The 70384-nt window shown below is 38.5% G+C and overlaps 1 protein-coding gene across 1 annotated transcript; it reads left to right on the forward strand.

Annotated features, from left to right (window-relative positions):
- Nucleotides 1–16303: 16303 nt before the first annotated feature.
- On the forward strand, nt 16304–50073 carry MRPS9 (mitochondrial ribosomal protein S9). The gene is made up of 11 exons (XM_031506188.2): nt 16304–16378; nt 23039–23218; nt 31578–31640; nt 31730–31760; nt 33974–34053; nt 40290–40372; nt 43080–43155; nt 45813–45981; nt 47396–47504; nt 48318–48487; nt 49865–50073. Exons 1-11 carry the CDS (start codon nt 16313–16315, stop codon nt 49954–49956), a joined length of 1119 nt encoding a protein of 372 aa, XP_031362048.2. The 5' UTR covers nt 16304–16312; the 3' UTR covers nt 49957–50073.
- Nucleotides 50074–70384: the final 20311 nt, after the last annotated feature.

A 70384-nucleotide genomic window follows, 5' to 3' on the forward strand; every position in this document is an offset into this window, starting at 1 on the left:
TATGGGGGCTGGGAGTGAGGAAACGAAAAATACTCAGCATGGGTGTTAAGGAGAGAAAAACAGTGTCTGCTTTGACAGTTAGTATTTGGTGCCCTCTTCTGCACCCATTCGTATTTTTAAAGTTCTTTAGAATGAAGAGAAGAGCATCTGTCTGTCGTCCATTTCTACATAGCAGTGCTTTGCTGCAAGGGGCAGGGGGTCATCCTAGCAGATGTCAGCCATCGTAGTGATGGGAAACGTAGAATCTTTTTTTAGGTGAGAGGAATGAGTGTGTTAATAGAGAATAAAAGGCTGTGAATAGAAATTAAAAAATATTTAACTGAGATCTCAGTTATGACATCTAAATTATTATATTAATAAAAGAAGGTTGTATTTTGATTGTGACTGAAAAAGAAGCATACCATGTATATAAGGTATATAATCAGTTTAATCATATGCTGATCCCAGGACAATCTCATTCCAACATTTTATGAAATTACAAATAATATATAGCACACACAATTCTTCATAGTAATTTAAATGTCACTTTGCTAAATGAACTTGAAGACAGATTTTCACTTCTTGAATGTAGAATCATTTCAATATTAATTTCTATTTTTTCCATTACTGAAAGATAATTTTATGGTAGAATTTCAAATACTTAAAACCAAATGGTTCACTAATTCTGGTCTCAGCTTTTGAGTCTCAGTTTGAGTTTCAAATTAAATTGGAAAGTTTTCTAACTACCTTTTTCTGTCTTCCTTGAACTTAATTTTATCCACAGATGCACAAAGCATTGCAAACATATTCTTACAGCATTCTCTACAGTCTGCCACAGCCTGGGCAGCTCATGTTTCCTGCAAGAGTATTCATTTATTTTGAAGAGGAATAGTATGGAGGTTATAATTGTGCCAGCTCACAGCTCCTCCACTGAGAACTGAAGAGAGCAGTATCTAAATTATAGATGTTGTTATGAAAATGACAAGCCTCAGGTTCCTGTACAACAGTCCACCTGAGCCCCTGACCCCAGGCAGGGTTACTCAGAAACATCATGTGAGGAAGAAATAGCAGACTGAGGTCTAGTTTTACCCTTCCAGGTATGTTTCTGTTCCTGTTTATTGCTGGTTGACTTCATGAGAAGAAATCCATTTGACATTTTAAGATTTTCTTTCTTGGATACATAGGTTTGAGCAGCTGCTGCTAACCTCCCCTACAGTTTTGAAGCCAGTTTGTTTTCAGTCAAGTTAAACCTTAGAGCCAAAACTGTCAAACTTGGGTGACTACATTCCACAGAGAGACATGAAAGCAATTGGCCAGATTTTTGAGGATGGAAAACATTCTGAGTTTGGATCAACTTAGCACCTCCAAAAGTCAGGCCTTTCACTTAAGTGAGCAAATATGCATTTAGATTCCCAAATAGATTTTTAAAATTTGGAATAGCTGGCTATTGTTTACAATTTCCTCCAAAAGTGAACTGCCATTCTCAGTAACCTGTCCTGTCCTGAAAACAGTTACCTTATTTCTTATTTTCAAACTTTGGAGTAGAGAAGATACATCTTTAGTGCAATGACTAAGTTTTATACATATGTCAGAGGATAGATAAAATGGGGTATATCACAGAAAAAGGCTCAGGAAAATATGCAGGCTATTGCTCTAAGCAGGCACCCAACCTCAAAAGCAGCAGTCACAGTGCAGTCAGGCAAGCTTATCCTGAATCTGACATATTATTGTCACTAAGAAGATCTGAGAAATACAAGGGAATCTTGCTATACCAGATCTGCATCTTACTGTGCAGGAGTGCAAATTCCAAAAGCAAGAACATCTCTGTAAAACTAATTTCAGCCTAAATGTTGCCCAAGTTTAACCAGGACCCCAGCTTCAGCGTGGTGAAGCCTGTGGCTCTAACTGGCTGGCCCAGTAATGGATGCAGTCTAACAATTGATCTCCCTGTAGCAGGGACATATGTTTGCTCCGTGGGAAAACTTCGAGGGTATACAGTCCTTCAGTGCCTTCTGCTCATCTAAAGAGGTCAGGCTTTTCATATAAACAATTAACTGGGGATGTTTTGTTTTGTTTTATTTTGTTTTGCAGCTTGCTCCAGTAAAGAAATCCATAGGATGCCCATCCACAACTGTTAGTATTGCATACAAGCATAGCATGGACAAAACAAACTCTGGTGTTATTTCACAGTGTGGTTGCTTTCATGCAAACAGAGCTTATACAAACAGAGTAATTCAAGCACGGATAATTCATGTTAACTCTTCACTTAAGACACATCCATCAGTGGTGCATAGGAAGTGATTTTATCCTTGCTTTGTTTTTACTTAGGTTGCTAATTAAGAGAAGTTAATCTAAACAAGTTTGAACTGGATTCAAAGTGTCAGCCTCACAGATTTTTTTCTAGTTTACATAGATCAAATAAAATTAATTAATATAAACTTTTGGAACCTTTCTACTAAGGACAAGACCCTGTGTAATAGAAAATATGAGCACAGACTGCAAAAGTAGATTCCAGAGCTTACAGCACCTCTTTTTGTGATGTCTTATACTTTTATATCATATGAACATCTGCAGCTAAGTGGAGCCGGCCATTTAACAAAGGGACCAGTCAGGTCACTGAAATATGGAGTTGCCCTTTGCTTGTATTTGGATAACTCAGATGGATAAAACATTGCTGAACATTATTCAGGAATGACATCAAACATTTTGCCTCTGCACACAAAAAATAGCAGTCTAGACTGAGAGGAGGCTTTCAGCATTCTTATTTTCTACTCAACTTTGCAAAAAAAATTTTTTTAATTAATTATTAAATGAAGGCATTTAAAAATAATAAACCAAAGCTGCATTTAAATTTCAAACAAGGATGAAGTACCTGTGGAAAGAGGAAGGACATTTTTCTCCTTTTCCCATGGTACCTTACAGTTTTCGAAGGTGATTAACTATTGAATGCTCTAATATTAAAAGGATTCTTAAAAGGCATTTTATTGTGAGGATTCCTGATTTAAATAGGTGCTTCAGGAAGTAATCAGCTGTTTTACTATCCTGTTGAGATAGCTATCTCTGACACTGTAAGTTCAAGTATTATTCATATCAATGTAAGCAATGTTATGGCATACAATCTAAGATTAAACTGTGTGGAAAGCAGCTTCTCACATTGCATCATCTACACAGCAAAAATATATCCCATTCTATTGAATGTACTTACAAAGACAACAAATATGATAAGTAGGCTGTTTAGGAGAAAAAGGCTTCAGCACTACGTCATCACCATATTCCTCTAACCTAACAAAACAAAAATAACTTTGATGAGTCAGTTAAGAACATGACTTCAGAATAAAACCAGTTGTGTTTTCTTTTTCTATGTCAGTCTGTGCATATCGGATCAACTGCCTTGGCATTTCAACTGCTTGCCTCATGTCACACTGCATCAGCCAAGTCAGGCAGAGGGACTTGTGCTAGAAGTCTCTTCTTTGAAAAGGAGAAGCCTTGAAGGGGGTAAATTTCAGAGGAGTTATCCTGATTTTGGAAACCATTCCCTGTACCAACCGGTTTATCTAGGCTATTTTCATTTGAGTCTGTCCTTACAGATTTCAGAAGCTAGTTGTACTACTAGACCTGACAACAAGACTCTAAAAAAGCCCCTTTTTAACTTGAAACATTACCTGGTACAACCAGAATCTAAAAGCTAGAGCAATATTCTTAGCCCAAAACTCAGGAGGAAAACACTCTGACCTGCTACCTGAGGTGACTCATCACTGATCAAAAAACATAGGTTCCTGAGGAGAAAAGTTTAATTGAACTCATTCTAAATCTACAGTATTCTGCTTACATATACAGATAAAATGATTGAGCCCAAGATCAAAAGTGTTTAATAGCTGCATACGGAGAAACTAGCTTGGCTCTCATCTGAATAAGGTCTGGAAATGTGTGTTGTCACACAGCTCCCCACAGCTCAGGGCAACTGTCACCTTATTTAGTGTTAACTCCCTCAGCCCTTCAAGGGGCACTGTCATCCCCTTCTAAGCCCAGCACACCCAGCCTGCAGCGTGGGGACAATATCTCCAAGCAGAGGCAATACCTGTGCACGGGGACCTCAGTGTCATCATGAGTCTTAAAATCAGTAGAGGTTTTCTCCTAAATGTCTTAAAGCCAGGGCATAGAAATAAGACTCCTTGGCCTATGTCTGTGTGATTCTTGGTACTCTCTTACTGATCCAATATCTAGGGTTATATATTGTTAAGTTAAACAGTGTCAGGCAAAGTTCTTGGGCAGGGGAAGTCCATCAGCTACATTGTAAAATTACAATTAGAATAGTTTAGAATAATTGGAATAATTGCAAGCACAGCTTTGGTCTTGCCATATAGAACTTCACCAGCCATAGTTCAAGGATTAGTAGAGCTCTGGTACCACTTCCAACAGGTGGTGTCAATGTGGATGCCCTTTGTTGAAGGGTAAGACTTTATTAGCGCAGTTGCAAGCCACTCTGTGACAGCTGGCCTTAGTGCCATCCCCATCCACAGTTTAAGCACTTGCCAGGTGAAGACATATGCCCTCTTCACAAAATTAGGACCAGATGTGAGGCATTCTCCAAAGGTTTGGAGATACTGAGAGAGTGGATGATGATTTGGGCCACTTCAGTCACCCTCAGTACTCCAGGGCCCTCTCTGACACACCTCTGGAGAGCAATACCTGTCATGGCTATCCAAAATGGAAGTGGAAGCACCATGAAGCACAGGTTTGCTGCTGTTATAGGCAATATAAAAATGAAAAGGGTTATACATCTTCCCACCTAGGTGTTCATTTCCATAGTCGTCACTTTCAGATGAAAGGGTATGTCCTATTGCAGTCTTAACTTCCAGTAAACAGAGATATGGTTTTTAATAAATGCATACTGTGGCCCATAGAAAGTACAAATCATATCCCTTGCTACTGTGCAATAAACCTTCTGGATACCTTTTATTTAATTAATCAATGCATAGTGAGATTTTTATTTTAACATCAAGTCACTCCTTAACTATTAGAGTTCACTCCCTGGAGAGAAATGTCCCCAATTATCATAATTATTGTATAGTTCAGCTCCTGCAAATTTTATATTATGCATTTAACTTCTGGCATCATAAAATGTGAAGTGCAAAGTACACATGATGTGCCTTCCTTCACAGCTTAAGAGTAGCATCACCTACTTCCTAGATCTGTGCACTTTTTGTACTTTTGACAGGGAATTACATTAACATTAGCCATTCTAATCTGTTGCTAAAGTAGGAGAAAACATTTTTTTTGCTTCAAAGCTATTGCTATAAACCTTTCCTTCATGATAGCAACCATTCAAAAACTGTGTATTCAATTTTTAGAAAAAATCCTGGAGAAATTTCTGAAATCATCTTAACAGGCTAGTTTGTAAACTTTTATTTTGGAGATTACATGTATAGAAATTTCTCAAACAAGTTTCCTACCTACAGAGACATTTGTTCAACTTGCCTGACTTTCTCCTGACTTATCTTTAAGAGGTAGAAGCTGTCTCTGTAACAGAGGCACTGACATACCAGGGCTACTCCCAGTAATAGTGATGGATTTAATGCTTTCCAAGAAAGAATGCAGTGGTAGCCTATTTACCTGATAAGTTATCCCAGAAATTCACTATAAACAAACTTCTGGGTTTTCCTCAGAATTTTTTCAAGATATTTAGTTGAGGAAAGACCAAGATAGATCATAGCTGGAAATTTTAAGATAATCTTTGCACTTGAAATGTTGAGTTGTATTTTTTAATTAAAAGCAATTCATCTGCATTTGGTACTTTTTATATTAGATGTTTTGAATCCTCAGTTTAGCAACCTAAGGATGTATTTAAGAATATTTTCCTTTGCATTTAAGAATAAGAGCTTTTATTCTCAGTCTTATTTATTTAGGTGCTTTGGATACACACTATAGCTTCCTTTCTGCCACACGCTTCTCTCCCACCACCATAATTCTTTTATTTTTACTCCTAAATGAACATTTGGAATTGTCACTTAAGACAAAGCATATTTTGTCAACGTCCTTCTCTGTTCTGCTTTACTCAGTTCTGTTTATTTTCTTGCCATATCTTCACTTATATTTCTTTAAATATTGACTTAGAAATTATTTAAATCTTAACTAAGAAAAAAGACAGAGTTCTTTATTGGTCTGTGTTAGAATTGCTCATAATGTACTATATATGCCCATGCAATAAAATAAATTTTAAAAAACAGATTTTGTTCTAAATCAAGAAAATCTACCACAAATAGAACCATAACAGCTTGTTAGCAGACAGTGAGAATATTGCTGTGACACCAAAGTTTCTAGATTTTTCCAAAGACAAATAAAACAATGAGATAGTGGTGTGAAAAGGAAGAATCTTCAGACATGGATTATGGAAGAAAGCTCAAGAATGTAGGTTCACTTGGAGCTACTAAAAATATTATCATATTCCAACAGTAATGTTTTTATAGATTAAAATCAAAAGGATAACTGGCATTTTAAGGAGAAGTTATTTTGAAAAGATGAACCATCTCATTATAAAATTAGTTTTGATTCTTTAAAAACATTTGGCTTCCATCTGCTACAAATTATAAAGCAAACAGAGAACAGGTACAAAAGGGAGAATATTAATTATTCTTTTTATTATTTTCATTGATTTATGAATATGATCCTATTTTAGTATAAACAAACACTATATATTTTGGTGTAAGGAGAAAATTTTCAAGCAGAAAGATGATATTTCCCTGCCCACTCCTTTTCACAGCTCCTCTTTTGGGTCAACTTTTCCAGACATCTTCAGCAGGGCTTAAAAAGGTTGCAAGCCTGCCTTCATGTTCTAACCCAGCCATGTACTGGCCAGCACCCACAAAAGGTAGGTAGATTTAACACTTAATCACTAGTGTGCTTGCCATCATGCCAAAGTCCTCCTGATGACTTTCTGCTAGCAAGGCAAGTATCAGACACAGGGAAAAGGCTAATATCCAGGGCTCCTGAGGATGATCCCTCAGCATGGCAGAGCTGCCATCTTCTACCACAGGCTGAAAGCCCCTGGCCTGAAAAAAGTCCATTAATTGATCATGGAAATTCTTAGGACCTGGTTTGAAATTCCCTCTTGTGGTTCATGGCACTGAATAGTGTGCCATTTATGGCAACAGCTTTGCTCTAAAGACATATGGCAGCAAAAACCTGGCCTTGGCTCAGTTCTAAAATTAATTTCAAGAGAATGGAATCCTCCCATTTTTGCAAATATATCCAGGTTCAAAAAATGCAGTGTTATTTGCATTCAATTTTCTTATAATGTTCCACCCTACACTCTCATTATTTTGCTTCACTGACCTTAATTTCTGAGGTTTCCTAAATTTAACATTTTGGTGAATACTGTGCTCCTGACCAGTCACAGCACTGCCAGTACTCAGTGATAGTGTTAAGCTGTTCTATGTATTCTATCAGCTAAAACACACCACCATCTAGAATTAAACCTTAACTGAGAGATTAACTGAATATTGCATAGAAGGTTTGAGAAATTGTGGAAGTCCTCTAATATTTGAAAGCAGAAGACTAATTCAGATACATTGATTTATTTTGTTAGATTTGTTCTACTAAAGAAGCAAAACACCCTCTAATTTTCAGCATGAACATAAGAAGACAAAAATTGTATTTTTCTCAAGAATTTCAAACCACTCCGATTTTGTACATCAAATACTTGCATTAATCTGGGAAAAAATCTGAAGACCAATGTGTGTTTGCAAACATCCTCAAAATAATTAGAAGGTGCTTAACACTCATATGCTATTAGAGTGCAAAACCCTCTTTCAATAAACATAAATAGGCAATTTAGAGTAATAATTAAACTACCTATCATTTCCAGGAAACTTAAAACAGAAAAAGGCAAACCAAATTTTGTTCCCCCAAGCCTGTTCCTCATTGCAACATCAATTATTTTCAGGCTCCAATAAGGTGTTTAAAATGTGATCTGTGTACTATGTACTTTACCAAATAATTCCTCATTTAATTTCATGCAACAGAAGAATTACATATAGTTGACTCATCTCCCCTTTTATTTTTAGCATTTGAAACTGTAGATTTTATTTTGAATAGTATTATTTTGAATAGTTGCCATTTTCCTTGACAACTTCACTAAGAAATAGACTTTCTTCTGAAGCCTTTTTGTATTTAAAACACTGTATTTGCTCAGAACCTCTATATTCCAACAGAATCTCTACTGAAATTCCAGTCTGAGTAACTTTTTTTAATGTATTCAGAAGAGTGGAAAACTAGCAGGCATATCTCTGGGGACAGTGAAGTCCTTTCTCAAGAGATATTTAACAAGCTTATTTATTTTGCTGGGATTTTAAAATTTTATTTATTTTGTTAAGTAAATGGAAATAATGTAATCTGGTTAAATCATATTGTATCTATAAGTACAGATTGACCTTTCCATGTAACTTTATAAATGACTGAGAAGGCTTGGCCAAAGAGACAAAATGTCTGGCATCTTTAAAATATGCTGGAGCCTACTTACCTCCACAAGGTTCAGGATAATTTGCTGCCAGCCAACCATGTCCAGCTGGATTGTGGCAGCACATTATAAATGACACATGACTTATGTCATCAATAAGTAAGTAAATCAGTCAGCTTGTGACTATGATCACAGAAGCTGGAGTTTCCTTTTCTTTCCCCCCACAAAATCTGCAAACTTTCTCTACTGTTTCACCTCTCACTTAAGAACAGAGTTTCTATATCAGAACAGAGTTTTCTCATATAATAAGAGAAATACAGTTGCTAGCTGCAGATGTTCAGATTTAGGCTGTCATGCAATATAGATTCTCACATGCACAGAGGTGATGATTCAGACAGTTTCTACTGATACTTACAATAATCTCAATTACATGTGCTATTTCATGAGTGAGATCCAGACTGTATAATTCACCCTCTTAAGTGCTTTCTTTGATGGCTAAAGATGGCAGAGCAAGAGATGTCAAAACAGGAACTGCCTTTCAAGCTGTAGGTCAGGTTGAGAAGAGCAAGTATTCATTAGTGCTTCCTACTCTACTCAGGATTATTTCCCACAGTTGGAACTTGGCTCAAAGTGGTCACCATGGTTCTCCAGAAGCAGGCATAAAGCACCTGTTAGTAAAACTACTTTCCAGGTGCCAGCTTAATTCTCCAAGAGCAGAGTACTATTTCTGTATTTGGGTTACCTCTTGCACTGATGTGGAATGCTAAAGAAGCTTTGCATGCTTACTTCCCTCTCCAACCACATCCACACAAGGTTATTGTGGATTAAGATCTTTACTTGTGCAGCAGAACAACTTCCAGGTGTCACTTTGACTGGGTTTTCAGTACTGGCACCCACAGGGTAGACTGTAGGTAGTGCCTTGTTGTGGCAGTAAGAGAGCAGCCAAAAATGATCAATTCTTTACCCAGAACATCTGGGAAAGACATGTGCAATATGTTAGATAGGTGGTTTTGCTGGTCCTTTATGGTCTTGACATAGATTCAGTACAGGCACATGATTTGCTTGTTTCTGTAAGAAGTTTTACGGCAGACAACTGCAAGTTATTTTCTTTGTTATTTGAATATAATGGTCAGAAAGTAAGAACAGTGATTTGCGGTGTTTTTCTTTTTTTCTTCTTAATCCAGATCAAATTTGTCATTCTCTTTCCTTGTTATTTCTGGTAAAGATGCATTGTAGATTTTTCTGTGGAAGCCCTGATGACTCAGAAGCTTCTGCTGCTACAGCTGTTTTAAACCTGAAATAATTTAAGTCATAATTTCTTATACTTCATTATTTCAGAGACTAGTTCAAAGCCTATTAATGTGAAGTTAAAGCTTCCTTTTCAGCTCCGAATGGGATGGTATTTTAGTCATTAGTTTCGTTTTGAGGGGAGAAAAAAATTTAGTTCTGAATAACCATTTGGTCCTCTTTAGAACATCTCCAAGAAGCATGGAAAACTGCAAGATGCTGGATCTGCCATTTCCTGAACTTCAGAGACACTGAGAAGACCATTTCTACTCTCTAGCTGTTCAGCTCCCGTCCAGTTCTCAGAAGGTGAATGTAGTCTTCTGTTAGACTAGTTTGTGGCCAAGGTGACCACAGCTTCCACAGCTTCCACAACCTGGTCTGCTCAGCAGGATCAGCTGAGTGTCTGGAACCACAGCACTCTATGGGACAGGGCTTGGTCATTGACCATCATGCACCTGCATGAATTTCAGTCCATCAGGAAAGATGTGAGGCCACAGGAAGACACATGCCAACCTTCAAAACAAAAGAGAGCTGTCAGTCTGACAAAGATACAGATAGAGCTCACAACCTCCAGCAGCATCCATAAATTGTAGAATGGCCAATTCCTCCTGTTGTCCCAGGAGGGCGTGCTCTGAGAAGTATTTTCTTATTATCTGGTGAGGTAGACAGGACATACAGTGTCTACTCCCTGCCTACAAATGAATCTTGAGAAGCACACACAATCTGAAAAACTACTGCTTTCACCGGTTTATTCTGAATATATGTTTGCATCTAGACCTTAAAAGAATCAATAATGAAAAGTTTATAAATCTGAATAGGTTCAGGAATGGAAATAGCAATATATTTCCTTCTGTGGGATGAAGAGATAAAACTACCACTGCTCTGTGTCCAGATGAGTGAGATTATTTGTATTTCTGGTTCTGTTTTGGAATCTTCCAAGCAGCTGTTCTGTACAGGGAAGGTGGCCCTAGTCAATGCTTATGTGACTTGTTCGAGGTCGCTTTGTCTCTAGGCCAGACCTTAGGCCTTTTTTATTTAGAAGCATAGGTACAGCTTCTGGATATAATGTCAGCTCTGGCTCAAAGGATGTTGCAAGGATCAGCAACGACTTTAGTCTAATTATATTGAGACAAAAAAGTCTGATGCAAACCCTAGTCTAAAGAACAGCTTCAAATGATTCTATTATTGAAATACTGAATCAGCAATAGCAACAGTGATAAACATACGGAGGCAAAGTGTATGGTAGACAAATGACAAAGACATATTACATAGTCTAAAAGCACATGTCAACTAAAAATAAGCATAGACACTGCATTTATATTATCTTTGGACTGACTCTGGCATTCATGTGGGATAAAACTATCTTCAGATGCCTCTTAATTGCATCCATATAAGTTCTCTTTCTTTCTTGGAACTGTTTATAAATTTAATGGGGTCTTCCCAAGCACATAAATTATGACAAAGCTGGAACATCATACTGCAGAAAAGAATATTCCCCAAAATGCCTTGCAGTGCTCAATGATATCCATAAACTGTGGGGGGCAAAAACCCCAACCAGCAACCTTCAGACCATAAAGAAAACAGATCCAGGGCTGTGATCCAAAGTGCAATGAAAATCTGGGTAGCACCTTCTTTTATGGAGAAGGAAAGTTGTGGTAAGGAACAAAACAGGGGGCACTACTCTACAAGTAAAGGTCTCTGGCTACTCTTGATTCACTTTTCCTAATTCTGTGCTCAGTCCAAACCACTTGCACTATAAAATGAAATAGGATGCCTCTGTATTTGGTGTTGTCAGGTAAATTTGCTTTATTTTTATATTTGATAGTGTTGGAATAAAGGTGCTTGAAATCTCTCTCACTACAGAATTGACTGACAGCCCCCTAAGTGCTGTGCCTTTTATAGCGTAACGTAATTGACAACCCTTAGGTAGCTGGTGTATGCAGTCTATGAAATGAAATGTGCTCGTTCCACATCGGAAGAAAAGTAGGTGCAATGAAATAGCTGTTGTTATTAGTCTTTTAAAATAGAATTTATATGTTTGCATTAAAGAAACATGACTTCTGGATATATCAGCCTCAAGCCTTTCAATAGTGATGAGGAAGATCAATGCAAAACAATTTCTGTGTCAAAAAGCACATACATGTCATAAAGTATCTGGAAATTACTTAACTGGAACAGAGTTAAAATACACCTGAATTGTCTGCATTTTTGAATTCATTTTGTTTGGTTTTTTTTTGTTCAAACACATACTGATCAGCTTCTGAAACACAAAGCTTTCTGTCAAGGCACTCTTGTCTAGTGCTCTCCTTAGACAAAATCTCCAATTTTTTGTTCAACACTGGATGTGGGTGTTCGTAAACTTCCCTTGGCACGAAGATAATCCAGCAAGTGCTCCTAGTTAGGCTCTGAGAAGTGTCCTATGCATGTGGATACTGTAACATCCTGAGATTTTTGTCACTTAGTCAGCCCCTGTTGCTTGCTGTCCCTTTTAGCACATGTGCCCCAGAACTTCAGCCAAAGTACTTACAGCATAAAGAAGAAAGGCACAGGGGAAAGAGAACAGAAAACACTTTACAAGAAGAATAACTTTAGTTCAGAATTCCGAAACAAATCTACTCTTTTATTTTGTTTAGGGAAAACATAAAAATTTAGGCATCTCTGTGGAAATGGATTTGGATTAGGGCATCCTGCAAAACTTTAACCCTCCTACAACTATTTGCTTTTGCTTCTGATGGATGGAGTCCCTCATGTCTGCTGCAGGTTATCTTGTTCTGTTGTAAGGCAGCAGATCTTGCTTCATTAAGTTCTGACCTCTTCTCCTCTGTGGGTTTTTTCCTATCTAAGCCTAAAATACACTCTTCATCTCATTACCAATGAGACTTTTGCTCTGTATATCTACCCTGTCTTTATACACATTCTACAACTTCCTTGTGAGAGGACGAGGAGGGGCAGGCACTGATCTCTTCTCTCTGGTGACCAGTGACAAGATTGGAGGGAAGCTGCGCCAGAGGAATGTTAGGTTGATTATTAGGAAGAGGTTCTTCCCCTTAGGGCTGCTGGGCACTGGAACAGGCTCCCCAGGGAAGTGGTCACAGCACCAAGCCTGACAGTTCAAAAAGCATTTGGACAATGCTCTCAGGCACTTGGTGTGACTCTTGGCAATGGTCCTCTGGAGGACCAGGGTTGGACTTGATGATTCTGATGTGTCCCTTCCAACTCAACATATTCTGTGATTCTGTAAGCACCTGTCACTGACAGAGTGAAGCCATCAGGCTCAATGGACCTTTAGGCTGCCCCAGATCCTTGTCAATTTTCAGACTGCTTCAATGAGGCAGTGAGCTGGAGAGCCATACATCTCCAGCACTGCCACTGGGATACCTGTTCCTCAAGCAACTGGTTTTCACACTACCCATACTAATAGCCTGAACTCATGCTATCTACCAATCCCATCTCTGATTACAAAAAACCACCCCAGATCTCATTTCAGGATTGTCTGCATGTAGGCTGGTAACATAAGCAATCAGCAACTTTGGGTTAGAGCTCAACCCTAGGCTTGTGCTCAAGAATTTGCATATACTACAGATATACCCCTCCATCTGTCCCCAACCCATGCACTTGACAGGCTCAGCCTGGTTTCCTTATTCTGCTTTCAGTAATTTTTCACTTCAGAAACCTCAAGCCCCACACAGAGGCAACCTTTTCTTTATGTCAGGCCATCCTCAAAGACGGCACCCCAAAGCTTTGAATAGTCCCAAATGATATGCTTACCCCTCATTATCTAAGTCTAAAAACAAAAGCAGGTAATGTGCTGCAGGCAGCAGTCCCCAGTTCTGTGATTGAACAGAGCATGAATAGCAGGTTACACAAGGACAAGGGTAATCAGGCTCACAATTGAAACAGGTCCCCAGAGTAGAACATTGCCCAGCTGGGCTCAAGAAGGACATCCCTGCCACCAAGTGACTAAAGTTCCTCAGAGGGCTTAGTGAAGCATTGGGGTAGTTTGCATGGATTAGGTAAGCATCTACAGTCTGTCAAGTAAACACAGAGACAGAAAGAGAAGCCCTTTGGAGTTAATCTTGGGATAAATAGATTAAACATGGTTTTCTTGCATTTCCCTTCACCCCTGCCGTAACAAATTTTCACAGAGGGATGGGGTGCAGGTGGTTGAGCATGTAAATAAACTCCGCTCATTTTTATCTTACTTTCATTTGTGCTAAAAACTGATTTTGAACTGGCAAATGCAGACCCCAGCCACCCAAGCAGAAGCAGAATCTTTCCATTAGTAGGAATCTTTCTGGAACATGCTAGCCATGCCTACCACAGAAGTACATTTCCTTCAAAAATCCCAAATAATAACTACATGCACTCCTGATCAGTCTAGAAAATGGTCACTCAGGGATCTCTGTACAAGTGTCTCCTAGGGGCAAGCAAGCACAAGCAAACTCTTTGGCAGAAGCAGGATTGTTGGGAAATACACCTGAAATTTGTGCAAAAATCTTCCACCTTGAAGGGGCAGCCATCAGTTTCTAAGGGCTGACAGCTCTAATGATCAAAGAGAAACATAACATAGCCCTTAATTGCTGGACTTCATATACACCACAGTCTCTATTTAGCAATGTGCAAGAGCAATTCTGTAACCTCCAGTTGAAACCATGTATGAACCCCAATGTCTTTGAAATCATGCTCCAGATTGCAAATGCATTTAGGATTTTTTTCCATGGTGAGCATAGGATTAGAAAAATGTAGGAAATCAAGGAAGTTGTATTTACATCAACTAGTTACCAAGAATAAGTGGGCAATATTTTATAGGTGGCCTGCTCCTCTAGCTTAATTGGTGATTAATTATATGTGGGGAATAAAACCCATTCACTCCAGTGGTGCTTTGTTTCTGTAGAGCTGCCAGGGGTGAGAAGTAACAATTGCTGAGCACAGTGAGGACTGAAGGGCTCCTCTGCTGCTGAACAAAGCCAAGCTGCAGGGCGACAGATGGCAGATGGGATTCACCATAGGCCGTGAAGAGGCCATACTCATCACTGGCATTCTCCACCCCTTCAGCTCTGCTGGCTGCTCCAGGAGGTGGGTCAGTGGGACTGTGACCCTGAACCAACTCCCCTTTTTCTCTTCTGAGAAACAGTTAGCAACTAAATGCCATCCCAACATACCCTGTGATGCAAAGCGTGGCTGCAGTTCCCAGCGCTTGGCCAGGTGTGCACAGGAGAGACACTTCACTGCTCTCCTTCAGTGCAGTGCTCATGGCAATCATTTGCAATGTATCCATGTCAGTAAAACTGCTGATTTTTTCACTTTCACAGCTGGCAACTGCAAGAATGAATGCACCTTTCCAGGCAGCTCCTCCTTCACCTCCCCACATGGATGACTTCCTTTGCCAAGGCCAGTTTTCTTATAACCTCTTTTATAACCCAGAGAGGAAATCATACTTTCATCTGCATGGGGGAAGCAATGGCGACCCATGAAAAACTTAACAAAAAAATAAACCTGGAAAAGCAGAGATTTATTTCCAGAATTTCCTCTGAAATAGTAACTCCTCTTAAAAAGAAGGTCCCTGTAAGTCTAAAGAAAAGCTTCTTAAATTCAGTTTTTTAATTAATTTCCACTACTCCCATGTAGAAAAAACTACTGACAAAATCCAGTTACCTATAAATGTATATCCCATGTAACTCAGAGCAACTAGCAACATTCTCAAATTCCAAGGTTCAGTATCCAGAGACATTGTCATCACCTTGGGAGATGACAGGATTGACATCAACCCCCCCTCAGTAAGAGATAACTTCTCTGTGTCTAAAATATGTCATCCAGAGAAAGGCAACAGAGCTGGTGAAAAGTCTGGAGCACAAATCCTATGAGAGGCACCTGCGGGGGCTGGGGCTGTTCAGCCTGGAGGAGAGGCTGCTCAGGGGGAACCCTCTCACTCTCTACAACCGCCTGAAAGGAGGCTGTAGCTAGGTGGGGGTCAGTCTCTTCTCCCAAGCAACCAGCGACAGGACAAGAGGACATTAGTTTCTTCACAGAACAGGTGATTAGACATTGGAATGGGCTGTCCGCGGTGGTGTCGGAGTCGCCGTCTCTGGAGGTGTTTAAGGAGACTGGACGTGGCGTTGTGCCATGGTTTAGCTGACAAGGCGGTGACTGCCACGGGTTGGACCCGCTGGCCTCAGAGGTCTTTTCCAACATAATTGATTCTGCAATTCCTTGATTTCTTTTTCCCCATGGGAAAAATCCAAACAAGGTGAAATCTGTTTTTTGGTACAAATCTCCAGAGCAGCGCTGCTGCCCCAGACGCACTGCAAGTCCCAGCGCTCCGTACTCGGAGTCCCGCTTTCAGCGCTGTCCTTCCGAGACAGGAGGCCGCGCCGGGGGTCTCCTGCTGACCTGGTGGCCACCGTGAATGTAACCCCAGGTATAAAAGCCACCGGCCTCCCGTCGGGGCAGGATTTCAGGAACGCCGAGGCGCCGCCGAGCCAAAGCCGGCGCCGGCCCCGGACGGCGGCCGCAGGCTCCGCCGGGGCGGCAGCGCGCAGCCGCGGCCCCGCCCCCGGCCCCGCCCGCCAATGGGCGGGGAGCGCCGCGGTGATGGCGGCGGCCGCGGGGCGCGTGCTGCGGCTGTGCCGCCGCGGGGGCGCGGGGCCGCGCGCGCAGGTGAGAGCCGGGCGGGCGGTGAGGGGCGGGCATGGCCCCGCCGGGCACGGCCCCAAGCGGCGACACGGCCCCGGTGCGGCGCTGCCCCTGCCCCTGGGCCGGCGGGGCTGAGGCAGCCCTGCGTGGGGAATGGGGAGGGCTGGCGCCGCGTTCAAGTTTCCGTGAGCTGTGTTTGTTTCCCTTGATGTGAAGAGGAAGACGCTTGGTTAAGCCTGGAATTAATAGAGTGACATACAGAGCAAAGCCAGCGTAAAAGATGGCAGGTTTTAGGTTGATAATTTTGAATAGTAAGCTGAAACACGAGAAGTTCCACCTCAACGTGAAGAAGAACTTTACGTTGATGTTGGTAGGGACTGGGGTCCCCTCCCCGGGGACCTTCCAGACCCCCCTGGAAGCATTCCTGTGTTACCTGCTCCTGGTGACCTTGCCTTGCAGGGGGGTTGGACTGGATCACCTCCAGAGATCTCTTCCAACCCTGATAATGCTGGGATTCTGTAAATTATATTCGGTCAGCAGGTGAGTAGATCACGAGGCACAAAATCACAGAAAGATTAGGGTTGGAAAGGGCCTTGAAGAACACCCCTAGTGCCATGGGCAGGGGCATGTTCCCCTAGACCGGGTTGCACAGGACAAGTCTCTGAATACCTGCAGTGGAGAGAGAAACGTGCTCCACAAGTGAGGTAACTTCTGATTAAACAGAATCATTTTGTTTTGGGGGGTAGGGGCGTTCAGCTGATTGCCATTTAATTAAAAAGCTTAGCTGCTGTCAGTATTGTTTGTACAATGGTATTTGATACACCTGTATATATATTTAATCAGTGACCAGCAAGTGGATAAAAAGGCCTGCTGGTAATGCTTTCAAGTTACAAAGTAATTTAGGATAATATGGGCTGAAGAACTGTTGGTGACTGAACTAAACCAAGCCATGGGGTAACAGAAGAAAGACACAGTAAGAAAATGAAATGTAATACCGGAAGGAGCAATTTGAGCTATTTATATTGGTTACATTTAGATTAACTTTACCCATTAGGGATAAAGACCTGGTGCCCATGTGGGTAGTTCTTTATGCAGCAATCAGGAATACATGCTCTTAAGGTGTGCAAGGAATAACAAAGAGAATAAAGCTGAAAATATTCTAATACTTGTTTTCATTCTCAGTTGGAATAGTCTGTGTTGCTTTGGTTGTCTTGTGTCAAAAGTATGATTATGATAGTAACTTGGTTTTCCTGGCGAGGCACGTCCTTAAGTTTTAAGATTTGTATTGTAAATGAGAGAATGTTCTCAAAGGAGGAGTCACAGAGAAAGGTGGGACTGGAAGGGGCCTTGAGGGATCATTTATCTATTCCTCTCAGCCCTAGAGAGGGGATCAGTACCTAAGCCTGTGGCTATACACAAATTGTCTAGCTGTCTGTGAACCAAAGAATGTGAAGAGAACTAATGGGAGACAGAGCCCAGAAACCTTAGAGACTCTTTTGTCCGTTTGGTGTAGTTAACTTGTGGAACTGTTTGCTGAGAATGTTCAGGATGGTAAGCATTTATGTGAATACAAAAATCAAGTTGAGAAACTTGGAAGAACATTCACTGAGCACTTAAAAAAGAAGATAGTGGCATGCCTGAAGTACAGATTGCTGGAAACCAGGCAAATGCCCTGGGAAAATTATCACTACCTGTTTGTCTTGTCCTTGTGCCTCTCATATGGGCAGTGTATAAGTTGATGTATCCATGTTCTGACCTGCTATAACAATTTCTTACATTAAACGCTTACCTGTCCTGACTGTTTTATGATGCTTATCCTCCAAATGTCTTGCAGTTGTTTAGGTCATTACTTCTTGTTTGTCTTTGTGGGAGAAAATGTTTTATTTCTTAACTTTAAAGTTTCTTGCACTGAAAGGCAAAATGGAAGAGGAACTTTGTAATTGCAGTTCCCTGAGCAACAAATGTAGTTTCCTATTCTTCCAGAAAGCAAACAACAGAGATGTAGTACTATTTATAAAGAAAAAATGATCTAGCTTAGTTAGATAGCTATTCTATCATTCACTCTGATGTGATTGAATAGCTAGTCTCAGCAGAAGAGTTCAGAGTTCCTATTTAATTTGACTGGTTTGAGTACTTTATCTAAATCACCGTGGATGTTATATGTACCAATATCAGAAAGAGATTATGGTACTTTGGTGACAGACTTTCAGAAATACATACTTTTACTGTAAGAGAAGCCTTTTTTGCAGTTGTTAACTAAGATACAACTGAAAAGCCTCTTAGTACCTGAAAACTTGAGCCTAAAAACAACTAGATCTGAATTCTGTTCCCTGTTATATACAGCATTGATGCATTTAAGAGCTATTTTTTCTTCCCCGCTGTATAGCAAAATTTAATATGTAGATTTTTTTAAACATGGTTAAAATCTTCTTTAAAGAAAGCAGATTTTCTGAGCAGGTGAGATACTGTTCTATGGTTACTTGCCAAGGGACTTAATTTTGAAAAAAAAATCTTCTGACGAAATACTTTGTGAAATCAGGTATAAAAAATAACATAAAATCACTTATGCATATTTGTTGACATCTTGTGATGCTTTCTGATGTGCTTTGCAAAATGCTTCTGAGACATCCATCTGATACTGGTTTATATAATTAGATTGTAGGCTAACTAAAATCTAAGATTATATCAGTGTTGTTTTAAATAAATCAATTAAAACACATATTTGTGAAACAGTACTCTAGAAATCCAAAACTTGCTTATTGAGGAAAAAGCAATTCTTTAGAAATTGGGATGGCTCTGAGCATTTATATTCTGTATAATTGCTATGTAAAAAATTATTTTTCTTGTGCAACAAGTAAACAGAGGACTGCTTGCATGTCTGCTGGGTTCAGGAGCATCAGCTGTGCCAGAAGCTGGAGTATTGGACACTGGGCAGCTTTAGTGCATAGTGATGTGGTTATACAGCTCATTCCACGTAGTGAAGTCCTTAGTGAAGTCCTACCCCAACTTGTACCCCAACTTCTTGGTACAAATTTGTTTGTGTACTACATGGGTTTTGAAAAGGAGGTGGTTGAAGTCTGCTAGTTTAGGGCATGGAAGAATCATGAAAATGGTGCAACACTATATGTGCCATGTCATGGGGTGTCATCTTCCGTCTCTATTACTGTGTCTTGTTGTAAAATGAACAACTTTCGGGCTTCAGTTTAAATCTCCTGACTCCAGTCCACCTTTCCTCCCAATACAAAAGTACAGGAAGCTTGACTTCCCTGTTTATTGGTTTGGTTTATATCTGTGTAACTCCAGTGAAGCAAAATTAACAGGATGAGTAAATACAGTCCTAGTTCCTTCTCTTCCTGGAAGAAAATAGGCCAGAGAAGTTGACGCTGTCTGAAAATGCTAATTTTTTTTCTAAGGCAAATTTAACATAAGCTGATTTTCTATAAGTTTATGGTCTCCCTGTAAAGTCAGGATTTGCCAAACAGTTTTAATTCTAGGTTGCTCAGAAAGGAATTGGGAAGGAAGGGTTAATCGCAATGAGTTGTGTCCAGAAATAAAGACTTTCCCTTCTCCCATGTTATGGTGCAAGAGCAGGTTATTTCATGACCATTGTTAATAATGTTAATAAGCATTAATATTATTTTAAAAATGGTTAGGCTGCTGTCTTCAGTAATGCCTTATGAAATGTGTGAGAAGTGAATGCAAACCTCTGTTGTTTCCTCTACAAAGTAGAGGAGCATGCTTTCTTATTTGACTGAAATGCCAGAAGCATTTAGCTGTGCTTTGCAGTTTCTGCCTGTGCCACCCATGAAATAGTGCTCTTATCCCAGAAGAGGTACCCAATACAATAGATATTAATTTACATAAGAGGCTGTTTTCTAATTATGAACAGTTTGTGTGTCCAGGGACTTTTGATTAGTGATGAATTGAAACTAGGGAAGAATAGGAATAGCTTGAGGGAAGAACGACAAAAATGAGAAAATTACAACAGAAATTGACAGGAATAAGATGAAAGCAATCTTTTTTAAAGTATTCTGTTTAAAGCATACCAGAGAGAAAGCTATTTTGGGCCAAGTAATAAGGAATCATATGTTCATTAACAAGAATTACAAATAATTAGTTACTATTAAGACAAGTTAGACAGAAAATGAATTGAATTCTTTCCTGAGGAGTGACTAGGAGAGAAAAATAGGGAATATGTGGAGATACCTTTGCTCTCCTCACTGCTTTATAAGGAAATCACCAGAGCCTTGCCTGTGGAAAATGTGTGCATTTAAGTTTTTGATTGTTCTTCTTTTAATTCTGTGTATGTCAGTGTTTCCTCACAGGAAACATGAATATTAAAGAGAAAAGAAAAAGGAAGAGACATACCAGGATTAGTGCTGCATATAAGCTGTTGAGAAAATGAAGCAGCAACAGCCCCTTCAGCATCAAATTCTACCTTTGACTTGTTTTAAAATCTTTTCTAGCAGAGTTATATGTTACTTTCCTGAGGTTCATATCATCATAGTGGGTCAGTCCTTTCTGACTCGCGTGATCTTGTTCAAAGATTACCTTCTGTATCAAACGTGATTGAATTCATGGGACCTATCTTGCAGCCCAGGCATGGGCTATATACAGGTTTAAGGCTGCATAGTGTGGTCTCCATTTCAAACTGAGATTTCAAGACGAGTTATTACGTTTTGTATACTGAATGCTGACACAGGCATGGATGGGTAAATTGGTCATGAACAGCTTTACTTATGTGCAGCAAATTAGATGAGTTGGATAAGTCTTTCCTGGACTACCAGATGTCCAAAATACCAGCTGGGCTCTGTGAAAGTACAAAGAGCTGTGTTTCATTTCCTGTTAATGTATGACTTGACCATGTAACAGAGAACACCAAAAGCTTGTCACAGGAGAAGTTCTTGTAAGCTAACTGATGTTGCTAACAGAAGGTACAAATTTGATCTGTTTTTCTGACTGCCTTGCAAATACATTTATGTAATCTTGTTTTGATGGGACGTGTGTTTGTATTGTTGTGCTTATAACTGGGTTTTGAGATTACTGTTGTATTTGTGTTAGTTACAGGAAGGTAGCAAGTGGTTTATTTGTACTTGCTGAACTGAGAGGGGTGAAATCCATCAAAATTCTCAGCATGTCTAAATTGTGCTCTGAAGACAATTCTCATGGCTTAAGAGAACATTGAATCATTTCTAATACTACCTTTGTTCTGTTCTTTGTAATCAGAACCCTAACTACTTCACATGTGTCTGATTTTTAATGTTTTGCTAAAGATAGGCCGAGGCTGCAGCTGCCAGAGCATCAGGGGCAATTTAATAATTTGCTCAAGGAAATGAAAGTAAAGAAAGGACTCCCCCTCTACTTTCTTTCTCCCAGTTGAGTGTTTCAGCCACCTTGTTGCAGCTTTGGTAATTCTCTGAAAAGTGATCTCTGAACTGCTTAGACTTACCAGCTTGGCTGAGAATTGCCTTCTTATTGGGATGAAGCAGAAGTTAGTGTTCTGCCCCATATAGGCAGCTGAGTTGGCTTGCAGGGGAGTCCTGTGCCAGAGCTGGCACAGGCGAGTAAAGGGAGTGGAGCAAAGAATGCTGGCAGGGGTGAGCTGTGCAATGGGCACTCTCTGCCTTGTGAGGCTGCACTGTCTCCTCACAAAGCCTAGCCGTGGCATGTTGAAGGGATGGGGGTGAAGTCTTTCAGGGTACTGTGTGATGAACAAAACTTGGCATTTTTCTGAATCAGAAGTGATTATTTTTCTGTCTTTGCTTTTGTGTCTCACATTGCTTTCTTTCTTGTGATTCCCTCCCTCCCCCCACCCACAGAAGACCACACAAATAATCAGTTCTCATTCAGTTTGTAGACTAGTTAAGCTGCAGAGGACTTTAATACTAATGTTTAAGAGCCAAAATAGTGCATAATATTGACACTAGGCCAAAATTGAGACATTATAGCTCTGTCAGCGAAGCTCCTGTTTGTCTGGCAGAGAGCATCCATGACATTCGTCATCTTAACAGCTGATTGTCTTGATAGAAGTGAGACCAAACTTCTGTGCCTGAGAAGGTAAATGCCCTCTGAGTTATGACTTGAGCTGGTACAGTGCTCAGTAGTATTAGCTGCTGGACTACCCTACTAGTTTTATAATTGGGCTGCTTGAGACGGTGAAGTAGCTTAAGAACCATTTTGGCACCACAAGCAAGGAAGGAGCACACCTTGGCCTTTCCAGAGTTTTAGCAGTATTTGGTCAATGGCTTCTGAAAAGCCGCTAAGGACATATTCCTATCATACTTTGTTGTGGGATGCCTTTAGGTGAAGGCAAAACCTGCTTATTTGCTGATGGTTTTTGTTGTCTTTGGTGATGGGATCTGTTGTTCAGTGCCGTTCCTTGCTTATGCTGAATGTTCCTGACTTAGGATATATATGTTTCTTTCCATCAAAAGAATCTTCTAACTTAATTGTAATGTGTGAAAATGTGAAGGTTTTAGAATGTGTTTATCTGTTCATGGACAGTTAAACAATTGGAAGAAAATAGTTTAATGAGTAATAATGCTTTTCCTAACTTAGTCCTGTGATGTGTTGAATCTTGTTATAGGTATGAATAGCTTGCTATAGTATTCATGTATTCATTTTATTTAGAGCTCACTATGCCAGAAATGTAAAATAAATCTCTCACTTTTTTTTTTCTGTTAGACATTAAGGCTGATCTGTACCACTGCAGCAGTGCAGAGGAAAAATGTAGGAGCCTCAGGACCTGAAAAGTACACAGAGGCATTTATTAAAAAACAGATTGAAGAATTCAACCTAGGAAAGAGACATTTAGCCAACATGATGGGAGAAGATCCAGAAACTTTTACCCAAGAGGATATTGATGTAAGTACAGTTGCTCTGTTGGAGAAGTAATTTACTCTAGAGTTTCAGATATTGAAAGCATTTTACTTCAGCATGAGCCCCTCAGCTCTCTGTGAATTTTAATCAAACTGTCAGAATAAGCAAGAATGCTGCGATACATTGCAAACATTGCAACTGTGACTGTGAATAGACATTCTACTTCTGCTACTATGTAAGGTCAGACATCCCAGTATAGAGCTGTATGCTATATCTTGTTAAAGCACAGTAGGTTCTTTTTAAAAGTGCTAATGGATAATCCCCTTGATCTCAGGTTATAAGAGGCACTGTGAAGGTTTATGTAGCATTTCAAAATGTTTACTCACAATTTGACCTGCTGTGTATATTTAGGGTTTTCTTGCGTGATACAGTGGCTGTTGGTAACGTATATTAAATTTTATAGGATATTTTATAACCGATACACTGGTTTAGCTTGAGGATTTTAATGTAGATGTGAATTTAAGCTCATATCAATATCTCCAAACATACTGTTTTATTGTCATTCCCTCTCATGACTGGCAGATGGGTGGCCTCCTCTTTCTCTCTGTCATTTAGGCTTGTGTAAAGATAAGCTCCCTTTCACTCAAAAAAAAGTTTTGTTGCATGGATGTTTCATTTTTTTCTTTTTTTTTTATGTCTCACCTGGCCTTCACTTCTGTCATATCTATCTTACTTTATCATACATTAGAGGTAGGAGGGAGAAATGTCATTTGGTGACATTCACTCTTAGGTGAAGCTGTGTGAAGTCTCATGGCTGGAGTTTCCTTTGCACAGCAGTAACACTACTGCTGTAGCCAAGGCAGCCCAGTGTGCCAGCAGGGCCCTTAGGATAGTGGTAGTGATGTGTAAGTGCAAAGCAAGAGGTGCCCATGGTTTAGTTTTTTCAGGGCGAGGAGATTTGTTTGTTGCCTCTCTCAGTGGCAAAATTCTGTCTGTGTCCATTTAAAATGTCTTGGCAGTGTACTTATGCCAAGAAATAATATGTAGGTTGTGATACAGGCTCATTTCAAACATGTTTGACAGGCTTCAAAACTAAGTTATAGAAATAGGCAGCAATGTAAAGCGATCCAGAGTAATGGTCTATTGAGCAAAAGGCTGAAATGAGTTTTATCAGGTATCAGAAAATCCATAAAGGCAGCTTGAGTTCAGGTCACAAATCCATAGGAAATCAAGCTTTGTGAGTGCAGAGCTTTGCACTGATATTGCATCTGCATAGAGACGTAGGAATCTCTTTGCCCTTCTACAAGCAAGTGCCAGTGCAGAGACCCTGCCATCTAGGTATAAGTGGGTGAGGTCAAAGTAAAAGTATTCATTAAGGTCAGCAGTAATACCAGGCTGATTCTTAACATTGGCTATTTTATTTCACTGCAAGCTGTAAAATTTCCTCTCTATGTATTTTTCAGGTGTATTTTTTTCTTACCTTTAATGATGTTTATTTTTTTGAGTTCCTTTCTTGTAAACTAAACATGCACCAAATTACCATGTCAGAATACCTCCCGTGTTAATACAGTATAATGATGATGCTGATAGTTCAGTTTGCCTGGAAGGTTAGTGGTAGGAAATGCATTAATCTGTAGTCTAGCTTCCTTCCTTCCTTGACAGGGTCTAGGAGGAAGGCTTCTAGAGAGCAAGAAATGCAAAATGACCATATCTATGTAGTGGTTTCTTCTTTATAAAGCCATAGCACTGTGATCATTTGCACAACATTAACTAAGCTCCACGATTAGTAAAAGCAGATTCATTCTGGAAATTAGCTTTTAAAAATGTGACAGGTATGGGACTGTTTAGCAGACTGCTTCTGAAATAATGGAGAAGTGGAGACAAAAGAGTAGTTTTGTTCAGTGATACCAAGTATCTGTGGTTTGATTTCTTCATATTCCATCAGGTATTGGGAAGTAATTAACGTGTGTAATAGTGTCTGCTATGCATAATTAATTTTCTGTTATAAAAATATAAAAGCTCCTTAAGCACTGGCAGGAGAATTACCAAGCTTTACATTTTGAACAGCAGTAATTCTTTCTGATGAGTACTTATATACCCCCATGTCTTCTGCTGTTAATCAGTCTTTGCAGTGTATTTCAAAAGTAGACATCCTAGGATTCTGTCCTTCACTGGAGTTTTAGGTAGAATTTAATAAAAGCTAAACCTTGTGAAGTTTTAAAAAAGGAAAGTAAGTTGACTTACTTGCTAATCCTTGGATGTTGTGGAAGCAGAATTGCCTCTTACTGATGCTTTTATTTAGGAATGAAAAGTTAAGCTGTGCATTACAACAGTATTTCTTGAGGAGAAAAAAAAAATCCAACAAATTGATATATAACTCTGCACAAGTCTACCAATTGCTTTTTAATTGGTATTATAGACCTCACTCTGAAGCTAGGATGTTTTAGTCTCCTATGTGTGAATATGTGCTATGAAGTTTTTCTAATTGATTTGCTTTGCCCATTCCATTTGATGTATCATTTTTCACAATATTTCATAATTTGTGCTCATTTCTAATGAACAGAGTCGTTAGGACAGGCATGTCTAAGTACAACTGACAGCTAACATTAGGTGCCAGATGCAGTTTATAAAGCTATGTAGAACTGCAGAGAACAGTTTAAATAAATTAGCACCTGTACATTAGTCTCACTTGCTGGTAATTTATAAGCGAATCAGTAGAGATGACATTTAGGTAAGTCATTGATCAAGTTAACAGCTGCATACCCACTGCCCAGCTGGGATACCTAATTAATAGAGATTGCAGTCCTGACCTAGTGCTTTTCCCCATTTGAGTCTGTAATCCTTTTATTTTGTGATTTAACTTCTAACTTGCAGTTGTAGTAAACAGCCCACAGCCATTTTCCACTGTCAGTTCTGTGATATTCCACTTTAAAGCCCAGAAATCTAAGTAAGATTAATACATGAAGAGTGTCTTAAGCTTCGTGACCTATTTATATGCCAGTATTTTTATTAATCATTTTTATGCAGTCAGTAAATGCTCTCTCAGATACAAGCTCATCATAAAGCAATACTCTTTCCCTGTAAGAGTTACTAAAACTCAAAAGGTAAAGATCTGCATTCATTTTTGCTTGTTGTCTGTCTTATTACCTAATAGATTGTTGTCAAGCAGATGGAATAATTTGAACATAAAATATATGTTTTCCTCTACTAGCATTTTTACTGTTGGAAAAATACCAGTAAGGTAGTTAACTGTGAAAATGTTAAATGCTGAAAGACTTAATTCCTCATCAGGTTTCTTTCAAAAAAATAAGGCTTCTTTCATGAAAAATTTCTTGTATCCAGCTTGCTTGTAAAGGTGACTCAGCACATCTCCTTTCTAAATAATGTTCAAATTTTAGCAACACAGAGTATTAGAAATGAGTGAATATTGGCAAATGTGAAATGTCAGAAATGTTTTTCAGAACAAAATGTGTTTTTGAACTGCCTGTTGTCTGCAAGAAGAGTGTCTTGTCCAGCATTGTCTTTACAGAAAAATAATGAAATTTGGATTTATTTAAATAGTTGAAGCTAGAATGCTCTTTTCAACTCTTTTTATTTTTTTCCCAGTGGAAGCAAACTCTGCATCAGTATTTTTTTTTACTTCTGCCTCAATCTGAGCTGAAGACTGCTGTATTTTTTTTTTACTCTTTCTAATACTGTTCCTTATTTTGAAAAAATGAAATGAAGATAGAAATAAAGACTGTTTCTTTCAACAGATTTTTGGGTTTTTTTTTTCTCTGCAAGCTTGTGACAAGACATTAATTTTCATTTTGAAAATTATTACATAGTATAAAAATAATATTAAAAGAAGGTAGAGTTTTTAATGGCTGTAGATTGGTTTAGGTTTTTTTCAAGTGATAGAGTTAAAATGGCATGTCACTTTTGACTTGAAACTTCTTTCTGTACAAGCTAGAATTTAGCTGTAGATGAGCAGTGATGGGGTTGGTTTCAATACATTTTAAGAGTTACTTGTTAGAGGAGGGATTTGTTTTGCAATGTAAACTTTGTCGTGTCACTTTTTTTTTTGGGCGGGGGGGGTGTTGTGGTTTGTTTTGTTCTTAACCTTTTCTGTCCTGTTAAATAAAAAAAAAATATTTCAGACTTAACATTTTGTGTCCCATTTTTGTTTCATTCATTCCTGGGTTTACCCCAGATATTCCAGATTTTGGATGCTGAAAACTGTTAAAGAATACTGCTAGTGTGGTTAGAAGGAAAACAGCTGTTCCAGAAAACATCTCAGTCTGAGAGGTGATGAAGTACAGTGACTAAATGATGTGATTCAAGAGGCACAGTTTAAGAAGGGAAGTGGCTCTCTTATGATCAAGTTGAGAAGTAGAAGCTGAAACAGCTTTTGCTCAGGTGTTTCATTAAAATGTTATGGCATAAAGTGTCACTTCTCACTTCAGTGTTTTGATGATTAAAATTTCGTGTATATTTAAAAAGGAATGAGCTGGATTCTTGAGCTTGCTGCCAAAAAGGGTGCTGCTGCAAAGGAGCCCCAGGGTAGAGCTGGTGTTTGGTTTTTAGAATTCTTTTTCTTCTTTCCTTTTCCGTAAAATACCTTTCTTCACTGGATGTTACTTAGATAACTATCTTTGCACATGTTTTGAGCAGTGGGAATTAGTGGAATGTTTTATTTGAGCTTCAATAAAAATGGGCAAGATAATTGAAGAACTGAAGTGTTGAAGTCTCTTATCCCAATATAACTCAGTCAACTCTATTTGAATTAAAGTGTTGAATTCTTAGTTTCTTAAGACATTGGGGGGGGGGGGGGGAAGGCAAGTCTTACTGACCCAGCTGACCTTGTTTGATTCAGAGTTAGTCTCTGATGTGCGAGAAAATGAGTAAGCAACTTCTTGGCTTGTAGGAAGGGAAGGACAATCCAAAGTCAGGATGTGCAACATCCACAGGGAAGTGGAAAGGTGAGGATGTGGCAGGTACACTGAATTTACACAACATACACATGCAGTGCTGGACAGATTATTTAATTAATTGGTTTGTGTGTTTGAAGGGCTGCCAGATTTTTTGGGTTTCTCTTGTTTTGGGGTTTTTTTCTTAATTGGGATGGAGGGTTGTACTTGTTATTCCAACTGGCTTGAATTCAAACTTAAAGCTGCAAGTGAAAGACATTTTGGTCTTGTGGGCAGTATATTGACTCTTCTGGTTCCTCAACAAATGATGATATAACAAAATTTCTTTTAGTTTGGTACAGGAAAGTTAAGTTTCACAACTGCAGTTTAAGAAATGTCAGATATAAACTATCTTGTTACTAACGTGTTCATTATGATGTGCTGTTTTTAAAGGTGTGGCTACTGGCTATTTTCCTCTTCTCTGTGTGGACCAACAGTGAAATTCAAAACCAAAGATTTTAAAATCCTTATAAAACATGGCTAAATTTTTTTTAGTAACTCGTAGCAGAAGCAGACTGTACCCATTCCACTTTTTTCAAGTAATTTATGTAGTTATTATTGGTAACACTGTTGTGTTATTAGGTACCAGGATTTTTAATTGTGGTTCTGCTGGAAATAATTATGGATGTTTCATTTTTAGAAAGTTGTGGTTTATTTCCAAAAACAATGGCAGCAGTGAGATTTAACACAGAATGTGAAATAGCAGCCCAAGAACCTGTGGAATCTAGAATGCGGGGAATATATCTTCTATAGCTGACGTGATGACACTGAGAAAGTAGTTCTTCATATTCAGCACAAAGTTTCTTTAATCTGGAGTTCAAGTCCAAATCAGCACTAAAAAAAGGGTACGGGCCAGGACACTTGAGGTGAAAACCACTTCTGGAATGGGAAACTGCAGTTAAATGTAAAGGTTTCTTGGGAACTTTACTGCTAGCATTTACACCTTGATTATGAAGTTTTAAGAGGGGCATTCACCTGCTTTTTCTGTTCAGGAAAATGCAGCTAACATGCAGTTAATTCTCTATGGAATTTTGGTTTTAGACCTGGAGATTTGTGAAAGGAAACCTATGTTCCATATCTGAAGACATTTTAAAAAGATCAGGAAAATAATTTCATGGTTATGTGCTTCAGCTGCAGTTTGGAGAAACTAATTCTGATGTAATTCCTCAGATTGATCCACCATCTTTTTATATTGCTAGTACAATCTTTTTAAAAATATTTCTTTCCTACAAAAATGAAACATTTGCATAGACAAAATCAGCTTCTGTAGATGAAGTTCCCAAGAGGGAGTCTGACTTTCAATGTAGTTGGTAAAGTACAGCCTGAGAACCTAGCTATGTAAAATTAAGAAGAATAAAGCTGAACTGGAATCTGTTGCATTCCAGGATAGTTCATCCTTGATTACTTTTCCATAAAAAGAGAGAAGTCAGGAAGACTATTTCTTTCCATTTGGCAGCAACAAAAAAAGAAGCTTATAAAATGAGCCATTTTTCTTTGGTTAGCTGTTGTGTGGAGATCTAAAAGTAGATGTTAGCATTTCTTAATACAGGATGTGTTCATGTTGTAGTGTGAAAAACACGAGTATACACTTAACAATAAAATACATTTTCCAAGAAATAGAAGGTCTCAGATGGCAGCTACTTTTTTCATTGTAAATGTTAAATTGTTGTGTTTGGCATTTATTAAGGTGTCATAGTTACAGTAACTGTTTTGGCTGAGATTCTGGAAATGCTTGTATAAAGATTATACAAGTCAGTCTCAGGATCCTGTAATAATTTCTTTTAATATATTATATAAGGTGTTGGTTTAACATCATTTGGCTCACAGTAGATTTCTCTCTTGTCATCATAATTAATCCCCATTAGCTCATAAATAGGTGTTCACCTACTGTGTGTATGCATAAAATGCCCATTGACTAACAAATGGGAATACAGTAGTCACTAAGAGAAACAAAATTACCATTTTATAAAATCAAGTTAAGCCTTTTGTTTGCTTCAGAATTCTGAAAATTTCTGTTCAGAATGCCAGTAGGGGATTAATGAAAGTAATAGGTTAGGTCTTTTTACACTCCATGCATATTAAATCTGTTGAAGCACTGACAAAGCACTCCAAGTCTATGGAAAAAATTATCAGCGAGTAATAGCCCTAAGGTAGCCTAACTAACAAAGAACCATTCTTCCTGAGAGAAGATTTTAAACTCAGATTTTATTGTAATTCTACTTTTCTGTAGTGTCTAATGGAAATATAAATGAGACCACTGCCAGAAGGGTTTATTTGGTTGGTCCATTTTACTGTACAAACACAATATTTCTGTCTGGAGCTCTACTACCCACTGTCTGAAGTTTGCTACACTTGCCAGACTCCTACATCTGGGAGCTTTTGGTGGCTAGCTTTTTCTGGTTTGTTTTTAAAAACAAATGAGAATAAACAGCTCTGACAAATGCATGTTTTTGCATTATTAAATTATGGCTTAGTTACATTGAAGAGGGAGAGTAAGATGATATTGAACAGAAATGTGTGCCAGGGCTTAACTTTGTAAGGTGCTTTGCCTTACAGTTTGCCAGAATGGTTTGGAATATTGGTTCATTAATTTCATTTGTTGTAGGCAAATAATGCTTGTTTTATATATCACAAATATTGGTAAATATTAAGTAAAAATACTGTACCTTTTAATGAGTGAAAACAGTAAACTGTTAATGTGATAAATACGATATATTTTCCTAAAGTGTTTTATCAAACCTTCAGGTATCTAAGGGGAAAAAAAGATGTCACTTGAGGCTTTCTTCTCTGGGCAGTTGGTTCAAGTTCAGCAAAGATTTTAGTGATTCGCAATTGTTTCCAAATGTAGTGCTCAATAAAATGCTTATTTAGGCTATGTAAAATAGCTATTACTGCCACAACAAATATAGCTTTATAGACTTGACGAAACTATGTCTGGAAATTGTAGAAAGTGGGATTCCAAATGTTTAAAATTTGGCTTTTTCCTGTTGCCTTAAATAAAATTTCTGTGCTTGGTCTGTCAGTAGGCAATTTGAGCAAGCACTGATAATTTCAGAAAGATAAATAGATAAGTGTTGTTATTTCCTCTGGAAGTCACAACACTTGAAATTTTACTGGAAAATCATTGTGTATAAAAGGGGTCTTTGGACTTTAGTAGTTCTAGTAAGTTATGATAACTGCATTCTGTAAAAACTAAATTTGGCAGAGGAAAGTCCAGTCATTCTGATGCAGTAGAGTACAGCCTTCAGAACGAGGTTTTTCTTCTGAGGATTCCAGAGGAAATTATCTGTTTTTCTTTTCAGCACATCACCTATGTGTCATGTTTTCTTAACAATTTGGTTGCCCACTGTACAAAAGTTACGCTATTTTTTACATAAGAAAGTACATAAGAAATGTTTTTGATTATGCTTTTGTGGGAAAAAAGTCACATATGAGATCTTTCTTCTTGTTTTCAGAGAGCTATTGCCTACCTCTTTCCTTCTGGCTTATTTGACAAACAAGCCAGACCTGTGATGAAGGTAGGATTTCTTGTTACGTTTCTGAATAACTGTAGCATGATACTTTGAATAACTTTTTCCTTTTGCTGATATTTTTCATTTATTTGCAGCATCCTACTGAAATTTTTCCAGAGCAGAGAAGTAAGTGGTCTTAGATACTTAATTTGTTATTTCTAAGTATTAGAATTGTTGCATGTGTAGGATTTCTAATTTTTATGGATTGGCTCTTTTCCCTATGTTTCTAATGGCTGCTAAGACATGAGCAGTAAAAGTCTATTCTGATATTCTGTGGTTTAGGATGAAAAATTATCAGAGTGCCGCAGAAATTGTGTTAACTGACTAAGAGAAATGTTTTTCATTGTTTAAAAATAAGCAATAAATAGAATTATGCATAGAATCTCTTGCAGTCATGTGAAAACCTTTTGTTAATTTCAGTAGCTTTTTGTCAGAGCTATCACCTCCATAAAATATTCATTAATACTATTTTAAACCAAAAGTTTTCTTTGTAACTTTGTTGCTCTAGAAGATTAGAAATTACAGTTTTGAATTTTTTAAGTAATAGGCAGAGTAGTACCTCTCCGAATCAGTTCTTTGACCTTAAAGCCCTATCTCTCCATATCTGTCCATATTGTCTTTGGTCTTGCTCCTGAGACACTGTATAAAGTCCCAGATGTCAGTGATATGCCAGTAAGTTGGTCAGTTCACTAAAATCAACAATTTAATTTTAAATAGAACGTTTGAAAGATAAGGTCAAAACCTGTTGACAGTTTTGACTAGTATTTAGTATGAAGTAGTAGTATGGGTGTGAAATTCTACATTCACTGAGTTACCAGGTCCCAGATAAACATTTCTGATTATCATTAAAATCTTAAAATTTTCCTTCCTTTTCCCTGCTGCTGAAATAATTGATACTTGTTTTTTTGGGGACTTTGTGTCTTTGGAAAGCAGTCTAAACTATATGAAATTTTGGATTTATAGCTTTCAAATGGTATCATTTTTCAGCTTCGCTTTCTTGTGAACTAAAAAAGTAGAAAGTGAAAGGGTAGGAGAGAGTTAATCATTAAGTAGTTTTAAAACCCAAGGGTTGTTTTATGGAAGAACTAAGCTACTATTCTATATGCTTTCAGGACTAAAGCATTCTTTGAAATGCTAGCAATATCCTGAGGACTGTAAGAACAAATTAGTATAAGTGTGTAGTTTTGTATTTGTATCTAAAAATAACATATTCAATAAGTATCTCTTAAGGCAGCTTTGTCTTGTCTATGTATTGCATCTTCAATAACTTTGAAATGCAAAATTTAAATTTATACTTTGGTAAGTTTCCAGAACAGTTTTTTCAACAAAATATGGTTTCACAACTGTATACATGGAAAATCACCCTAGTAGTATATGTGGGTAAAAGTCCCCTGTCTTCCTTCTTTTCTGCTAAGTTTTGCATCTACATTCCGCTTCTGAATGTATATATATTTTGATGTTCCAGTCCAGTATATATTGTGCTTATCAGACAGGTTTCTGGAGTCTTATCTTTGCCTTTAGTTTACAAATAGCTTTAATTAACTTCACTGTATAAAATGGCTGGGATTTTCTCTACAGTTCAATTTGTAAAAAGCTCAGGGTTTTATTTTTGTTATTTTTCTTTATTTAAAAGATATCTTTATGTTACCTAAGTTTGCCTTTTTTTTTTTCTCCAGAGTTGAATTTTCTCTTTAAATAATATTTTGTAATGAATAAAACAGACTGGATATGCTGAATTAATATGGAACATTTGTTTTCTTGCTGAACTAACTATGTAAACTATAGGATAGGTATTTGTATTTAAGTATTCCAAATGTAATAACAAAGACAAGTTCTAAAATCACCCAAGTTCTGAATATGGTTGTTGCCCACAGAAGACAATTGTACACATACTTAGTTTAGCTTAGGTGTATCATGCTAATAAAAACCTTGTTTGTTTTAGCACTGTTTTTTCCAGAGTTGCTCATCTTTCACTTTTCAATGTAGATTTCAATTGTCTCTTACTTTGTACTTCTTTTTGCACTAAAATGTGTACTTCTATTTGTAATACCACCTATACAGTCTTTTAGAGTAGTACACAAAGGATTTCCTTATGTCAAATGTTATTTACAACTATCATTTTAAATATTTGATTATAACTGCATAGGGAGATTAGCTTTAAAAAATATTGTCTAAACTATAAGATTTCTAGGCAGATTGAGCACCTGAAAAATGTCTTTGTTCTCTGATTTAAAAAGACAATCAGTATTGTGAAAGAGGTTTATAACTGCAGTTAGATACAAGGGAATTTTTTTTAGTGATTGTATATTGCTTTCTTGTCTAATCTTGCCTTCCATTAGAAATCCAGTGGGGAGAAGATGGCCGACCATTTCACTTCCTCTTTTATACTGGCAAGCAGTCGTATTATTCATTAATGCATGTAAGTATGTTATCTGTAATAGATAATGTCAGCTCCCAGTCAAGTGCATGTTATTCTAGAGGTGCCACTCAGGAGCTCCTGAGCTTAGTTATGTTTTCACAGTAGGCCATAATATCACCACTGAAGCTATATGCAATGTATATTTTTGTGTCACAGTATTCGTTATTATGAGCATTTATATGTCACATTTAAGAGGACACACTATGTAATAGTTCTTCCTTTAATTTTTGGTTCATTTTACAGTTTTGGCTATGGACTGGTTTTGACTATGGACTGGTTTTGACTAGTCTGAACATTTTTTTGTAGGCTATATCTAGTTAGTAACAAAAGATTAGTAGTGGAGAATGCACATACAACAAAAACTTTGCTAGTTCTAGCAAAGTTCATTGTAGAATAAAAAATAGTTCCTTTTTTTTCCTCTGTGAAGGGCAAAGCTATAGGAAATGTTATTTGTGCTGACATTTAGTGTGAAGAAAATTTGCATTTAAACTGCTTAATTGATTTTTCTAAGATGGTTCCATTCATGCAAACTTAAGGCTTTTTCTGATTAATATAGTTCCAGGAGTAAAGGATCTGCATCTTTTACCTTTATGAAAAAAGCTGTGTCTAATAGAGTACCACAAGACCCTGAGTCTTGATATGGGTTTTGAACAGACCTTTCATATCTGTGACCATCAGTAGCACAAGCATTATCTGCGTCTTTAGAAGAGACTATGGGAAGATAATCATGTTTCTTACATGTACTTATAGAAGACAAAAGCATTAACAATGTAATAATGCAGAAATATTTAATTGGATATTCACATCAGATTTTGTTTCCTCATTAGACAGTTTTAAGAAGTTAGTTCTATGGTTAGTCAGTTGTCAGAAAAACAAACAAACTTTATGGTCACAAATTCAGTGCACAGCTTTACTGAGTATAGTGTTTTTATTAGAATGATCTGATATTTATTTGAGTTCTGTGTACCCAAAGGACAAAATCCCTTTTTGTCAGGTACATTTATTTCTTTGGGAGAATAAAAAACACCCCCACTTTTTTTTCTCTTTTCTTTTTTTCTTTTTTTTGTTTGTTGTTGACCTTGGGCAAATGAGCTTCTTGCCCTGGCAGAAATGAAATGAATGATAAATGTAGAGAGTGTCTTTGCTGAGTAATGGAGCTGCAGCATAGGCTTTCCACAGAGGTTTTCTGCTGCACAGCCCGAGGCAGCCCGAGGACCCCTGCTGTTCATTTAAATAGGTATGTCAAATCTGCCTCGAAACGCCGCTGGTTTGATCTGTGGTAATATTTGTGAGGGTTCCATATGGACTTGAGCCCCCTGCAGTGCTAAGAAATAATGTACAACGCTTCATGGTGCAGACGCAAATTTTCTCTGAAAAGGGATGCAATGCTGCGTTTTAGCTGTCGGAGAGGATGATGGAGCTGACGCGCTAGGCCTGTCAACTTGTTACACGGATGGGTTGCACGCAGCAAGGCTGTGGAAAATCTGTGCCTTTTAACTTTTCTACTTAATCACGGTTGTAGCATTGCCTTTAGACTGTATGCTACATTAATTCTCTTCCTGCCTTCTGCCTTTCATCCCAAGTTTCACGGAAAAAAGTAAAGCATGCAGGTCTTGTAGAGGAGCCTTATCAAACAGCTGTCATCTGACAAGCCATTTGCATTTGTTTTGGCTGAAACAGAGCAACCCAAGGGCAAGATGTTTTGTTGCATTCCATCATAATGAAGAAATTACAAATTTTACAAGGAGCACAAGTTTATTTTTAGCTCTTCCTAGCAGTTAGAGTATGCAAGCTTGCCTTGGAAATCTCTGAAAGTATAGTGCGTGTTTTGTTTCTAAGAGTGTGGCAACCACCTTCAAACAAATGGCCTTGACAAATGCATTTTTCATTAGTATAGGATACTTGAGTGTTCTTCAACTCTTCCTGAATATTTTCATTAAATAGGCTTATATCAATGTAAATCCATTAAGTGAGATTTAACAGGGTTTTTTTCTGAGTTGGCCAAATGAAAGGCAAAATCTGCATGGAATTCCCAACATTGTTTTAACCCCTTATTAAACTAATGTGTATTTAAAAAAATGTATTCCTAAGTCTCAAAGCTAATTAATTTGTCCAGAAGAGTTGTATGTTAATACAGCCTAGTGTAAGTAATCAATCCGATTTGAAGATGCCTTTTAAATTGCTACATTAAATCTAATAAACAGGATAAACATATTATTTAGCTTACACTTTTATGCTATTAATTGCTACATAAACTCATGTGGAACTTGAGTTTTGTTACCTGTTAGTTGTTATATAACTGGCCAGTGTTATTCTTTAGTTAGTGATTATAAAAAATACTGTCCACTTACGGAAAAACAACTATCTTTGTATGTATTATAATTGCCAATTTAAATGTTTCTCTTTCAGTGTGAAATGAGCTATCATACAAGATATTTGTTACGTGCATTATTGTTTTTGTTCTGCTTGTTGAATAAAGTTTAGCTGTAGGGAAAAGAACAATTTATTTTTCTTCTGATACACAAAAGACTGTTTATTGCATGAAACACCATTTTGCAAATGTTTGATAGTGTATTTGATGATTTCACTTAAAAGTTTTTTTAGAATAATAACATTTTTGTAATGTGCAGAACAAGACAAAATGGTACCTTCATACCATTGTGCACAGGAAAATAGTAATTCCATGTAATCATGCTTCTTGTATATTTTTTAGAAATATCAGGGCTTATGGATTGAGGTAAATACTCTAACAATTGAGCATTTTAACTCTCAAAAATATTCCAAAACTTAAAACCAAAGTGTATACCGAACTCAAAACACAAGAAAAAAAGTAAAGTGCAAACTGAGGTAAAATGTGAGCTCTGCAGCATATCTTAACTATAATGTTTATAGAATTTTTTACCCATAAAAATCTCTTTTAGGGATTCATTTGCTGATTTTTTTCCCATTTTTAATGTAGAGTAAAATAATTTTTTATTATTTTAAGTGTCCTGTAGAGATCTGAAGTTTGATCTCTATTAGAAATGGAAGCATTTCAGTACATAGTCAGTCTTGTAAAATCAGCTATTTTGATTGTGTAATAGCTGAGTTTACAAGACACACAGATGTGTACAGTCATGAATTGGACTATTGAATCCTCAAGTGATTAGTAAAATCTTCACCTGCCAGCTTTGAAAAAGCAAGTGTGTCTTCAGAAGCTTTCTTTAGCTGTTGGGGAGTGAAGATTTGTCAGATAAATTATTGGGCATTACATGTGATTCCTGATTTTCCAAAGGCTCATCCACATTACTTCACACGTGAGTGGTTCTTTCAGTCTGTTGGCTTTATCTCTATACAGAGATAAGATACATGCATCAATTTTTAAGTACTTCACACCAAAATTTTATAAGAGTTGCAAGTCCACTTTCATTGCCAGAAATATGTAGGAAATTATATTTAACATTTCTCTTACACTTGGAATTACTTCAAAATGTTGCTTGACTTCATCTCCCATGTAAAGGGTTCTTTGTCTGAATAGATATGATTGCTGTAATTTAACTAGAACAGTTTAAAGATATAATTTTAATTCTTAAAAGTGCATGTTCTTAAAACTTAAACAGGCTGTGGAGTGTTGGTGTTCTTTGGGATTACCTAGGGAGGGTCTTCAGGCAAATTTTATTGTTGCTGCTGTTCTTAACCTTTTTGTCATTGTAACTGACAATTAATTTCTGAGGCTAGAAAGTGGTGGATGGTAACCCATATCTCATTTTATTTGCCTGTGTTTATCAGTTGTTTCCAAATATGACAAAATCCTTAAAGTCTTCTTCTAACTTGTTTCATGTTAGTTGAAAGTACTTGAATTGCTATTTAGAAGCTATTCTGACTGTAGTCAGTCTGTCTTAAGGTCACATCTGTGATTGCCTCCCTGTGTCCTTTTTAAAGGAACTGTGTTGTAGCTGTGTTGAGCTCCTGTTCATGTATTTTTGCTGACCATACTGCTAAATAAATATGTATGTCAGAATGTATTGGAAGAGGAGGGGTGTTTGTGAGGAGGCAGACAGGAGACTGCTTTTGCAGGTAGAGTGGTGACACCCTCTGTCTTTGAAGGCAAGAGGTAAGTCAAGAGTAGCAGTAAGGTGAAAAGCGTCCATACACATTTATAAGACCTAATAAACCAGTACATCTTCTAAGCATCTGGTATCAAAGTATCATCTTTGTGCCTGGCTTGACTTCTTCCAAATGCAGAAACTCATGGAGCTCATCAGTTTCAATCTCTGACTGTTCCAGCTGAACTCTCCCCAGCTTGTTGAGGGACAGGCACAGCACTCATTCCCTGTCTCTTCCCCTCACTCTGTGGTCCCAAGCAGAAGCTTCCATACTCATTCTTTACCTTGTCTTAACTACAGATACCTAAAAATTGCTTGGTGCAGGCATACCTCATGCTCTCTGACCCAAACTGTGTCTGCTTTTAATGTATAGGAAATAATTTTTGAAGCCTAATGGTCAGCTCTGAATGAAGTTGTTAAGATTACTAGAGTGATGTGGCATAAATCTTGCCCACAGTAGTAATACTGTATCTTGTTTCCTTAGAGGGCTACGGTTATATTTGTGAGGTTTGGAAATACTTGAAAATAGGATTTCAGCTCTTTTATGTAATGTTGCCTGTGTCTGAGGATAAGTAAACTTTTTTTAAGTTGAAATTATTTTTTCCTAGCTCCTATCTGATACAGTTACCCCACAAAAGATAAAGTATTTCTGAAAGGATAACTACTACTGTAATATATGAATTCTTATGCTGTCTCAAAAGTGAAGGATTTTGTACCTCAAGATTTTAGCTGTGGAATTATTTAAAAAATATTTTGTTCCACTGTGCCATTAAAAATGTAATCAGTGACCTGCGTCAGCGATTTAAGTAATTTGTCCCTATTTAAATGCTTTGAGTACAGCTCAGATAACAATCTGTTCTTTGTTCATACATTTTAAGTACAAATATTTTTAGTGTTATGTGCAGGTGTATTTTATATTAGTGAAAAAAGCTTGAACAGTAGGTGTTTATTACTAAGCAAGGGGCTTCTATTCTGTGGTTATTTTTAAGCTGTTGCAGATATTTTACTGCATCCTGTTATAAATCCCAGTTTTATGTTAAGAACAAGTATTTCATTAGTTAATATCTGACAGCACAGAGCTGTCTCATGTTTCTTCCTTTACTGTTTCTTTGTAAGTAATACAAATAAAAATGCTCAAACCGTTGTTTCTTGTCCCCACAAATTCTTACACTGTTGTTTCTCTGTAGTATTTGCTGAAACTCATACTAGTATGGTATAGAAAAGTGACTATAAGCTTTCTATTTCACTCCTAAATGAAAGTAAATTATTTGACATAGAAGTACTTAGTTGTAGTACAACTCTCCTGTTGTTTCAATATAATTTATAATTATTTCTCCAAATACTCCTATTTACCTTTGCATTTGGATCACTGTTGTAATTAAGAGTATTAGGGGTTATATTTTAGAACAAGTAGTATTTATAAGTTTCTGATCTGAAAAAAACCCTAAAAATACTTTATTTAAAATGTGTTTCTTCTGTAATATTTTTATTCTGATTTTTTTAGTGTTTTCCCCCCTTTTTTTTTCTTGAAGTACTAAATCACTGTCACACCATTGTTTGAAAATAATAACATAGCTAAGAATTTTGAGAAAACTATTTTAAAATACTGTAAATCCAGAGTAAGTCCCATCTGCACACAGTGGAAAGAACAGAAATTCTTACTATGGTAAATGTGCAAACTTCTGTCCATGTAGACATGTCAGGGTAAGAAATTGTGACTGATACAGACCACCAGTAAATCTGACACTTCTACATATACAAAAATCCTAACTAAATGAAATTAAATATCTCTTAAACCTTGTCAGTATTTTGAGGAAGTCAAACAATATGTGAATGTAGTGATGAAATTATTGTGCAGTGTGTTTTGGAGTTGCATTCATTATACAAATGTATGATGTTGTTGTCTTTCTGTATACAGTTGAGATTTTTTTTTAACAAGCATATGTAAGAAGGCAAAAAACACTGCTGCAGAATTCAAAATCAGTAATTTTGAACTGCACATGATTTTTTTTTTGTCAGAGCTCTGCTTGTTTTCTGACCTCTGTATTTTATGTTTGAAGAGTAAAACCATTTAAACATGCATTTTCAGTAGCAAAATTTAAATATTAAATGAAAAAATCTATTTAAATACTTCTTCCATATACATTTAAGGAAACATATGAAAAGCTGCTGAGTGTTCAGAAACATCAAGACCAACTGATAGCTCAAGACCTTCCTCTACAAAAGGAAAAACGGTAAGCTTCCAATTAGAAGGAATATTGGTAGTAGTTTTCTTGATGTGCTCTCATATTCTGTTTTGGCATTTCTGGTAGTTCCCCATGCTACCTGCCTTCTATTTCACAAACAGATTTTCCGGCTTTTGCTCTATTCCTTGTGTAATATGTGTATGGTAATTTCATCTTGAAAAGTTTTACCAGATATGTGTGGAGCACTCACTTCTCATTGTTAGAAGTGACATTTCTATTTCTCATACTCTTTAAACTCTCTCTGCTCTTTTCAATATTCTTTGCTTTATAAAAGTTCTGAAGTGTGATATGAAAATAAACAAAAAATATCCAGAATTCCATTTCTGTATGGAACATATGTATATTCATATATATGAATGTTTTCTCTTCTTGTATGAAACATATGTATATTCATATATATTAATTAATACATATATAAAACATGTATTCTGTATGAATTTTCTAATTATGTCTTTTATTAAAACATTTTGAAAAAAAGAGGTAAACTTTTTATAAAAAAACAAGGGATTTTAAAGTACCAACTACATTGTTCCTGCTTTTAAAATCTCAAGATCTAAGGTTGAGCTCTTTAAAAATCTTTAATTGCAGTTCTTGAATATTTTAACTTACCAATATTTAAATTTAAGATCCTCAAAATACTTAATTTCACTATTTTTCTTCTAATGGCTTTGAACAGAAATCATCAAAACTTAGTAATTTTACAAAAGCTCATTTGGCTGGATTTCTTTGATTATCGCCACTATTAGTAATTGAATTTAGGGTCTCTTTTTTTCTGTTTAACTTCTCTGGTCAAGCTCTTCATCTAGTTAGCCACTGGACAGAAAAGCTCCATGTCATCCAGAAGCTATGGGAAATCTACAATTGTTGGTTTCTAAGTGTGCCCAGTCAGGATATGCTTTTAAGTGCTGTTTGACTGTAGTCTTGATTTTTTTGATATTTCTTGCAAGGATTTTATATTAGAAAATGAGTTAAGCAAGTGTTAAAAAGCAATGGCTGCAGCTAGGAAGTTTTGGTTTAGGCATTTACTGCTTTTTGGTATAGTTACTTTTTTTGCAGTCCCAAGTTGTTTTTATCTTTGTTCTTGCTGTGCTTTTTCTAGCCAAATGTATGCATTACTCCAGGAGCACATCGTGTTGGTTTGTCACTTCTTCATTTCAGCCATTTGTTTTTTATGTTATGAAGAGAATGGATTAATTTGCTGAGATTATTTCAATTTCTTAAATAACAGAAGTTTGTGTTTCTTCATGATATAAATAGCATTCTGTGACCCACAGAATGTTGCATTATAGATTTGTGTTAGGTTCTGAGCAGACAAGAGAACAAATGAGTTTAGTTTCTTGCTGCATCCTGCTGAGAAATAGCCTGACTCCTTACAGAGCTCAGCCAGTGGATTTACTGATGTGAAAAACAACCTAAAGCTAGCCAGAGATGAAAGGTTTTTTCCCTGTTAGGTTTGTAACACTCGGAGAATTTAAAGAATTTTTGATACTTCTCACTCTGGATATGGTACTTCCTCTGAGATTAGTCTGGATAGGATAATTTATCTCCTAAGTATAGGTAGAGGGTTGGTGGGAAGGGTTGTTTTTTGGTTTGAGAGGCATGGAGTTTGCTGGGATTTTTTCCCCAGAAAATAATCTATTGTGAATACATTCTGTAATACTAACTGTAGGGTTAGGACCTGATCTGAACTACTTCAAGTTTTTAGCTTTTCAGATGCAAGAATTTTTTTCCAGCTTCAATGGAAGTAGCAAGTAACAATACATAAATGCAAGTATATACTTGAGTCTGTCAGGATTGGAAGCTTTTTAAAATTAAAATCTGCATTGTCTCTAAATCCTTTCTCATGTCCTGACTCAGAAAAACATTAATATGCATGCTTGAGAAGTAGTACTCCTTAAAAACACCTTCAGAAGGAGTGTTTTACTGAATCACAGCTTCCTTCATGCTGCTGAAAGGAGCATGTTTCTAAAAAACCTGAGCATTTAAGAAGCTAGTTACATGTTTGCCTTAAATTTACTTTATAATGTTTTATTTTTATTGCTGTTTGTTGGTCACTTCATATCATATATATTTACTTCAAACATTGGGTTTTCTTTGCCTTAGCATCTCTGTATGAGGCTGTTCTCTTAGAAATCTCTGCTTTTGCTATCACCAGTGCAGTCACTCTGCTGAGCAGCTCAAGATTAGCCAGTAGATAGAACACAGGGTGTCACTGCTACATTAGTACTTTGAGTATGCTTACTGCTAGTGCTGTTCTTTATATTGATTAGAAAAGAACAGTGGCAAAAGAATTTGATATTAACACTCTGCCTTTGATTTTGCTATGTGCTGCTAATATACCAAATTTTTCTGGCAGTAGGCTTTTAAAAGTAAGTTGTAAGTTGTGGGGAAGATCACTTTCTATTACAGTATTATTCTATTTCAATCTCTGACTTCAGTAATATAAATAATGCATAGCTGATACTCATAATGCTCATATGGTTAATTCAATACATGAAGTTACCATACCTTTCAAAAGGCATATCTTTTTAAATCAACATAGGCTTTCTCATGTTTTCTATAGGAATGTGAACTGCATTCATTTGTAATGGAAAATGTATTTCTGAATGAAGACTGACTGTATGTATGGTCTTTTGTGATGTAACTCTAATTGCATGGTTAATTAAAGGAAGAATATATATGATATTTTAAACAGAAACCTGGCTGGCAGCAGATGGCTGACTAAGATTGAATTGGAAGAAATGTTGTTAGAAAAAGTGTCAGATGATGATGTAAGTAATTAATCTTCCCAGTCTCAAGGAGGTTTGTATCTTAAAAATATGGACTCTGGGTATGTTTTTGGATACTGGACAAGAGCACCTCGAAGGAGGTGCTCTTCAAAAGAGTTTTCTGTCTTCTGATTAAGTCTGCAAAGACAGTTCACAGCACTGTCACATTTATGTTGTTTTGAGGTGACTTGTGTTGATATTTTTTATCTAGCACAATACAGAACTCTTAAGAACTGTCCATTGTTATTAACATAATTTAGTTTTTCTCCTGGCAACATTGTGAGACCTAGGGCACTCATTCCTTGTTACTGAATTATGTGGTCAGGAATTGGTTATAAGAATTTATTATAGAAATAAGTAGTCATTGATTGTAGCTACAGTTGAAAAATAGGGCTAGAACTGCTGTTACTAATTGCAGAGAAGGGATAAATATTCAACATGGGGAAATACAATGGATTTGTACAATAGTAAACTTGCACAGAGTTAAGTTATTTAATGTTAAGGATGACATTGTAATGATACAAAAATCACAGAGGGCTTACTAGAAATAAGGAGTCCTTCTTCTTAGTGATTGACTAAAAAATCAAATAACAGAAACAAGACACAAAGCTGTACAGATCTGTGGTTTGATACAGATATCTCCTGTTACATTCTCCTTGGTATGAGTATGGTGCAAGAGAGGAGAATTTTTCAGTTTCCTCAGTGTCTGAAAACTGTATCACTCTGTAGGTTTGGAGTTGTCCTTTACATTTATCTCTGGGGATAAGACTATACATCCTAATAGTCATACACTTTTTTCTCACTCAGAGCTTTTTCCTACACTCCTCTGAAAAGTACTGGATTTTGTAACAGCAGGTTTAGTCTATGTGGCCAGTTTATGGAAGCTTGAATATGACAGTACCAGAGAATGTAACTCTATTTGAACATTCCAAGTTTTCTCACCTAGAAGCAGTGTTCCTCAATCTTGTCCATCCTGTGAACAACAGCTTTGCAAAAATAGCATAACAGCAGCAAACATGCCCTTTGCTCAGTTGTCATCTGGAGCAGTGGCATGTGATGGCTTCCTTGTGTGTGGGGGATGTAAAAAAGTCTCGAGCAGATTGTGGTCCATAAGCATAAGTTAGAAGTAGTTGTTGTAAATTCTCCATCCTGATAATACCCAGGAGACTTACTCTACTTTACTTGCAGTAGAAGCCATGAAGACTTCAGTATTTTCAGTAGCTATTGCATTTGGAATGGCTATTTTTCCTCTCCAAGTGCCAGGTCTTGTATAACCAAACAGCTTGGTGTTCTTCACTGCTTGGTTTAGTACATTCTGTACATTACTCCACTTTACATCTATAAATGTACATTGCAATAAACTTAAAAAACACCAAAACCTACACTAAACTCTTCTATATACTGGCCTCTCCAATGTAAGACCACAAAGCCTGAGTCTGTGGTGAAATACATTGTTTAAATATATTTGAAATGTCTCAGTATAAGCTTCCAGTCTTTCCTGCTCAAATTCTTACCTTTTGCCACTGATGTTTACATTATTAAACAAAATCAGAGCTATTGATTTTTCTTTTGCACTCTCCAAGTGAAAACTTGGAGAGTGCAAGTTCTACTTCTATAGTATCTATAATTTCTATGTTTTTATTTGCATATTTCTGCTCATCAAAGGCTTTATCACAAATCTGTGTCATATTTTAGGAAAAAGTAGTTTCCAAGTGATGTCAAAATTCCAGGGATTATTATTAAGTTACAAGAAAAGTAGTAATTTGGTGCTAGAGAAGACTGGTAAGAGAGTATAATAATATATAATAATTTTATAAAAATAAAAGAGTACAATAGCTGCTTGTAAGTAAAAAAACCTTCAAAAATCAAGCTAAGATATCTATATGAAAAATCAATTTTTGATGGTATAATACCTTTATATCTGGTGACAGGTGTCTGGAGCTCCTGCCAGTAACACTTGGTAACAGGACATCCCCACTTTTTGCACAAATGGGTTAACACACTGGTGTATAATCACATGTTGAAGAACTTTGGAGGGAGGTATAAGGGGGAAGGAGAACCACACAGTAGCAAAGGATAATTTATTTCAAGAGGTTGCCCTTTAAGTCAAGTATCTCTTGAATTTTTAAATACCTTGATTGTTCAGTTTTAAAGGAAATCATAAACATTAAAGTAACTCAACTTGAACAGCCAAAGATAGGCATTTTTTGTATATGTTATGAAATATAATAATTTATGAGATTCAGTTCAGTGAAATAAAATTATTTCCAAATCAATGAATATCCTGACTTATTAAAAAGTAGGTGAAAATCTGTTCCTATTTTAATAAAACAGTAGAAGAATTAAGGCATCCCCCAATGTGTTTTTTTTTTTTTTCAATGAGATGAACTTCATTCTAATATTCATTCATTTATTAAAAAGGAGTTGGTTATACTTTGGAGTAAAGTTTCACTGTTTTCTGAAGAAAGAACTAGATGTCTTTAGTCACACAGAAATGATGCAACTGCATGCTGTTCTTAAATCAGCATGTAGGTGCAAAAGTGTCATCTTGTCAGAAATCATCAATAAAAGAAGTAGGAAAGATCCATTAAATAAAAATAGAAAGTTTTCACAAATGCAATTACACTTACATACTTTAATTAAGTCTTGTTGTCTTACAGTATTCAAGATTTATTAAACTCTTACAAAAATTGGTAGCATTGCCATGTGCTGACATTGAGGAGGAGTATATACAGAAGTTTTCCAAAGAAGTTCCTGTGCAGTTGCAGAAGGTGATTATTGAGCCCTTGCAGCATGATGAGCGAGGAGTGGCCTTCAGCACTGGAGAAGGTAATCATTTCAAGTTGATTTGTAACAATGTAGACTTTTTCCTCTTCACACTGCTTTCTTATAGTATGTAAAACACTGCTGAAAGTGTCACTAGTTCATTTTATATGCTCATATATATGTATACTGCATGTATAGCTGTTAGTGATGTTATGGAATGCCAAGGACTGGTCAGAAAGTACAAGTTTTTGGCCCAAATGTCTATAATCTGGTTTTTATATGTATTTCTATACAGTGATAACTCTGTAGAGAGGACCCCATTGGGTTACAGGTTGTAGGATACAAAATGATTTTTGGGCAGAGCTAACTGATGAACATACAGAGTGGAGGACTGCACAAACAATTATATTAATAGTTCCATTGATGTAACAGTTGTTGTTGCTTAGTATAAAAATGTCATGCTTAGACTAGTGAGTAACCTTTATCATGACTTTTGTAGGTAATCCAGCAAAGGGGAGCTTTGAAGATGCAAGGAATAAATAGCAAGGCATTTGGATATTTACAAACACATAGGAAAATGTGAAGAGGAAATTTCTAAATATGGGACAGATGGATAATGGAATGTTGATAATTCATACTGAGATTAAGGGGATGTTAGACAAAAGCCATGAGAGTCTCTGTACCTTCTAAACACAGGCTGTTACGCTTTCATTGGAGAGACACACAGTTGGAAAGCAATACAGGATATAGGATATGAGTGATTACATAGAAAAAAATGTGACGACAACAACATGTATAGAAAAGGCTGATGATTTTCTGGACAAACCATGTGTGCACACACTTTATGCTGTACATTTAAGAGGAATCATAGAGATGATGGGTATTATGCAGCAAGCAGCAGATGATAATAAGAACAAAGGTCACAGAATTTGAGGGGCAGAATGGCTAGAGAGCTGCTTTGCCTGGGTTGTCTTCAAGATTACATGACAACAAAGATGTGAGAGCAGTAAACCATTATTTAATTTGCACTGGTTTTCAGTAGTATCTTCAGAACAGTAGTAAATTATGAGGATGAGCATGTAGTAGTAATGAGTAGTTTGATGAGCATGCAATCTATGTGATTTAAGAAAAGCCACAAGGTTTAATAAGTTCAAAACTAGTCTTCTTTGTGCCCCATCACCTCCAAAATGAAAAAGAATGTCTTACTTGTTTCATAATTCCTTTATCAGAATGATTGCTTCCTTTGAGCTGAAGGAGATTGGTTTCCCAACACACACTTCTCCCCCACTTAACAGACATTGCTTGAAATATATTGAAAGATAGTTGTTCTTTCTTTGCATTTTTTTTTCGTACCTCGGCCTGTAAAACCAAACAGCTGGCACTGTATGAATGTGATGAGATTTGTTTAACTACTTGGGCACTTGAAGTTCTGAGGAATATTGAAGCCTCAAAAAAGATTTGATTTAATTCCTTTAAGGTAAAAGAAAAACTGCCAGAGCTACTGCAGTAGTTTATGACAATGGGACTGGAAAAATTACAGTGAATGGAGTAGACATTTTACATTACTTCCCAGTGCTGCAGGACAGGTGAGAGCACTATGAAATGCTGTATTTTACTGTAATTAAATTATTCCAGCAAAAGTATTGCCATACAGTTATGTGTTGATGCTATGTTGATTCTATGTTCTTGTCTCTGTATAACTATCTATTTCATAAAAATGTGTCTTACATTTCTTCCTATTTTTCAGGAGTTTACTGATATGCAAACCTTGATGTTCCTTGCCTCACCTTTTCTGAAGGGATGCAAAAACTAAGAGTACAGACTGTTTTAATAGTTCAAATTTTAGTCCCCTTAGGGCTTGAAATTTTTCTAAAAATAAATAATAAACATTATCTTTAAATGTTTCACAAGAGATTTGCAAATTGCATGCATGTGTATGCAGTATGCATGCAGTATGCAGTAACATTGTGGAAGCAAACAAGGTGAGGCTTTTGATGTAAAACTTCAGATTTTGGAGGATGCGCACAGTCTGATATAGAGAAGACTTCTCATTAGGCTGACATAAAGTTTCTATTCTTAATGTGATTTTATATTGTGATTTTTAAGCTCAACATTAAAGGGAAAGGTTCTCAGTTTCAATATCCAGAGCTGATGGATCTTGGCTTCCTTAGAGTAGTGGAATAAAAGTAGTTGTAAAACTGAGTGTACATACCACTGGCAGTTGGAATATGTTCCTAGCTGCTAATTTCCTATTGATTTGAATGAGATATGAATGCTTTTCTAGGCCTCTGCCCAAAAGTTAACTATATTTTTGTATAGACAATGATAAGAAATTTGTATAGCATAGAACTTTATGCACATGAATTTTCAAATTTTTCTTTTTTTTTTTTTTTCCCTAGGGAACAGTTATTGTTCCCTTTCCAGTTTCTTGGCAGAATTGGAAAACATGATATGGTTTGCACAGTCTCTGGTGGAGGAAGATCTGCACAGGCTGGTGCAATACGTTTAGCCTCTGCAAAAGCCTTAAGGAGTTTTGTGACAGAAAAGGAGGTGGAATTCATGAGGCAAGGTAGGAATTGAAATTATTTCCATGTTTCATAATGTGTTTCTGGTAATTAACAGAATTAATACAAGGATCATTAATGATCAGATTTGAGTAAGTAATCCCAGTGAAACCTTATGTATTGTATGAAAGGGATGTGCATTGATTTATAGACTGTTTTCACTTGTTTCCTAGCATCCTTTGTGTACATATTGGATGATTCTCAAGCATTTTTCCATCCATTCATGACCTCTTTTAGGTCTTTTAACCAGCTTATATTGCCTCAACATAGAATCACAAAACATGAATGTGTGTTCACTACTAAATAAATCTGCATCAAACATTAGTGAGCTGTAAGATACCGAGACTGAGTTTTGGTTTATTTCATTGATCGCATCTTGTTCATGTTTTAAAAAATGTTGTTCTCCAACATAAACGCTGGAGGGTTGGCTTTGAAGAGAGAGTAAAGAGCAATGTTGGCTTTGAAGAAAGAGTAATTTGCAACATACTGCATGCAACTAGTCAAACCGAGGGAGCTTCTTTCCTCTTTTGCACCATTTAGTGTTTACAAGTTACCTAGGATAAGATAGAATTTATTTAGATAACTGCAGGATTTGATGCTTCTCAGTGATGAGATATCTGTGCTGTTTCAGCAAAAGTAGAATTATGAATGGTGAGCTTTTAACTATGCTCTTTCTGGACTAGTAGCAAGAATACCTGCCTGTATGAGTGGCAGAACAGCTGTGATTTTTTTCACTCTCTTGCCAGCCATGAAGCAAAACCTGTGTTCATACTTTGCAACAAGTTTCTTTGACTGTACCTTTTCAACACTGGCAATATAACTTGCTAGGAAAACCCTTGTAAATAATTATAATGAGTTTGGTATCTTTACTGAGATCAGGTAATTGTGAACATGTTTGGGACATTACCAAATACACTTTAAAATATATATATAAATGTATTTGTACTTAGATATAAATATGCCACATAACAGTGGTCTTCAGAATGGGGAATGAGCATCTGATCCATCGGGATTCAGTAAGAATGTGCTGTATATAATTCAAAAGTGAATAAATACATATATTGGGGGGTACATGCTCAAAAATACTGTTAGGACTGCATGATCAAAAAAGTTTAGAGACCACTGCTTTCAGGCCCTAATCAATATGGGTAGATAAGAAACATTGGGTGGTTATTTTAGTGGTGTATAAAGGAAAGTATGAATGAAGTTCAGTTACTAAAGAAGTTAAAATGTTAGAGGATCTGATGATACTCATTTCAGTATTTTGTTAGCCCTCTAAATCACGCAGATCATACTGTTAGTGGAAGTCATGCTCACACATAGCATACCTGTAATATTAAATAGTAGCAGTAAATAAATGGGTGCTTTTCTGTGTTTTTTAGCTGGATTACTAACAGTTGACCCACGTGTGAAGGAACGAAAAAAGCCTGGTCAAGAGGGACCCAGACGGAAATTCACCTGGAAAAAGCGATAAGTCTCGAGTATTTAAAGAGTGACAAAATGCTACCACAATTTCAAAACATCCTGATTTATGATTTAAAAGTGTTGTATGAATGTATTTAGTAATAAAAGACCTTTTTCCCCTTTATAATTATTATGTCTTCTGTTTAAAAAGCAACAAACAACTCTAAATTTATTTAAAATTGAGGAAAATCATGGTGCAATTTGATGGAATGCTAAATCTAAAATAGTCACCAAGTGTCAACTTTGCATCTTAACTCCAGTGAAGTCAATAACAATTTATGAAACTGTTGGTGGATTATAACTTCTAAAAATCAGTCTATTTGCTTAATGATTTGGCAATTTAAATTCTGAAATTAGGCAGCTCCTAACCAGGTATTTGGACATCTTCAATGTGCCTCCCTTTGTGCCTCGCAGGTATCTGAGGATAAGCAACAACTTCCTACCTAAACTGTGGTGGAGTTGAGAAGTCAGTGAGGATAGTACTGACAATTGAGGGGATGCTGAGAGAGGAACTGTCACAGAGGATAACCTTTGCCTGTGGAATCAGTTGTCTCCAAGATGCTTCCCCAGGTTAAGTAGGGAGTGATTCAGAACAAGTACCTAAATTTAGGTTCTCTGAATCATCCTCTGGAGGAGTCAGTTTTTATGTTCTTCCTCCAAATGCAGATAGAGCTGGAGGGATTAAGCTGAAGCTGTCTTTGGGAACACTCTTCTCCACCCCTTACATCTCAAGGGGCCTGTTCAAGGAGGCATGTTCCGAATATGGCTAATGCACAAAGATAGCATTGGACTCTTTGCCAAATACAGTCATAACTTTTCTGTTTTAAATTCAGAAGCAGGAGGTGATGACAGTGCTGCCCACCTCCTGTCTATAACTGTAGCCTTCCAAAATAGATTAGTGGTTACAGCACTCACCCAAAAGCTTTAGGTTTTGGTTTATTGCCAACTTCCTTCCTGGGACAGAGGTCAAATTCTTTCAAGGAAGAGCATATCCTTCATCTGTCCTGTAGGAAGTGGGTCACAGCAAAAAAGAAGATAAAGTTTATCTCACCAGGAAAAGCAGAAAAATACAACTCAGTAGTTTGAACAACAGGGCACTTGCCAGTTTTCTTTTAATATAGAACACTTCAGTACTTTGAATTCTTTCTTCCAGCCAGATTTTTTTTTTAAGCAGTAGGGTACCTGCTCTGCTTCTTAACTTGCTCTAGGTCAAAATCCACACCTCAGAGGTCACAAAAGGTGCCAGTAGGTCACTGCAGGTGATAAGCAACTATGAGTGATGTGTACAGGTCATTATTTTCCCAAGCAACAAATAGACCTCATCAGCTGAGCAAAACAGAAGAGGTCAGAAATTGGGTATGCATTCTTGACAGACATGTTTGTGATTCCTCTTCCCAAAGCCTGTGCTTCTTTTTAACTTCTGTTCCATGAGAATACTCTGTAAACTTGGACAAAATTCCTCATTGCTAAGGTAGTTCATCTTAATCAGAATACATGAGGCTAAAATTACCCAAATGGACGTTATAGTAAGTTGGGTGTTGGCCTCTTTTCCAAAGTAGCAAGTGATAGAATGAGAGGAAACTGCCTAAAGTTGTGCCAGGGCAGGTTTAGATGGGATATTAGGACAACTTTCATCACCTAAAGGATTGTCTAGCACTGGATCAGGCTGTCCAGGGAAGTGGTGGCATCTCCATCTCTGAAGGTATTTATGAGACATGGGGATGTGGTGTTTGTGGACATGGTTTAGTGGTGGACTTGGCACTGCTGGGTAAATGGTCAGACTCTGAATTTAGAGGTCTCTTCCAATGCAGAAGATTCTGTGACTGGTTTAACTGAATTCAACAGCTGAGGCATTCACCTGTCCTTTTGAAAAGCAAATGGGGTTTACATGAGATTCTACACTAAAGCAAATACAGAAAGGCTTAACTAGCATTTCTTTTAATTTAAATCTGAATTGCTTGTGTATAGCAAAATAACTCTATGTCATACATCAGTAGAAGTTGTGATTTGTAGTAAAAACATTCATCCGTGCTGAGACAGGTACCTAAGGATTCTTTTGCTGTGGTCACATAATGAAATTAACATAATCACATGGTCTTGAAGGTGCTAGCTGAAGAAGATTCTGAAGAAGATTAAATAGAATTTGTATCATCTTCTCAAATGAGAATTGATCAGTTTGGCCACATTACTTGCCTCATTGCTAGGCAAGAAGCTACAAGTGCGGCAGCCTATCAGCATTTAAAACATGCGAATTCTTTTATCATGTTTTAAAGGAATTATTAGTGCTTTACCTCTCAAAAAAGTATGGCCATGGCCTTTAATGTTTTAACTGAGCAAAGAAAATGAGATTAAGTTTCAGAATTTACCACAACTTTTTAGGGAAATCACTAGGAATACTGGTTAGTGTGATGTAGCCAGGCCACTTGCTTAATAGCTACCAGCTCAGGTTTTCAACTAAATCTGAAAGTGAGGCAAAAATCATTTTTAAAAGAGAGAAAAAAAACAACCAAGGATTGTACAGTTTTTTTTCTTTTCATTTTTCATTTTACTGAAGTTCCTCTCAATTATCTGTAATACGTGTCAACATTTAGGAGTTAGGAAGTGAAATAGTTTTAATAAGAAAGATTACTATGATCTGTAGTGTTAAAGCTCATGAAAAGGTGAAACTACCTTTTTTTCACTCATTTTTGCAGACATCAGAACAAGTATCATGTGGGAGACCCAAATTTATCAGGGTTGTTAATTGTTGCTTGTGACGGAAGCACAGCAGTAGAATCAATTCATCAGTGAATAATCTGTTTTAACATCCTGCTCCTCTTACTCCATTGCAATTCCAAAGTTATTGAGAGAAGCGCCCTGAACACGTGGCATCTGTGTTCAAGCCAGGCTTCTTAGGTCTCAGTTTTGAACATTTGCAATGTGGACCGACCTATCTCGCCAGCAGGATTTCATAATTTACTGTCCTGTAACAGGTGCTTATACGCTGAACATTAAAATATTTTCTTAATGTGGACAAAAAGAAATAAGCCCTCCATGCTTTTTGGGCAATGTATGTTGTGGTTCATCCAGGCTATTTTTTGTTTAGCTAGTCTCCACCAAACGGATGTTTTTGCTGTAAGATAGCAGAATTTTCTGCGAGACAAGTGGAAGATGCCTGTGCCGCCGCGTCCTGGCGCTTGTGCCGCTCCTCGGTCTGCGGGGAGCGCTGCGCGTCCCCGGGGCGGGCAGTGCCGCCGCGCTGCCACCAGGTGGCGCAGTCCGCACAGAATGCGGAGCCCGCCGCGGGATGAGGATGCCTGGGAGGAGGGAAGGAGGAATCCTCATGGGCGCTGCTGCGGTAGCCGCAGCTTAATGTCAGAATAAGTGCATTGGCTTCCAAAAGGGCATCATCGCATTGTCTTTCCAGGACTTCCGTTTCTCATGACAAGGGAAAGGGTTTTAGTGAGAAATAATAAAAATCTGTTTTCAATATGTTAGTAATACCTTCAAATTAATAGTGCATTATGCTAAGAAATGCCAGCTGTTCTTTGAAGTTTAGAAATGGTACTGTAGCATTGTGCCAGTCATCAAAAATCATGGAATGGTTCTGGTTGATGGGACTTTCAAAAATTATCTAATTCCACTTTCCCTGCCATTGGCAGGGACACCTTCCACATGACCAAATGGCTCAAAGCCCCATCTAACCCATCCTTGAACACTTCCAGGGATGGGCTGCCATAGCTTTATGGAGCAAATCTGTTCCAATGTCTTACCACCCTCATTGTAAAGAGTTTCTGCCTTATGTCCAACCTAAATCTACCCTTAGAAATCTCATACCAAACATGTACATAACAAAATAAATACAATTTTTTAAATAAAGTGCCAGAAATCAGTTCTGGGTAAGGAGAGGGAGATTTGTTATTGAAACTGTTTTATCTGTACAGTTTCTTAAAATTCTTGTAAATATTTGAATTAATTTTCTGAGTGTTCTCTGATATTTTATATGGATAAAATTTCTTGGGCTGGAATTGAAAGCATTTTTTAATGCTGTGCTAACATACAGTGGTATCTTACTAAATGTCCAGACAAACAAGTAAACATAAATCACTGCCCGTGTACCTGCCCACATAAACAGTGTGGGAGCAGAACAAAACAAGCAAATAAATGGGCAGTAATGGGTTTAGATTTCATGGTGCTTAGTATCTGCCCTCAGACACTGTGTCAGAAATCACCTCCACTGTTAGTTCTCAGTATTAAATACCCAAATGTTGAAGTCTTTCTGGTGGGCAATTCCAGTCCACCTGCCATTTCTCTCCTACTTACCAGCCCCATCAGCTGTGATGGATACTCTGCTGCTCTGCTGGGGACTTGCTCGGTTTGAAGGAAGGAAGAAAACCTTGAGTGCTCCACTCACAGCACAGTGTATTTCCACACACTAAATCTTTGAGGCATTCAAGGTGTGTCCTGACTATTTCTTCATCATTTCAATAAATGGCACACTCAGATGCTGATGATACTGATATAATAAACGATGCAAGCAGAGTAGTGTGTGCTTGTCAAATGTCCTGAGCAGACTAGTACATCACAGAAGTAATTTCAGACTGAGAGATAATTAGCAGGAGGTACAAGATGGTTCAGTCTTTCTGAAAGTGCTGATTTGCCTCTGAGGCCCAGAGCCAGTCCTGACACTTTCCTGCTGGCCTGGTAATACTTTACCTCAGTAACTGTAGTAACTGACATAATGCTAAGAAAAAATTGATTGCACTAACAGTACCAAGGCAGAATTGATTACAAAAAATTACAACATCTCTAGGTACAGCCCTTATTTCAAGTCCCAGAGTAGCCCTGCAGATTTGGATTGATGGCACTTTGGCCAAATTTACCTAATTCCTTGAGTATTAGATTGCATATGGGCAATGGCAGCTGTAATGCTTTTGTATTGGTGGAGATATCAGCAATATGTTTTTGTTGGTTTAAACTTGTATTCATTTAACCTCAACTGAGGTTTTACAGGAAAATACTTTACAAATAAAGAATGAGTGAAGATTATCCATTTTCAGCAATAAAATGGTAGGAATATTGTTGCAGACTGCGTAACAGAGAAAGAAGGGATCATTGCTTTGTAAAGGACCCTGTATCTCTGTCTTACAGAACTCTTTTCATGCTTGGTGTGAACATGGCATGCCCATTGCTGCAAGTGTGAGGGGAGCCAGCAAAAGCCTCACGTAGTGCTCTTAGGCAGGAACAGCAATGAACGAGAGGCTGTGACATGAATACTGACAGGGCTGTGTGAGACAAAACATCTGCTTCCTTCAACTTCGTTGCAAAAGGAGAATGCAAGCACGTGGTTGCACAATATCCTCCTTGCTCAGCTCACAAATAAAGCCATAGGGCAGCTGGGCTGTCAGGATCTTACACCTTTCTGCTACGTGTCACCTGTCATGCTCAACCTGAGCTGTACACTCCCATCTCAGTGGTAAATTTGGGGCAGCTGAGGAAAGCCCCAGGCAGCTGCTGCAGGCTGTGTTGCAGTTCAGGCATGCTGTTGGTGTGTTTGCTGTCTGGGTTTGCTGTGAGAGGGAAGTGAGGCTCACAAAGATCTCACTGAGGCTGAGTATTCTGTTGGGGAGGGACCCCAGCAATGAAGCAAGGGCTGCCCCTGCTCGTGTAGTAGAGCTCTAGAAGCTGTTACTTAATAAAAGTTTGCCCACGGATTACATCACCTGCAAGGTAGTGAGGAATTTGCTTTTCTCCTAGCTCAGCTGCAGTTAAATTGTTAGGAATTAAAAGCATGTTCTTAGTGAAACCTTGACATGCATGCTGGCATCTCTTGGATTTTTTTGAGCCAAGGCTACAGGGATATCTCCTCTTTCATCTGAGATACCTCTGGTAGCTATTGCTTCTGCTAGGAGAGCTGACACAGGTTTAATATTCAGCTTCCCTCAAAGAGTTTCCTTCCCTGTGAGAAAGTCACTTTGAGACCTATTTAATTCCTCCCCCTGTATTACCTCTGAACTCTGTATAATTTCAGAGGTTGAGCAAGCGGGCAGATTATTTTCTTCTCTAAGTCATGCTTCCAAAGCTGAAAGACTCATCTGTACTCAAGTTGTGAAGATCCCTTAATGATTTTATTTGACTAAGGCCAAATGAGAAAGAAAAACGATCTCTGAAAAATTTCATTAGTAAAACATTTGCTTCTTTGTTTCTCTAACAGCCGGATTTCTGTGTGATCTCTGCCTTAATTCATCAGGGATAGCTGGTTGCACCAGGTGTGCTGATCAAGCTGATACTAATGGGCTGATTGTGCAAAACATACACTTCACCCTCTGGAAGACTCGTGCCTCAGACCAGGAACATGCAGAACAACTGCCCCATGAAGATATTCCAAAATATGAAACAAAAACTGGGCAGGAGACAGATCAGCTGAGAGCAGCTGCAGGGAGTCAGGGGCAACTGAACTTCCAAGAGCACCAGGCCAACCCTGCCAGCTGCTGAAGTCTGGGAAAGCCCTAGGAAAAGAGCCATCTCAGGAGGTGAATAGCTGGTCAGTATGGAAGCTGTGGTACTGACTGATGCACTGATGGTGTCTAGTGCTTCAACTATTTAGGATGTCACCCTTTATTCATGATGGATGGGGTTCCAGATCTGCTCCACCTGGCACCTGGGCTGCTCTCAGGCTGGCGGGACAAAGTCAGGAAAGTGTTTCACTGTGGGAGGGAGGAACTGCTGGCTGGAACTCTCATGTTGTGCATGGGCAGAGGATGTACCCCTTCTGTACAGCAATGCAGCTGATTTTATTTGCCAATAAAAAGGGGACACTGTGAGCTTATTTTTATGTTAAGGAACTTACTGTTTAATGTAGCATGTTATGTTAGCATAAAGTTTGTCAGATGTTTAACATCAAAAGTCAAGACTTCACCCACTGCCTAAATTTGGCAAAAATCTGATTGGTTTCTTTTGTAGAAAGCCAATTTAGGAATCAATTATATATTGTGATGGGTGTGAAAACAGCTCTTCTTTGGTCATTGTAGTAGATTGCAGCTTGTAGTCTGACATCACTTAACTGCAGAGCAAATTGTTTGAAAATGAAAACTATTAGGACACTTAAAAATGTTCAGTTTCAAAATGACTACTTAACAACCATTAAAGCGTCTTTATAGAAATGTCACTACCCTCGTTACATCTGTACCTTTGGTTAGTTTCTTTCCCCCTTTCTAATTTTCTCCCAGCATCTTGCAGCTTGCCTATTATTTGGATGTATAATTAGAAATCTATTATTATGTTTTATGGAGATGTAAAGAGTAGGAAGAAAGCTGCATAACTACTTTTTACATACAGCATGCAAATTATCCACCTTGTGTATTTTGGCTCTGAATGTTCTGCAGATGTAGTTTCATTTCCCTTGGATCTTTGTTTACACATTTTTATTGCTAGTCATCAAGTATAGAAGCAGAAAAATCAAAATAGGAGGGGAGGAGGGACCTTTCCAAAGAAGCAGCTTCACATGCTCCCATCACAGAGCAGTATCAAAATTAATGTGCTTCACCTACACACTTCTGTGCATGGCCATTATTTATAATAGATGGTCATGGAAATGGTAGAGGCAATCAAAATCTCATGAGAAAATGGTCACTGCCCAAGCTGAATAGTTGGGAAAGTGCTTTGAAGGATACAGTTTAAAATGTTCCATCCAAATGCTGTGTGTGCTCAGAAAGAATGTGGGATGGGGCTTTGGATGTACCCCACAGCTCAGGATGAGCAACACCTCTTTCCTCAACCTGACTCTTGCAGATCAGTGTTGTTGTGGACTTGCCTAAGGATAATATCCCACTGTGTGCTACTCTCAGGACCTGATCTGAAGTCAGTGGAAGCCTTTACATCAGGTCCTTGTATTTTTAAGGGTTTAAGATCCCTCTACTGAACTCCTGTCAATACCTGTGGCACAGTGTGGTTTATGGGCTACACTCCTTCAAATTTTCCAGTTCACTGGAGAGTGAATGAAGTGAAGGTTTGTCCCTCCTCTCTCTGCATACACCAGATAGAAATATCTTGAGCCAAGAAGCTCCTCCATACTCTGCAGCTGTTGATCAGAAAAGTCTGGTGAGGCTGTGAGAGCTAGCAAAGCTTCAGGAGCTTTTGAGCGGCATGGAGCACTGAACACCTTGAGAGAGCTGCAAGCCTTGCTTGCCTTTTGGGGTTGCCTGCTGGGTCCCTGAGAGTGTTTCCTTGGGTGGGAGGATGCCTCTAAGGCAGGGAGGCCTCAGTGCAATGCCTTTAAAGCAAAAATTACTTTAAGCTGGCATTGGATATTGGGTCTGATACCAGTGCATGAGCATGGCTCTCGGAGAGAGTGTAAAAACACATGATCTTTCTTTTCTGGGGGAAGGAGGAGGGTGCCAATGTTTGAGAATGAGCTGCCTTCATGATAGCAGGAGCCTCCCTTGTGGGGATCTGGCACAGACCTGTGATATGTGAATTAAGATTACACATAGCCTTGTTGTTAAATGGTTTAGTCGCTCAGTGTAACTTTTAAACATTAAATTTTAAAAATAAAAAAGGGCAAATTACACTTAGTAGGTATGCATTTTGAGAAATATATTTTGTTTTATTGAATAGCATCAATTTGTTTAGCCAGTGACTGGACAAAATGAGGTATAACATCTTTACAATATACAGGTTTTTCCCTGTTTTGAGTTGCTGGTATGACTTAGCTTTTAATTTAATATAAGTGTCAAAAGAATAAATTGCCCAAGAGTATCAATCTCTTTTAGTCAGAGTAGAAGCAGAAAACAGATTGTGGTCAACCAGATGTTAATACCTAATAATAAAGTAATGTTTGATCATGTATTGTATGCAGGTATACATGAACACACATTTGCATCCAGGTATTGCACACTTACATCTATTAGACCTAGGGAAGATACGTAATTCTTTCTGATTTAAATAAATAAATAATTCCTCGTGGTAGTTTGATAACTGTGCTGTGGTTACGACTTAGCTATAAGGACTGGAACAATTCAGAATAAAGTTGCAGTTGGGTAGCTGTTACGATGCTGGGTGAGCACATAGTTCAGCTCCTGCTCCTTTCCAGAGCTTGTATGTGACTGTGGAAAAATTGCTTAATGCCTGATCATGACCTGCAGGGGTCTGTTAATACTTGAACAGAGGCAATGGTGAGAGATCTGTTTACTCATTACAGTGGCCAAGTTTTCAGAAGAGAATCCAGGTATGAGCATGCTAATGTCAGTCACCCTGGCCCTGTCTGTCCATCCTCACGGCTGCTCTCAGGCAGCCTGCAGCTTCTGCTCTAGCCCTCATGCTGTGTCCTGATCTAAGTCCTTGTGTCTGATGACACCAGAGGTGCTGCTCTCAGAGAAGAGCAGCACAACCTCCTCACCTGCTCCAAGTCTGCCACAAGAGCCCCGAGGGGAGTTCTCCATTCAACTGGCTTTTAGAACTTAGTCAACTTTAAATGGCTACACAGCTTTTAGCTGGTGATCAAAACTGGCATATGGCTTTTTGAAACTGTAAATGAAAGAGAATTGTGTTTCTGGGATGAGAGGCTGAGCTACAGAAAGGAGGAAAGATGGGGCAGGAGGCCAGGTCAGACGTTTTGCTTCTGCTGCCATTAGGAACGCTGGAGACACCATGAGTGACCACTGCTTGGGGTGTGGTGTGTCATTCCTCAAAACTGAATTAGATCCTTTCTCTGTGTCTTCCCCTCCTCTTTGATGTCAGCACTGGTGCCTGAGCTGGGTCTCGTGTGCATGAGAGTGGCACTAGCACTGTGGCCAGTTTGTTTCCCCAAGAACTATCCTCCCACAGGTGATGCCATGCCTGAGCCTCAGCTTCCTGCTCGGCAGGCAGGGAAGAGAAGCTTTGTCCGGCTGGAGGTCTGCCCCAGCTATTCCCAGGCATGACCAGAGAGCAACTTGACTGCATTTCTGCAAACTTATGTATGTTTTTTCATTTTAGGGTTGCTGTAACATTTTAGCGTTACTTGCAGGAGAGGGTAGGATTTTGAGACATTGGGGTTGTTACTTGCAGTGTCAGTGAAGTGCTGAGGTTCAGCCAGGTATGGACCAGGGCATCTCTCCCTCAGTCCTGTCCCATTTATGGGTTATGTCTTGCAGGTCCAACAGCTGTAGAAGCTTTTTAAAATCACTAGTTTAAGAAGATATATCTCTGGATACACCCAGGGAGGAGATCTGTTGAGGAAGCAGGTGCCAGTTTTCCATAGTTTTAAGAGCCAAATTGTGCCTTAGTGCTGATTTTTAGTTTTAAGGCAATATTGAGAATTTAAACACCCTTCTTTCTTTTTTATTATTTTTTATTTGATCCAGCTGGAGCTCATACTTCCTCTTTAACTTTTTCTTTTATTATTTAAAATCCTTAATTATCTGAGACAAAATTGGTAAGAAAATCTGCAGAATCTAGGGATTCCACAGAGCTCTCTCTATAAACACTCAGGCTATTCACTGTTGCCAAATAGACATGTGCCAACTCTGAAACACCCACCCACTCCCTCCTTCTGCCGCAGCAAACTAATAAGCACATTGATTACATTCATTTAAGGAAAAACACTGCTCTTTTAAACTTTACATCCCGCGTGCTTTAGATTTCTGATTACGAGAGATATCCTGTTTATCACACATCATGTGGTGAAAAAGCTACTTGACACACCTCAACGCATTAGATATTTTAAAAGAATATTTTATAGTGTACCAGCAAGTGGTAGTAAGGGATAATTATCATTTCCTGCAAGCTCTTGTACTATTTGCAAGATGAACGAGAGGTCTCTTATATGTGATTTTTTGTAAAGGTCCCTTAAATGCCTTCAATCCCCCCAAACAAAAATGTTCACATGCAGTTTCTCTCTTCCTTCCCTCTCCTCTCCCCCTTTTCCCCCTCCCCAAATCTGGAAAAACTTTGTTACAGTTATATGAGACATCCACGTGATGCCTTGTTTGCTTCTCTATAGGAATTAGTCATTAAAAATGACAATTCTGTAGTTACATATAGGTGCATATGCACATATATATATATAAACAAATAAAATATGTATATATGTATATATACATATAGGTGCATATGCATATATATATACAAGCAAATAAAAAACAATATATATGTGTTGCACATTCATTGATGAAATACATAGTGTATATTTAAGCCAAAGTTGAAACCCACCTCTTTAAGATCTGAGGACTAGCAGGAATGTCCCAAGGTAGATTAAAATCCTTTCCAAATGTCCCGTGCAGCCATATGTAGTTATGTACATAGACAAGCTTGCTTTCCTCCAGCAGATTCTTGTGGAATCCCTCACCAAGCCCAGGGCCCTGGTGATGCCCAGCAGAGCTCCCTGGGTGTGGTCCTGGCCAGGTTTCCTGAAGGTGTTGGTGCAGGGAAGGGAAGCAGGTCCCCACTGGAGCAGCTGGTGCTGGTTACCACCTCTGGGCAGCTCAGAAATGAGCAACAAACTCATTGCAAAGCTGTGGAAAACCTTGCTTGGAATCCTCCTCTGGGCCTGTTTGAGTTTACTGTGGTGAATTTTTATCACAATTGAGTGATTTGGCCGCTTAAAGAAATACTATCAAAGGTATCAGCAAAAGCAGGGTTTAATATGACTTCATGAAAATATAACTTACAAATTTTGATGGCAAGGTTCACTGTATTACTTACTGGACAATTTACAGCATCCTTAGTTCAGTAAAATTAGAAGCAATTTGGAATGATTTACGTGGAAGCTAGAAATGCAAAAGGGGGAAGAGTGCCAAGGATATGGATGCAAAGATAAGGTTGCAAAAGGGGTTAGCAGCACTTAGTCATTGAGTACTTTAACATTTACAAAGCTATTCAATATGGTTCATTGTAAATATAATAATGACTTAACTATGGATTTGAGATAGTAACCTTCATACCATAATCAATTCACACATATAAGGGGTGTTGCTTTGCTAAATGGGAAAAGTGCCCAGACCCTCAGTAAGAACCAGAATTCTGATTCATTCCCCTCAATTGAAATACCCTGAATGAAGAGGGTTGATGGTAGGGCACCAGCCCCACTGGCTGACCAGCAACATCCCACAGTGGTGGGACAGTGCTGTGCAGTGATTGCCCCCTGTTCAGTTTCCAAGTGAGTGTTTCACACCCTTGAAGCTCCTGACCAGACCTTAACGTTGAGCCTGGCAGTGCCCCATGAGAGCTTGCAGGGGATTAGCGATGGGGAGGGATGGTGTCTGTGGATCCCCTGGCATCTGAACCTGCGGTAGCTCTCCAAGCAAGAGCCATCTTGTGCTGGCTCTGACAGTCCAGCTTTGCTTTTCTTTGAGAGATTATCTGCAGGTAGAAGAGAAATCTGTTGGGATCTGATTTTTCTTTGCTACTGAACTTCAGTATTTGTGATTCTGAATTTAATGCCAGGTGCTATGGTAATAGGGAGCAGAGACTTGTGCATCTAAAAAACCAGTGTCTAAAACCAGTCACCATAACCAAAATAACCTCTCAGGGGCATGAGGTGGTGTGAGTTTTTAAAATTCACTGTGCTCATTTGTAATCTAGAGTTAAACATTTGTCTCAGGTCCTGTTTCCAGACCATACAATGGCTTTGACTGAAGCTGGATTGATGCTTCCACAGGTTCTCATTATCAGGCTGGGGACTACTTATATTTCTCAGTATAAGCATGTATCCTCAGATTAATTGTATTAGTTACCTTTAACCCTGTATATTATTGTCCAAATCCATAAATATTTCTTAAAAATATATATTTTCCTGTTCACCTATACAGTGCTAATGTAGATTGTCTCTTCCAGTCAAACCCAGGTACTGTTTGGTTTTGGGGTTTTTTTCCCATTTGTGTGCAATCTCCATAGTTATTCTAGTAGACTTTTAGAGGTGTCATTTACCAAGAATTCTTCCTAATATTTTGACTGCTAACCACAAGTTTTCCCCCTTAGAATAGCTTTTCTAATGGAACAATTCAGAAAAAGCACTATAATCATATAATAATGTACTGTGACAAGAACTGTTCAGCTTCATGTTTTGGCATTCAGTGTATTCTCAGTTCTTCACCATGTCTGGCAAGATATTATAGAGAAGTAGTTGAGAAAATCTTTGTAGTAAATACAGAACAAATTGTAGCAGATCTCCTGCTGTTTTTCAGTTGTTTTTAACGTGTGTGTTTCTGTAGGACATCTTCCAGCAGGACAAGAGAGCAGCTGAAAACTTCTATGGCCTGCAACTGCAAAGTTTCTGCAGACTTTCCAAGATTCAATAGAGCTTGTTTCTGTCCTTGGAAAGAAAGGAGCAGCTAACTCACACAGAATATACAGAATCATGGCTCACAGTAGAGGGATTCAGTTGCAAATCTAACTAAGTGAACTTAGATCACTTCCAGAAACTTAACAGAGTTGCTCAAATAAGAATTACTTTGTTTGGATATATGTCACAAACCAGGAACTTGTAAAGTTGAAGAATCCTCTGAATGTTCAAGTGCTGCTGAGAAGCCTTCTATAGAAGATCAGTAGAAATTGTAAAAACATTCCTCTGATTATAAAGTCTTAGAAATTATTGAAAATATAAATTTATGCTGTGGAACATTGTTTCTCTTGCTATATATTTTTGTTGCTGTTCCTGTTGAGGTTCTGCTGCAGTGATCTTTATAGGGACGATTCCCAGGAGGCCTGAAACCTTTCAGATCTTATTGCTTATATGTTTTCTTTTCTTGACAGAACAATACGAAATATCTGACCTTGCCCAGAGCAATATCATTAAAGCTAAACAAGATAACACTTGTACTGTGTCTTGGTCAGGAGCTGTCTAAAGCACTTCCTGAGTTCCTCTGGAACAAGAAGAAAAATTCAGGCAGTTGAAACACATGTGGTGACATAAAACTAGTATTTCTTATTTTAACACAGGTAATAATAAATAAGTAAATAAATAAATAAAAATACAAATGTTTAAAACAAAGAAATGGGGTTGTTTATAGCCCAGAAGCTCATATTGAATTTTTTTTTTATCATACAGTAAATGAAATTCAGACCTAGGTATTTCGAAGGACTTTTTGTTTGAGAATCTACTAGTGTGCTTTGGGCTAACATCAGGTGACCAGCAGAGGTCTGTCACAATGTTTTTCACCTCATGTCAAGCATAGGAGAAGATATGGAGCCCAGCTGACTTTATCTCTCAACTGACAAATGCACATCAGTCAAGGTGACTTAGCAAGGAAGGGCTAAGAAAGTGAAAGCCAGAGGGTAAGGGGGCACACAACAATTTTCTGCACTGAACACAAGAAGACAAAAATTAATTTTTGACAGACAGTAAATCTACTCTGCCTTTTTTCCTTTACTTGTGGAGGAACTCAAAACACTTTATATATAGGTCCCATCATGCAGCCTTTTTGTCTACATACTTAATTGGGCAAATATTTTAAAGTCATCATTCTCTTCTCCTTTTTTTCCCCAGCTTCAGGGGAAGTCAGTGCCCCAAGGACACATGCAAGCACTGCTTCTGGTATGATGCTTGTGCCATCCAGTGATCTGGTGAGTGGCAGCTGCCAGTTTAAGGAATGAGATGATGCAGCCTGTTGGTGAAGCCCTGGGGCATCGCAGGCAGTGCCCTGCTTTGGGCAAAGCTTTTTCCTTGCTTGCCCAGGAGCTGCATTCAGCTCTTTTATTTCAGTTCTCCTTTGTGCTTGCACAGGATCAGTAGCACTGAGGAGGGCGAGTAGCCTCATGAAGAGGATTATTCTCCTTTCTGGATCACCTTTTCCCCTGCTATACTGGCTGCTGTGTACTTTTCCCCAGGACAGCAGAGTTTGACTAGGCTGGAGTGCCATTCACAGCACACTTCCCATCCTGGAGATTGTAGTCAGAACAGATGGCTCTTTGTTGCTGAGTATATGTGAGAGCTAAATTGAATGTGAGCTCTTGTCTAATATTTAACAAAGCACATATTGAGTTAATGACTAATGTGTCATTATTGCAGGAAGCTTTTAGTTCCAAAAGGTTAAGTGGTTCATTTGAATATTGCCCAAGTATCTTTGCCCTGTTAGGGCTTTTTTTTCCCCTAAAGTTAATTTGCTATTGTTGTGATCATGTCTGACAAGTGGTGGGTAAAAGCACAGGCAGGTTATGGGGGTCTGTTTCCACTACATTATTTTACTGGTTGGATTTATTTAGCTGAGCATCTCATTTGCATGAGCCCTTATTCAGGGATTGAAAGCTGGTTTTGATCATAGGGCATCTTCCACTGGGAATTATTTGCATCGGAGGCAAAGGACTTGGAGAGAAGTGATAGGAAAGTGGGCAAAGTTAATGGAAGCAGAAGAGATAACCAGAGCTACAAGAACAGACTTGCTGTGTTTTCACAGGTAGAGGAGTAGGCTTAGGAATTACTATTAAATATAAAATTGTAGTGGTTGAGTACTAGTGAAGCACCATAGAAACAAGTTTCTGCTACACTGATATCAATCATGTGAACTGTTTATGACATGTGATCTTGAAAATGGAAAAAAATAGTTCTTCGTGTTAGTTTGCTTGTGTTGAACTTTCCGTTATTTGAATGAATTTTTCAGTGAGGAGCAGATTCCTCTTAAATTGGTTCAGCACATATTTTTCTATTAATTTGTTGGGAAGGAGAACACACAGGCACATCAGGTGCACGCTGTCCTACTTTGCTGCTTGCAGCACAGGAGTTGTGTGTGAAGCTGTCATCTGAAGCTTGCAGGAAAACCACAGCTGTTGCAGTTATCAGCCTTTTTTTGCCACGGTCACTGTTGCACCTTTGCCACCCTACAGCAGAGTGGAACATCAAAGGTTCCCCTTTGGCTTTGTAACAATGGCAATTTTAACATAACTGCATCACAGGTCTGCATTTCCTAGCTGTATTTTGAATAAATTATAGATTTTTTTTTTAATTCTGAATCTTCAATTTAAAATATTTTAAAACTATTAATTAATAATAACCTCCAATGGCTCCACCTCTCTGGAAAGGAGAACCAGCTTAGGACCTCAATGCTAATACAGAGGAAAAAACCAATCTTACTTTCAAGGTAGTGAGCATGATTTTTTTTTAATTAGTCCATTTATTAGAGTTTATGTATCAACTCCTTGAATTAGGTAAGCTTATTTGTTCTAAATCATCTGAACTATTTTTTTTTCAAAAATAATTTTTCTAATGTCACCTGAATTAGGATGGCTGTTTAATTAAGCCTTGCTTGCAACTGAAGATGAAATGTAGATAAATTGAGGCACCTCCTGGTTACAAATTGTTTTTTAATCTGTAAGATAAAAATGAAGCTTCTTTTCAGCTTTCAATTCAATAATAAGATTTGCCTTAAGCATTGGTAGGGAGAATATCCAGGAGCTAGACTGAGAACAAATACGTCTGTGTGCTAGTAGAGGGATCTAAATTAGCAGTCATCAATTAATTTGATACATTTTCAGGCTGCTTAGTCGAAACTACAAATAGCTTGGACGTTAAAGTATTTTTTTTTTTTAAGTTTCTTTAAAAAAGAAAAATTAAAGATATTTCTGTGGGCCTTTGAGTAGCCTTGGTATGAGTCCTTGCAGTGGAATGGTTCTGTCCTGGAGCTTGTCTGTGCAGTTAGAATTACAGGACAACTACTAAATTCCTTCTTCCTCGAGAAACAAACCCATTTCCTCTTTGTTTATTTTATAGTCTAAGCTCAAAATATTCCTCCAAATGATTCTCAATGGCTTCCTGTGCACATTTTCAGCTCAATAACTCGCATGAAACTCAGCTTCACATTTTTCACTTTTCAAGAGTCCAGAGAATTTTGATGAAAAAATATTTTATTCTGCATTGTCTGGAGTACTCAAAGGAGCTATTTTCTGCAGGAAAATAGCCCCTCTTGCCAAAGTGTGCCCTTTTGCCAAAGACCTTTGCTTCCCAAGTTCAGATTTTTACCTCTCTCTGAGAAAAATCTCCATGATGGTTATCAAAACACTGTAAAATCACATTGCTTTTCCATGTAAGTGAGCTTTGCTAAACCAGGGTCCTCTGTGCACCTCAGCATTGCAGTTCTATGAAAGGATCAGCCTTCTTCTGTGAGTTTGGACCAAAAATAGGCACAAGGAAGCATTTTTTGTAAATGTGCTCTAATTCATCCAAAGGCATTATTCTCTAAGACCTAGTGAGCAAGATCTTCCAGGTATCACCTGATTTCACTCCTTGTTCAATATCATCCTTTTTGGTAACATTTTTTCCTGCCCTACTGCATCAGGAGGTCCCTGCTTGTGGTGGCATCTCATCCCTTCTGACATCCAAAAGTGAAGCACATGATCTGCAAACCTCCTCAGAACAGGGTGTGGCGCAGTCAGTTGGGCTGCCGGGGAAAGCGCCCAAGCACAGAGCAAAATGAACATCACAGCAATTCCATACCTTGGGCCAAGACATGCAGTTATCCAAATGGCCAGGGAGCAAATGTTCCTTCACAACCTCAGGACCACTTCAGGAGAGATGTGCCTCAACAGACACATAACCCCGGCGGTCACCGCTCAGGGATGCAGTAATGTGGGTATCAGAGCAGCAGCTGTTCCCAGGTGTGGGAAGTGAATGGGAGCTTCATTTTTGTGCCCATCCCTGCCTGTGCTGTGGGGCCAGACAATGCTCTGCTGAGGCATGAAGTCAGTGGAGTCTGTTTTCCTTCATGGATCTAAAATGGTTTGCCCATTGGCACCATGCTGCACAAGGTGTCAGGGATCACTGAGTTTTACAGACCTAAAGCCCGAATGTATCCAAAGGAAATGCAGCAAGCTGCCAACCTCAGTGTAAAGAAAACACCCTTCTTTTCATGCATGTCCGAGACCCAAAACTGTTTTTGCAGGGAGGAAGCCGAAGGAGGTGAGTGGCAGAGTGAAGCTGCCATGGCCGTGGTTAAAGGATGGCTGTCGTAGTTTGACATGGAAAAAAGAATTTTTTCCAGAAGGAAGAGGTTAATTTGGATATTGACTAGTTGAAGGTGGACACACCTCTGAGAACACAGAGGGGTTAAAAGCAGAATTCCCAGGGGAACTCGCTCTCTTTGGTTCCGGTCAGCCGCAGTGCAGCCTCTCCCCTGCCCGGCCGTGGCTGGGTGGGGAGGGGAAGGCCCATGGCCTGACTGAGGTGGGCCCAAGGGTGGAGGGGCTGGAACCCCCTGCAGATGGAAGGGTGGAAGAAATCTGGGATGTCTCCGTTCCCCCCCAGAGTTTCTCTCCCGCGAGAAAGAGAGAGAGAAAGAGACAGCGGCAGTGGAGAAGCAGCGGTGCGGGGGGAGCTGCAAGGTGCCCAGTCATGTGGGAGCTGCCGGAGTCTGGGCATCGAGTCATCCTGGGAGTTTGGACTTTTAACCCTTCCTTGAGAAATGAAAGCTTTGTGAATTTTTTCTTTCCCCTCCTCGGTTTGAAAGAGAGGAAGAGGGACACCTTGGACCCTGGGATGTTAGAAGGAGGAATTCTAGATGGGAGGGGGACAAGGAGTGGCTTTTAGCTGGACTTTTCCATGTTGGCCACAAACTGAACCAATCTTCTCCTCCAAGAGAGACTGTATTTTAGGAAGATGCCAGTGAGTCAAGAGGCCTGCTTCAGCTGGGGAAAAACAGAAGTAAACAGAGAAAAAGTTAGGGGGTTTGTGGTGGTGCCCCCTGTCGTCAAAGGAAAGAGAAGAGAAGAAGATCTCTGTTCTTGGACCCTCGGCCCCAGAGGAAATGGGAAAAATGGGGGAGACTGTAGTCCCAAAAAATAAAAAACTGAACTGTTGTTTTCTCCCCTCTTGGCAGGGCATCCTTGAAAAGAAAAATCCTAAAAACAGTCTGTCCATCCATGCATTGCTAGTGAAAGCACTGTGCATGGAAAGGAGAAGAGTCACCATGGCAAACTTTTTTTTTCCGGGCGGTGCCATGTGTGACATGGAAACACAGGATGTTCCAGCTGTGTTTTCTTGCGGGGTCTGTGGCACAGGAGAGACTCTTCTCTCCCTCGAAGGCCTGAGTATCAATTGTCTAGAGAGGGGAAACCTGATTGGGGTCCAGATTGTGTCTCGCTGTGGTTTGCTAGAGCTGGGTGGTGAGAGGAGGAATGCTTTACAAAGTTTTCATTTTGATCTTTGTGTGCTTTTTTTTTTTTTTCTCCTTTTTCCTTTCTTTTTTTCTTTTGTAGTAGTAGCTTAATGAAGTTTTTTTTTCCTGTTATTAAGCTTGGGCCTGCTTTGCTCTGTTCTCAATTCCACTTCACAGCATTCAATAGAAAAGTTACATTTTCACAGGGGCACTGGCATTGTGCCAGTGTCAAACCATGACACTGGGTAACTCTCCTTTGCCTGCAGCCTTTCCCATTGCACCACCCGTGATTTTCCACAGGCATCTGTGCAGGTGCAGCTTGCTGGGTTTTGCCTCTTACCACACGCTTCTCCCCTGCGAGCGCGGCATTCCCGCAGGAGCCATTCCATGCCTGCTGCTCGTGACTCAGTTTCTCTGCCCTGGCAGGCGGCGCTCCCGGGCTGGATGCGCTCCCTGCTGCTGGGCACCGCCCGCTGCCCGCAGCCTGAGCATCCCGCCCGCAGCCTGAGCATCCTGCCTGCAGCCTGAGCATCCCGCCCGCAGCCTGAGCATCCTGCCCCGCAGCCTGAGCATCCAGCCCCACAGCCTGAGCATCCCGCCCGCAGCCTGAGCATCCCGCCCGCAGCCTGAGCATCCTGCCCGCAGCCTGAGCATCCTGCCCCGCAGCCTGAGCATCCTGCCCCGCAGCCTGAGCATCCCGCCCCACAGCCTGAGCATCCCGCCCCACAGCCTGAGCATCCTGCCCCTCAGCCTGAGCATCCTGCCCCTCAGCCTGAGCATCCCGCCCGCAGCCTGAGCATCCTGCCCGCAGCCTGAGCATCCTGCCCCGCAGCCTGAGCATCCCGCCCGCAGCCTGAGCATCCCGCCCGCAGCCTGAGCATCCTGCCCGCAGCCTGAGCATCCTGCCCACAGCCTGAGCATCCTGCCCCGCAGCCTGAGCATCCTGCTCGCTCAGTCACTGCAGCAGATGTGCATGATTAATGGATTATTTACCTTTTGCTGCCTGATTATTTTTTTGCCTTCTAACCTTTTCACTTTTACAAATATATTTTGACTTTGAAATTCTGGGGATTCCACTTATAACCTTTATGTTTATTGGTGAAGTAGCTATTATTAGACTGTTTTTCCTGTTCTTCCTAATTCTGGAGTTTAATTATATTTTTCCTTCTGCCTTTTCATACAGGTGCAGTAATTAAATGGCATTAAATCTGTTTCGTGATCATTAAGTAGACTCGTTATTGTCCTTTTTGTATATATTTTAAAGTTGTAAATAAGTCACCTTTCTAGTCAATTTGCTTGGTATAACTTTGCCATCTCACTGAGACGGTGCTGCTGTGGCTGTGCACAAAAATGTCATGAGTCAGGTATGGTCCCTGTCCCCTCCCAGCCACCAGCACA

This window comes from Lonchura striata, chromosome 2, assembly GCF_046129695.1.
Source record: "Lonchura striata isolate bLonStr1 chromosome 2, bLonStr1.mat, whole genome shotgun sequence".
In the NCBI taxonomy this organism is placed as follows: Eukaryota; Metazoa; Chordata; class Aves; order Passeriformes; family Estrildidae; genus Lonchura; species Lonchura striata.

Excerpts from the sequence above, each read along its gene's own strand:
- MRPS9 (XM_031506188.2), top strand. The coding sequence starts at position 16,313 with ATGGCGGCGGCCGCGGGGCGCGTGCTGCGGCTGTGCCGCCGCGGGGGC. Across the intron at positions 16,379-23,038 it reads GCGCGGGGCCGCGCGCGCAG|ACATTAAGGCTGATCTGTAC; the intron begins GTGAGAGCCGGG and ends TTTTTCTGTTAG. Across the intron at positions 31,641-31,729 it reads AAGCCAGACCTGTGATGAAG|CATCCTACTGAAATTTTTCC; the intron begins GTAGGATTTCTT and ends ATTTATTTGCAG.